The following is a 72,089-nucleotide window of genomic DNA, read 5'->3' as shown; positions in this document are numbered from 1 at the left end:
GAAAATGCCATCAAGGAGGTCATGCTATAAATTCAGGTTTAAACCCCTATCAGGTAGAATACAGGCTTAAATCCGTGTCCCTGGACTGGGCCTGGACTGCTGTGCTATGAGTCATAGTCCACCCTCCTCTCTTTCCTTTTTACACCTGGATACCTTGCAGACTGGTGGTTAGACCACTTGGAGGTGGAAAACTGGTTCAAATCCTACGGGTGGGGTGATGCCTAAACCAGGAAGTTCCCGGGGCTAACCAGACACGTACACCCACAGCAGAGCATGAATCAGTACAAGAAGATGACTTTTTTCTAAAGTCCTATGAATGTTGTCTTATACCTTCTTATCTTTTATTGCAGGCAGCTCCAAAGATATACTTTAAATGCATTAAACAGATTAGATTAGATTATCCATAAACATGTGAGAGTGGTCAAACATTGGCACTGGAACAGGTTGCTCAGAGAGGCTGTGGAGTCTCCATCCTTGGAGATACTCAAAACCTGACTCAATACAGTCCTGGGTAACCTACTTTAGCTGACCATGCTTGAGAAGGGGGGTTGAATGAGGCAATCTCCAGATATGCCTTCCTACCACAAGAATTTTATGATTCTATGGGAGGGGGGGGGAGAGAGAGAGAGAGAGAGAGAGAGAGAGAAGAAAGTAAGTGTCTTATATTTTCATGTGAGCAAAAAGCCCTAGAGAAAAATAAAATTATTTTGGGTCAGATTGATGAAATGTATTTATTGTTTTGGCCATGGAACTGCAAATTCAGTTATGGTCTTAATTGCAGTTACTGAACCCTCCTAAATTCTGGCCTTGTTTTCACTCTATTGAGGTACAACAGCATTGATGGATGTGTGTGGCACCAGTGTGACTGGGATGTGAAATCATGTGCTTTCCCCTCACATGAAGAGGCATTTCAGCAATGATTAATCATGTATTTTCTCCTTTGGCAGCTATTCACAGAGGTTTTCACTTGCAAGGCATGATTTCTTTTTCTTTTTATTGTCATCATGGTGAAGTCCCTAATAACTGACATTTACTAAGGGAACTAGGTGCAGATTTGTCTGAGATGTGTAGGAGATGGACTAATTCCATGTATTATCAACCTGACTTCAAGAAATCTCAGAAATAAAAGTCTTCCAACTGAGATTTATTGAAGTTTCTTAAAGTCCTGAATTGTTTTCCCTTGAAGCATTTATTCCAGTAGATCTTTATCAATCTATACCTGTACATACATGAAGATCCATACACAAGGACACATGTTTACAACAAATTGCTGAGTCTCTCCACATCTGAGGTTGTTTCTGCATATTCATAAGTACACCTAAGGGCTGAAATATCTTTTCTGCATGACAGATTTTGCCCTAATAATTTGTACAGTATATCATTCAAAAAAAGTAATGACTTTTGGACAGACATTTCTGAAACATACTTTCATGGTTTCCTGAAGTGTTCTTGGTGTATTTAATTACAACAGATGCTATTTTATTTTGGTGAAGCAAGTGATAAAATCTAGAGAATCTTTCATGAGCAGTATCTACGAGTAGACTGGAAATCCCACAAACTACTGCATTTTCTTCTTTCTATCGATCACTGCCATATTTCTTAAAGCCAGATCCTCCAGATCCTGGAAAAATCATAATATTAAGTAAAACTACTAAATAAGCATTGGGAATAGACAGCAAGTTGGATGTTAAAATACAGGCTCCTATCATTAAAAATATATTCCCATGTCTTATTTATTTAAGATTATGTTTTATTTATAGCAAAAACCTTTAAAAGAGGTGAATGGAGTTTCTTATCCTGACTTGGATAAATTAGGCAAATTCACCATTCATTTTCTCTTTTAATTTGCTGCACAATCTATTTAAACCTGTTGCAGTGGAGCAGCATGGATGTTTCCAAGCAGCAAGAAATCCCAGTTCCTTCATTTACTGATTTATGAATTTGCCACATATATTTTTTGTTACATCAGGTCTTTTTTCTCATAAAGACAGCTTCATCAACCAAAGTGGAAATTATTGGCCATCAAAATGACTTTGAGTATTTACAATTAATTATACCTTTTTTTTTCCCAGGGCATCCAAAGCACAGCAAGCTCTGTACTGTCATTGCTGATCATCTCTAAAACACAAGATGTCAACCATACATATTTAATTAAACAGCATACTCAGTTAAACCAATGAAATTACGTTGTTTTTATCAATATCACTTATTCCACTAGTCTGCAGAATGAAAAGTACATATTCCTATTTGGTATTTTATTGATGGCAGTGGGAAAAGAAACTATACATTTCCTCATAGATTTCCCTCTTCCTGGAGCTCTTTTCACAGCCCAGTTTGTTCTTTGTTTACCATCTTTCCTGGTATGAACTCCAAAGTTGGCAAATAGGCTGCAGCAAAACCTGGAAGATGAAGTAGTGTTTTAGATGCAGCTCAGTGTAGGGCTACCTCTGGGCAGTATATAGTTACTGCCTCTGCATATGTCATGCAGGGGTTAATTGTCAACTGTTTGTGCACAGGAATTAAATGTTTAGTTCAAGCAGTTAAACCTAACTGACAAAGACTGGTTCTCATCTTTTCCCTAAGCTCTGTTTCATATTCTGAACTTCGAAATAAAAGACTTCCAGGCTCTTAAAAAGCTTATTACTAAGCTCTTTTTTTTTTTTTTTTTTTAAATGAAGTCTTGCATGCCCTTTATTCATTAGACATCTGTAACAATGACTGCACATTCACAGTGGCCACAGCTTAGCAAAGCTGGTCAGGCAAGTATGTGCTTAACTTGCTGCTGGTGTTCAAATCAGTGCAATGTAAAATAGACCCGATTTAAAATAGGCTGTGAGTTGGGCTTTGCTTCACTTTTGATTCCCAGACACAGGGCTAGATACAGCAATATTGTCAATAGTCAATGCTGACCATAATGAGGACTTTCCTGTGTGGGACTTTTCCACTGCTCATGTCATATAAAGTGCTGATGGAGGAATAAGGAGGATGAGGAAAACTTCTCCCCTTAGATTCCTCCTTTCCCTGGGATATCACTTCCAAAAAAGCAATGCTCCAGCATTTTTCAGATCAAAACACTTTTTGATCTGAAAAAGGCAGTTGCAGGATTTCTGTATTCAAAGAAAGAAAAATGAGTCCTAATAATAAAATTATTTTTAAAACCCTGATACATACATTTTCTTTCATTCCAATTCATCCCAATGTATTCTACAAATTCAAATAGCCTGACATTTATATTAAACCTAAGAGGTCATTGGATCCAGTTCTGCAGAGCAAGACATCAGAGTTTAAAGTCCCACTGATCATTGCTGTCTCTCAAGAACAGGCTCTGGATGAATTAACACCACTATTAATCATTATAATACATCTATGTCTTGGTTCTGAGATTCTTGAGATGTTTTCCAGAAACTGCAAACTGGCATGATACTAGCCAAAAAAACATTAAAGCATAGGTCTTAACTCTCCAGTGAATCCTTCAGAAACTGAATAGCTCTCACAGCGTAATATTTCTGACAGGAAATATACACTTGAGATGTTTTAAGTCTGAAATGTCACATACACAACGGAGCTTAAGCCTGAGAATAGCCTCCCCTGTTTCTGAGATCATAACACTAGTATTATAATTAAGAGGATAAAATGCCACTTCCTTGCTTCCCATACCCCTCTCCAAATGAAATGTGAGTCAATTCATGAATTTCATCTATGGCAAAGCCTAATGGAACAATTTCAGCCCGTCCTGGACAACCCTCCTGCCCAATTCCCTCACACACACACTCACACCCGTTATTTCTGCTAGCTTGGATTTCATATCCGCCTCTGCCCAATCACTTGTGGCAGGCTCTAGTGGTAAAGCAAATGCTTTGCTGCTGTTTTTCCCCTTAGAATTACAGATCACTGAAGAAGTAGCTTAAAACATTTCCACTGGAGAAAAATGTGATGAAATTGTTAAAGGTTCAGCAGCCTTGAAACACTAGTAGGCGATTGGCATGAGGATTATTCCCAGACATGATCTTTCCTTTGGAACCTGCAGTCGAAGTTTGCAATATTTGTTCGCTTCATGCCTCCTTGGCGTAGCCCGTCTCTGTGGCTGATTTTCTTCCTTTCTTTATCTGAAGCTGGCATTTTTTCCACTCTCAATAATTAAGCTGTCTCGATGTTAGAGACATGCCTATTTTATCACATGTATGTCTCGTACACAGTTGAAAAAGGAGATCTCCAAGGGAGAAGGCGGCTGGCGTCTCTGCTGTTGAAACGGTTTCAATCTGGCCTGAATACTTTGCCTGCAGTGCTGCAACCCACAAGGGGGTCTTAACCTCTGAAACCTGCTGACTCAAGAGTAATTGGCCAGCATGATGCCACTGTGACCATCAAGTGGAACAAATAAAATTACCCACCATTTCAGTGCCGTGATTGTCCTCTCCCACTGCGTGATCCCATGAATCCCCCGGAGGACTGACCTGCTTATAATAAACAAATTGTTTTCTGGGCTCCTTTTCCATTGCCTGTAGGGGAGTTACAAGAAGACAGAACCAAGCTGTGTTAACTATATTTAGTGGTCTTTTTTTTTTTTTTCCTTAAATTGCATCAGATGGTTCAGATGACGAGATACAGTATGATCTTTTAAAATTATATCCTCAAGAAGCAAACAATTAGAGAGAACAGCATCTCTCTACAAGGAAACTCAAGTTTACACAGCAATAGAAAGTTATAAATTTAAAAATTCAAGAGGCTTACACATATCCAAGTTGGATGACTTAATTCCTTTTCCTGAGCAAGAAAGCTTAAAAGCAGGGATTCTCTTACTCTATACACAATTTTGTAATTTGTTTGCATAAAAGCAAGCTGTTTACGCTACAGGACATGGCTATATAAAGGTTGTTGCCAAAACTTACTATCTCCTATAACAGTGTAAAACCAGAATATCTCCCATGATGGCAGTGGGTTTATTCAGATGCACACCAGTTTAACCGAGAAGTAAATTTGACTTTCCCCCCCCACCCCCCCCCCATCTAAAAGAAGCTCATTAAAGATCAGAAGGGGAGAGCAAGGGGGAGGGGGGGGGGTAGAGGGAAAGGGGGTAGTTCTTGTCCTCTTGGTTTTCTGGTTTTCTTTCTTTATGACCAGATAACAGCACCCCCAATATCTGGATTCATGCAGAGGAGATAATATGGCCTGGTAAACAGATCAGCAGGACAAGTAGTGTGAAACTTTATTTTAGTGTTTTCAGTAACTGCTTGAGCTGATAATGGCCCTAATGTGGCCACAATTGACTGCACAGAAGTGCACATTTAGTCCCAGTCCCATAAAGTTTCCTACTAACACTGTGTGAAATTGCAGTTGTTTTGAGTTTTCAGCCTTCATTTGAACAAGAGCAAATCTTAGAGGATGCAGATGTACGTGAACTGGTTTTGGGGAAAGCAGGTAGAAGAGCCCAATGACTTTTGCAGAATGAAATCGCAATAAAGAATAAATTGACGAGACTGAGAAGTACAGTGAGCTACCTTGCTGTGACTAACAACAACCATTTAAACAACTGTTGATGTATTTCTGAAAACACAGCTTGTTGTTTGTTGCCAGCTATTTCATTTAGACCCATTTCACTTAAATGTAGGCAGACCATTAAGCACATGGTTAAAACAAGGTCTTGAAAAGCCAAGGAAAACTAATATTTTCTTTTCCCTGCATTTTTTTTCAGTTGTTATGTGTGATTACTTTATATCACTGCTAGATCCACTTCACTTAGCTTGTTAAGATATGTTGAGGGATATTTTACACACATTTTCAGTTTTCCTTCTGAGTTTTGAAACCAATGCATTAAGAGTATTTAAAGAAACAGCAAGAGTGCTTATCTGGTTCTTTCCATCCAAAGTAATCTCTTACCCTGAACAGACCATTTAATCTGGAACAGTTCTTGTAAATTAGAAGGAGTCTGACCCTTGTTTCAAATTTAGCATTCATCCTTCTGTTCATTTTATTTCCCAGCAGATAAGGGGTAGATCAAACCTACAATGCTTCCATCATACATGTCTTCTCCTTATCTATATATAGCTTCTTTCTCCCTGGCTCGCCTTTCACTGCTGCAAGCCTTTGTATGTCAAGCAAGAGATAGAATAAGATCAAAGAAACTTGTATTTGGTACCATAACGTTATCAAGATGGGAAGGACATAACAGTTGTGCTTTTTACCAACCTGCTTCTCTCATTTATATTTTGTTACATTACTTCTCCTGGCTGTTCCAGATCCTCCTCTCAAGTGGTTTATAATCACAGCTATAAAGCACATTTGTCTACATCTCTGCTGTAAGGGAATGACAAGCATTGACTGGTGGATCTCCTTGTCTTATACACGAAGTATCCTTCTCAGTCAGTCTGTAAAACAGATAGATAAATCATGGGATACAAGAATTCCTTTTTATAAATAAACCCGCAGAAAACTGGTCTCCATCACTGCAAGGTATTTGATTTACTGTGGAGGGCTCTTTGGGGTTTGAGGGACACATGACCTCATGGAAAGGATTTGAGACCTCAGGGCTAGTATCTACCTGAGTATCACAATCAAAATTGTTCAGTGCCCAGGCATCTGAAACTTAACACATTATAGTGCAATCTATCAGCCTAAGCCCCCATATGTGAGAAATTTTCCAAATATTTTCATAGCTAGTAGGCAGATCATGCACTTTGCTGTAACATACACCCAATATGTAGGTCATATGCTACGCACACAGGTCTTTTGTCATTCACAGAGCTTCTTTAGCTCTCTGCTCCAGAGGGTTTGAAGGGCTTTCACCTATCCCAGAAGGCACACATCCTTCTGATAGTACAGCATACAATTGCATATATAAATATAATGCATGCAAATGCACTGACACCTCCCCACACAGCCCTGGGTGAAATTGGAAGCTGATCATGAAACCAGAGCAGAGAAGATCCATTTGCTTTTCTTAGAGGCCTTTGGTGGTGTTGCTGTTGGGGGAGCGGTACCTAGTTAAGTATCCTTGAAGAGGCGGTATTTTTCCTTTTTTCCTATAGTTTTCTCCTGAAGTTAGCTGTATTAGTTCAATCTTTCAGTGAGCTTTGTTGATCCCAAGACCATGTGGCCAGTCTTAAGCAAGTTGCCCAGCAAGGAGATGCTTGAGCAGCAACAGCAGAAGGACACAGGCTCCAGCCACACCAAGCTCCCTAAGCAGGCTGTCGGGAGCAGCCAGCTTGGACAGAGGCAGGTTTGTTGAAATCTGGGAGAGAAGACATTTGCACAGTTGGTTTTAATGCCTTAGGAAATATGGAAGGCTTAGGCTTTACTAGGAAGAGAGAGAAAACAGATCACAAACATGAAGAATAATCTCTGGCAGATAACTCTACTTCCCTGTGAAACATAATCCCTAAATACTCTGGCAAGAAGATAGATCATTATACCATAATGACAAGCATTAGTCTCAGGTCTCGGTTTTTCAAAGAAACTAAGTTTAAAAATAGACTTCCTGAACCTTAAGGCCTTGAACCTTGTGTAGACATTAAGATTTGTCTGCAGCTTTACTCCTACATTTTCCCATCTGCAAACAACTGTTGCAAACGACTGCATAAGACAGACCTGGACTTTATAGTTCTCAGTGAAGCAATATGTCACCTCTATTTATACTACTGTGATCTTATTAAAGAAGGAAATCCTGTCAGTAGTAATCTCAAATTCCTTCAGTTATCGTAAATTAAAACTCCCCACTTCTCTCCTGCAACAGGATTTTGTTTTACTTTAATGTGCATACAAGTGCCTATGTACATGCTTTTTAAAGTCTTTTTCAGTGAAATCCCAATGGCAACTGACCACAGAAATTCTCTAAATGTTAGTAGCTACAGAGACATAAACTCACAAAAGCCTTGACTAATGCTTGCTAATAAACATATTCTTCATGTAATTATTGCCTTAAGTCATAGGAAGAGTAGTTTTGTGTCTGTAACAGGCAAATGGCATCTGGGAGCTCTGAGGATCTTTTTGTGGCCTTGCTACAGGGGTCTTTGTGAACTTGGCAAATGTAAATGTAAACTTGCTGAGCCTGTGTGTCCTTTTCTGTGAGATAATGATAGTATTTACTCCTCCCACCTTTTCTAAAGAGGAATTTGCAGCCTCCAGTCACAAAGATGGGCAAAGTTTATTGCAGTTCCAGATAGAGAATATTAGGACATCATGATCAATATCATACGGCAGGGACAAGCTTCTAACGATATTTTACATTGCAAAATGTAACAAAACATTTTCCATTTTTCATCATTTTCTGTATCTCATACTGAACTCCTGTTGTCTTTGTTAAGGTCGTTGATGTTTGTTATGTTTGTAAGACAGACAAAGCAGCAGTAATAACAAATACATTAATTCTGCCTTATTTGACTAGTCCAGATTCTCAGAGAATTTTTTTCAAACACAGTTAAGTGTCTTTTATTAAAATGGAAGAAGTTTATACTTTCTTTGGGGATACCGTGATGCAGGTTCTAAATGAGAGAAGTTGTCAAATGATAGGGATTTCTTGTACAGATTTCATGATCATAAAACATAAAGTGGTTTCAGAAACTGCAGCCAAAAAAAAAGGCTTTCTATATTTTGATCCACTCTGAATAGTTCTTATAACTCTATAGCAAACTTAAGACCAACAGAAAGGGACTAAAAGTCATGATGATTAATGTGAAAAGAGAATGAAGAGGTGAACTAAAGGCATTGCCATTGTCCATAGTCCTTGTCACAGCAGGTGATTTGTGGGGTCAGAGGAAAGCAAAACATAAACATTGAAAATTCCCTGCCAGTGCAACCTGACAGAAGAGGGCAATGGATTTGGATGCCAAATTGTCAAGCGGGTTTGATGCTGTGTGAGGACCACAAGCCACACAAGCACCTGGAAGCTGCTATTAGTGCACCCATTCACCTGTCTCTAGCCATGGCCAGTCTCTAAATGCTTCAAAGGAATGCAAACAAATAAACAACCTAGAGGCCAAGCTATACATCAAGGGAGAAAAGGAAGTGGGAATTCCTTCCTGGCCAGTATAAATATGGTATAAAACAAATGATCAACAAACAGAAATTATACATCCCCTTGGAAATACCAATAAATCACCTACTTATAAGCTTTCAGTTTTAAATCTAGAATTGCCTTTTCACTAAACATGAAAAACTCTTCTCTTAGTAATGTTGTAGTCTTTTCTATTATTCACCACCTGTTTCCAAGGCCATTCCAGGATATTGCCCCTAAAATACTTAGAAACCTCTGAAATCCAGTCTCCAAGCTACGGCTGCGGCATTAGGTAACAACACAGCTTATGGCTAGAGTAAAGCCCATATGTAATTCATACCATTTGTCCAGCATGTTGAAACTAGATGATGTAGGCAGGTTAAGAGCTCGCAGTCCTCCCCATAGCCTTTGGCTCCTGTGCAGCATTCATCCCCAGAGCTGCTCTGAGTGTATGGGAAAGGTGCTGCCAGAGGAACACAAAAGCCTTAATTGAAGTGGTCATGGCCTTTTGGACCTGGAAGAATTTCAACTCCTATCTTGGATAGGTTCAGAAAATAGTCCAGACATTACTCAATTTAGCTGCAGTGCACTCTTGGGAGAAACGTAAGATAGACTGCTTTACATCTTCTGCTCTGGGCAGTTGTGAAGCCACCCAAGGTGATATGCACAAGTGTTATATCATTGTTATAAGGGTCAGTGGTATATCTGATATCTATGCAATTTTTCTTGCAGGAACTTCATTCCTCATGTGTTTGGTTTTTGGTTTGCTTTTCTTGTTGTGTTGGGTTTTGGGTTTGTTTTTTTTTTCCACCCAATGATTTATCTTTGACCTTTAAATCCTTTAATGTGGAAGTAGTGATCCTGTAGCAGAGCTTCTGTTATCACAGGGTTTTGGTGATAGCAGCAATTCTTGACTACTAACACATAAGTGAAACATCGATATACAGCTGCTGCTATTGAAAACCTGGGATAATAAAAGTGCTATAATTTTAAAAATTACCATTGTAGAAATAATGATAGAATAGAGAGTCTGTTAAAAGGACAGTCTTACCACAGTTTAATCACAAGGAGATTCTTGAAGTATTTCTGAATGACTGAAGAACCACAAAATATTTAACAAAAAGAATTATATTGCATAGTCACTGCAAAACATGAAAAGGAAAACAAATATTCTGTCTCTATACAGGGTGAAATACAGTAATTCCCTGTGTCATTTTTTTAACAAGACCAGGACAAAACACATTTTGACTAGAAGCTATAGTTTGTGTTGTTGGGGAGTCCAGGTCTAGAAGATGCAACGTGGTATCTCAGAAAACATTCTGTAGATACCATAAACAAAGATTAAATGTGATTTAAATAAACTTCTGGTCAGCCAATGAGTGACAGGGCTTTTCCTCAAGGCTACTGAGGATCTGGGAGCTACTACTGAATAGTCCCTAGTAAAGGAGTACAAATCTTGCTGGGCATATAAAGAGGAGGGCCCAGCCATTAAGATCTTGAAACATTGTTTTAGACATGAAATAAAGAGAGATTATGAGAAAGGAGAGAGGGAGGTGGTGAGAAGTCTGGCCAGTTACTCGTCTCTAGCACATGCACACCACGCTAATCCAGCTATGGTGTTTTGCATGTTTGGGATTGTTTAGAATGGTTAATTCATTGGTATGAAGTCCTGTATTTTCAGTCAGCTGTACTAGCAGCCTCTCAAAATGCAAACCCACTGATGGCCTTTTACTTAATTATATAAGGCCAAACAAACACAAAGATTTTAAAGGCTCACTCTGCTTATTTTAACTGCTATAAAACATGCTTTACAGAATATAAAGTGGCTTCAGTAACTGAAATGAAGAGCTTCTCTAGATTTTGATCCATTCATTCTGGTGCACTTGCTTCAACAGATACATCCTTTCCTCAACAAAAAATACAGCCTGAGCTCTTTCACATTCTCCAGACAATAAAGTAATAAACCAAAATAAAGCCTGATACTTCAATGTGATGAGAGCCTCCTGGGAGTGGAAGTGGCCTCCACCTCCTTTGTCTTACAGGGCTGGGTGCTTCATATAGCAGCAAGACGGAGAGAGACAGTGTCATTGGAGGCAATTCACACCTTCTGTCAGAGAGGGGGAAAGAGATCATTTTACATTATTTTCACAAGGATGATTTGGAAAGCACTTGCCCATAAGTTGGAAGCACCTTCAAAGCCTTGCTTTCAAACACTGGTGTTCCTTAATGTGAAGGGTATCTTGCAATTCACTAAAGCAATATTCTTGGTTGGTCATTTCCAGATGAAATTTTCAGTGTATTTGCTTGACTGTGGTGGAAATCTCAGGGCAGATGTGCATTTGAGATTAATTTATTCTGTTTTGTTGCCTCAGAGGACACAATGGTAGCATATTACCTTGCTACAATAAAAAACAGATATGGGAAAGTCATCTAGTCCCTCTCTCTTAACAGTGCAGGCTTGCCCTCTGCAACATGTTCCCTAGTGCTTTGTCCAGTCTATTTTTAAATGGCCTAAGTGATGAGAATTTCTGCAGAGGAGAGTTCACAGGCAAGCCTCTTTCCTCTAACAAAGCTTTGGATAGATAAAAAATAATAATAATAATTTTATTTATTAAGCTTTCTCTCTTTCACCACCAAAGTCCTTAGGGTGCTAAGCAGACATCATAAAACAATTTCTTGTCCCAACCAAGCTCAACAATGTTTCAAAGAGATCAGTAAACAAAAAACAACACTAAAACAAAAGACAAGGGAGGGCAAAGACCCTAGCAGATGTGCAGCTCAGGAACAAAAGGGTTTTACAGTAAGGATTGTCGCAGCAAACCCTCTCAGCAGAACCCATAACTGTTCAAACTCTAGGGCCAAATTCAGAGAGGTTTAATTGTCAGTGCTTAGCAGGAAATTCAAGGCTCTTCAAGAGTTCTCAGTATCGCACAAATCCAGACCTACACTGAGGGAAATTTAAAAGCAAGGCTATTGAGGTAACAGAAAAAAACCCAGAGATGTCATTTTGCTTTGCTCATTTGCATTAAACCCATAAAGTCAGTGTTACAGTTTTAATTATATTGAAAATCTCTATATGTATCCGCTAAATCCTGGTTTACTGGTAGCTGCAGTCATTTGCCCAGTAATATTAAATGTGAGGAATGGAACCAAAAGCTTCACTATCATCAAACTCAAACATATGTCTTCAGGAAAAAGCATTAACCAAAACCTAAGTCAAGTGTCTGTCTTTTCCATCCATGTTTATCAATGCTAAAACCCTACTGGTTGCTACTTGCACCAGAAGACTATTGCAACTTCTGTAGGGGGAAAAAAAGTGTTATATTTCTTTTTGACAGAACCATTAAGGAACTCTGTAATGTTTCAATCTGTGGTCAGTGCTCTGTTTTGCTTGGCTCACAAAACCCTCAGCCTCAGCTGGCATTTCCTAAATTAACAGCACATTCACTCCCCACATTAAGACAGTCAGACAAATGGTTTAGCCTAAACTAAGCAGTTTGACACTCATGTGCTTCAGCAAAGCTGAACAGCATCTCATGACGCTTACATGATTGGATGATATCATAATCATATGATAAAAAGCCATTAGGCCAGGACCAAAATCTAAAACATAGGTCATTATGTTAGATGTAAAAAAGTGTACCCATTTAAAGAAAAAAAGAAACAAAAAAGAGTTCTGACACCAGGGAACATCTGGCTAATATTTACATCTCCTGTTTAATTTGGATGCTTCAGTTTAGTTTTCAAGATGGCAGTGTATAGAAACAAATTAAGCCAATCACTCTATCTGCAGTTTAGAAAACCAAGATTTGTTTATAGTTTCTCATATTAATACCTCATCCACTTGGCCAAAATGCCTTGTGAAAAATATACCTCAAACACACAATTCCCCTTTAGTAACAAAGCTGTAATTCAGCATAATTCTTTGTTGATGGGATGAAAAAGGGAGTCATGTAAACTTGGTGTATTGAGATGAAGAGATAAAGTTGGGCCATAGGAAAGGATGCAGTCTTCAGTGCTGTAGGGTTAAAATTAAGCCCATTAAGAAAGTCAACAGAATTAGCATTTTGAGCCTCATCCTACCTTCCTTTAAATCAATGGGATTTTGTCACTGACACCAGCCAGAGCACAGTCACAGATATGTTCAGTGTTAAAATAATATGAGCTGGATGCAAGCTTGCTGGATGAGCTCTGTGCCTGGGAACCTGCAAGTTTAATTCTGTGATGAGTTTGATACAAAGCTCATTTCCAAGAGCACTGAAAAACATGAAGCAGTTCAGCAATGCATATGTGGAACTTCATAAAATATTATCTCAGAGAGGAAAACTGGCCAAGTGACAATATTCTTATGTCATATGTAATTAGGTAAGCTCCAGAACATTCAGGTTAATAAAAGGAGATGCTGATGTCAAAATACTAGAGAGAATGCAAAGCCTGAAGTCAAAACTTTTAGCTACAAACCCAGAGGGACAGGCAGGGAAATCTTTTCATCAGGCTTCCTTATTTTTGAATGTACAGAGGAGGTACCGGGCCAAAATCTATTCAATATTACTGGGTATTATTGGTAGATATAAATAATAATATTAGTGTGAGTGAATTACAATATCCAGACCCCAGATCTAGCTAAACAGTCCCAGTGGTTTGGGCTGTTTCTAGTCTGCTGTTTCTAGAGGCAGAAGAAAAGCCCAAACAAGTTTGCTGAATGCCTCTCATGTCTGTTTAGACTGCCATGACAAAAACACAATGTAGACACTCCAAAATTAGTACTAAATTAGCCAGCTTTACTCTAGCAAGCAATTCACCCACAGCAGCAAGGAGCTTAGGGCTGGAAGCAAACCCAGCTTTTATTCAGTGACAGCAACATAAACCTGATGTCAGGTTTATGTTGCCCAACAAGCCTAGCTCATGGGCTGAGCTCGCACAACTGCAAGGAAAACTGAAGGCAGCCCTGTGTATCTGCAGTGTGGCAGTGTGTCTGCTGCTGCCTGGCTCGCTGGGGGCTGCAGCAGGGCCAGGGCAGCAGTGGCAGAAGCAACATCAGGAGAGGCAACAAGAGCAGCAAGCTGGTGCAGTAAAGGCAGCAGCAGATGATAGTGCATGTGTTGGAGGAAGTAAGGGGATAGTCCCCTACAGGGACCACTTCCAAAGAGCAGTGTGGCTAAGATGGAACCACATTTGGCTCCCTCAACTTTCTCCATGCCTCCAACACTATCCCAGCAGACACTGCACCCTGAAGCGCTCCCTGTGCCCTCATGGCACACCTCTGGGTATGCAGCACATCCATTCAATATGTGCTATAAAACCACTGCTTTTTGCTTGCGACATAGCCCTCAACTATTTCAGATACTTTGAACTGAATAACCAAGAGTGACATGATAATTATGTCTTAGGGTCACAGGGACACCCCACAGCCCAGAGAAAACCCAAGGTTGCTCTCTGAGTTGCAGGGGCGCAAACTCCGGCTACGCATACTGGTAATTAAGAGTGCCTGGGACTGGTCTTTGGCTCTGAGGCCAACTGGCAAGGAAGAGCACCCCTATCATACTCCCACCAGAAGAAGGGGGCTGTGCCCAGATGGCCTACTGGCAATGGTCTCAGGGCCATGATGACCTCTGGACCATCTCTGGCAATTGTCTGACAGTGCTGGTGGGCACTGCTCAGAGCCAAGGACCAGCCTCACAAAGCAGCGGTGCAGCCAACCCATTTCTCTTTAATCCAGACATCACATTTACTAGTAGAGCTATAGCCCACCAGACCCTCCTGCTCTGAGGACAGCTGAACCTGAGCAGGCTTGGGGCCAAAGTGTGGTCCATGGCTCTGTTTTTTTTAGGGGGATAAATATAGCCATGAGAGCTATATGCTGTGGTGGATATAAGCATGTGGTGTCCTCAGTCCTGCTCTTCCAGGGAGGCAGAAGGAGAGCCATGTGCCTCCTGGCAGCACTGACAGGGAACCTGTTGTTTCATTCATAGAAAATGACAGGTCCTCAGATTTATTTAAAAAGGGGGCCACCTGTGTGCCACCAACAGTCACTTTGGTGAGCACTCACCACCCTCCCACCCCTCGGAAGGTAAAGAGAGAGCACAGCCAGGAGCAGCAGGCAGTGAGTGTAGGAGAAGCTGGGAAGGGAGGGCTGTTGTGCCTCGTGAGCACCAGCCCAACACAATGGTGATTCTCTGTTCTTCTGCAGAAAAATCCCATTTTCTCATGATGCAGTGAGTGTGGGCACTAGACATATTTCTTCCTCAGTGAGCCATGAAAGGTACAACAGCAGGTAAACATACTTCCTTACAGTCAGACCTGTCATATCTTATACACTCATTTATACGTACTACAGAGCCAGTGCAGGAGAGTAACAGATGAAAACAGTGCACCACCTGATACTTGTGAGGAACTTTTTCTCCTATCCCAACCATCAAAAGTAACCCTTTTATGAGGTAAAACCAAATTATCTGTTTCCTAGAGCAACTGGTTTAGCAATGTCTTGTTGATTTGGTGTTTAAAATCCTCTGGGCTTCAATGTCCCTTTGCAAATTTGACTGGCCAAAAGTGTACTCTTCTGCATAAAAATCTCAGGTTCTTTCTTTTTCTTTTTTTTTTTTTTCCCCTTTCCTCTGCCTTAGGGCATGACAGAAATGGAAAGGCAGAAATAGGAAGTTCAGGCCTATCCAAATTGCTCAATCTGTGCTTCCAAAAATGCTCAGGGAAAAATGGATGGGAACTTGCAGGCAGGGTATAAAGCGCTCAGAGTGTTGTAGTAGTGATGCAGTCATTTAAAAGGCCAACTTAGAAAACAGTGTTTCTTCCTTTGACATCCTCCCAAGAATGTCTGCATCAGCCAACTTGCTTAAAGTGACAAAAGTCATTACAGATAAACACAGTGGATTGTTTATTTTGGAAAGGGACTGGGGCATAACTCCTCTGAGGTAGAGCACAGGGCGGTTCTTTCTTTACCTGCTGCGGGACCCAGCAGAGAGGCAAGGTGCTGCATGCTTTGTGTTCAAATGACTAACAAGACCTTTGTCTAGGCTTGAACTCTCATACCTGTTTTCAGTTCCTGACATACCTCGGATCCCCCCACTGCCTGTCGAGCCTGCGCTGGAGCGATTGGATGGTGAGCCTCTGGAAACAGGATGCCACTGGGATCCATGGGGAAGACAAAGCCCCTCAGAAAGGCGAGCAGCCTCAGGCCACTCTAATTACAAGTCCCTGCACTGCTTGAAGGTACTCAGCTGACATGCCTGAACTGTGCAAAGACCTTCAAGTGAACTATTATACAAAGCTCAATGTATCACATGTTTGCAAAGCAGCTGCTAAGTCTCACTGTAAATGAGGCACAGAGATGATAAGTCACATACTCTCATATACAATGTGTTCAAGGAAACCCCCACCCTACAGATTTTACTGCCTTAGGCTAGGATGAAACTTGGGAGGTGAAGGGGAGGGAGGGGGATGTGGGAAAGGGTTTTATGTGAAGACGTTCTAGTCTACATTAAGGATGTGTTTACTCCTAGTAGCTTTGGCAAGTTAATCATAACATGCATTTAAGTTCTTTCAATAACATTCCCCAAAGTGGATTTTTTTTGAAATGTCACTTCCCTGTTTAAACCAGCACAAAACTGTATATCAAGATAAATCTTCCATATGAGACACAGAAAGCAGTAGTTACTAACATTTGGTTTCTCCTTTGCTCACTTTGCTTGGATACATACCAGCCTGGAATGTATGTTCTCAATTCAGATAGGAGGAGTGTAAATGATATGCATTTGATTGCACAGATACGACATACAGAAAGACCGCCATGATTAAGAACAAAAATCTGGCAAAACCGAAGACGACAGATGATATAACCCACAGTAATAAATATGCCGTTTGTGATCATCTTAAAAACGATTGAATACTGTGGCTAAGGCTAAATGACTGCAGAGTAGTGCCTTTAACACACCCAAGGAGGGGGTTCCTATAACCCAGCGACATACTGTGAGTAGTTATTTCTGAAATCCCAGATTCATAGAAATGCAAGGTTGGGAGGGACCTAAAGAAACCGTCCAGCAAGCCGTGCTGAGATGGGTGCTGCAGCAGGAATCAGTGTGATGCTGAAATGGGAACTAAAACCCATGAGAGCTATTATTTCAGGCTCTCTGCATTGTCAGTAGGTGGCTCATCTTTTCAAGATTTCCCACCCATCCATAAAAAAAAGCAAATATATGCCTGCCAAAGTAAAAAAAAAAAATCTGTATATCATGAAAATATTGCAAATCAATAATGCAAAAGAAAATTTAATTCTCTTTTGAAAAGGTCTGGAAAAAAAATCATGGAATTTATTTAACTAGCATGTGTATGTTTTTGGGCAAGCATCCATAATCATACACTAGCCTTCCCACACCTTCTTCAATTAATTTTCAAGCAGCAGTTTTGAAACAAAATTTTCCCTGTATAAAAGATGTGCATATAAAGGACATTTAACAATCAATAAGTGATAGCACATTACACGCCAAACATAAACGATTCCTTAGGCTGTGTTACAAAAACCTTTGAAGCAAGGCATAGAAACTCATAAAGAGACAATAGTATAAAAGTATAGCAAGGAGCAGGTGATCAGAGGTTACTAGGAGCAGACTGCGAGAACAAGACAGCCCTAACTGGGCCTGCAAATCCCACTTTTCTCTATGGATTTGTTAGAGAATAAAGATCGGTAAGACTAAGAGTAAATCTGGGGGCATAAGAATGATGGCAGGAGATTCACACTCTAGTTGTTATGAAGGGGATTGAGTGCACCCTCAGTAAGTTTGCAGATGACACCAAATTGGGTGGGAGTGTTGATCTGCTCGAGGGTAGGGTGGCCCTGCAGAGGGATCTGCACAGGCTGGATCGATGGGCCGAGGCCAACTGTATGAGGTTCAACAAGGCCAAGTGCCGGGTCTTTCACTTGGGTCACAACAACCCCATGCAACGCTACAGGCTTGGGGAGGAGTGGCTGGAAAGCTGCCTGGCCGAAAAGGACCTGGGGGTGTTAGTAGATAGCCGTCTGAACATGAGCCAGCAGTGTGCCCAGGTGGCCAAGAAGGCCAACAGCATCCTGGCTTGGATCAGGAATAGTGTGGCCAGCAGGAGCAGGGAGGTGATCGTCCCCCTGTACTCGGCACTGGTGAGGCCGCACCTCAAATACTGTGTCCAGTTTTAAGCCCCTCAGTACAAGGAGGACATTGAGGTGCTGGAGCGTGTCCAGAGAAGGGCAACAAAGCTGGTGAAGGGTCTAGAGCACAGGTCTTATGAGGAGCGGCTGAGGGAACTGGGGTTGCTTAGTCTGGAGAAGAGGAGGCTGAGGGGAGGCCTTCTCGCTCTCTACAACTATCTGAAAGGAGGTTGTAGTGAGTTGAGTGCTGGGCTCTTCTCCCAAGTAGTTAGCAATAGGACAAGAGCAAATGGCCTCAAGTTGCATCAGGGGAGGTTTAGATTGGATATTAGGAAAAATGTCTTCACGGAAAGGGTAGTCAAGCATTGGAACAGGCTGCCCAGAGAGGTGGTGGAGTCACCATCCCTGGAGGTGTCCAAAAAATGGGTAGACATGGTACTTTGGGACATGGTTTAGTAGGCATGGTGGTGTTGGGTTGATGGTTGGACTGATGACCTTAGACATCTTTTCCAAACTTAATGATTCCTAGTTTTACTTTCATTAAAAAATAATCCAGCCACCAAGCCAGGAAACATGAAATTAATTATTCCTCTACCTTTAATTGTTTTAGTGGTGGACATGGTAGTGTTAGGTTAATGGTTGGACTGGACAAACTTAAAGGTCTTTTCCAACCTAAACGTTTCTATGATTCTATGATTCTATAAGGGAAAATACTTCATCATTAAAACCGAAGCCAGAGCTTTGTCTCTTTTACAGAAGGTCTCAAACCATACTTAGCTTCTTTGGGACTATCTGAATAGTCATCCATTTGCTTAGGTGATTAGATCCTGCTCTCATTCAAGGCAGATGCATCTCCCTTCAACTTCAAAGAGAGCATGATGACACCTTTGTGAACTGTGTTTCAATCTGGCTAACAGAGGGCTACACTTAAAACATTTTCTAATATAGATACTACAGAAAGCAGAAGTAGGTCCAAACTATGTTAAAAATTCACTTTAGAAAAAAAGGAAAAGAGGCTAGAACATCCCAAAGTAAAGTTGGACAAACAGGTTTAAAACTAGCACAGATGGGCCAATGTGCCTTTTACCCCTTATCACAGACATTTATATTATATGTCAAAATAGTGCAGAATACAGCTATAGTCAATGTTAGAACACTCTGTCTGGGTCATGCAGATTCATCACCAGCTGAAACAAAGTGTATTTTCTCCTGGAGTGGGTCACTGTTCTCCTCAATCATCTCACGCTTTTGTTGTGTTTATTTTCAGCACAGAGTTTAATCTTAAAGATGCCATTTAACAAAGAATTTGTCCTGATAGTAGCAACATATGGAAGCAGCTGTTTGCGGTTCTCGTTCATAAAATGAGTTACATCTTCCTTTAAACAAGACAGCTTTTTATTTTTCTGCTAAACCTGGAGTTGAATCAGTACAAAATGATAACAAACTTGTCTAGAGAGGTCTCCAGCTCAAAGCAAGAGTTACTGCCCATGAACTCTGGCACCCTTTGGTGATTTGCCTGATTTGGAGAATAGCTATAACATGCAAAACATGAGCTACATTTTGGCACTCATTTCTTAATTATTGTTATTATTGTCATAAAAAAAGTCTGGTAGCTGAAAATATCTTAAAAAATGTTAGTGTCTGATATGTTACACATTGCCTTAGTACATTACAACAAAAATAAAATAGATAATGCTTTGTACAGCATGTCCAAAACACAGACTATGTCTATACCGCTAAATAAACCAGGGCCAGGGAATGAACTTGATTACTGGACTATGATCATTCATTTTGCTTATTTATTAGTACCTCTTCTGGAACAGTTTTGGTCTGTGCCAACTACCAGTTTTCAACAATAATGCCCAGGCATGGCTGATGGGAGAGCACATGCAGCAGGGAGCACTCCCAACAGGTAGTGTGGGTGAGACTACAACGGATCAGAGTCTGTACTGTCCTCTAATACTGTCTGCACAGGCTTTGGTCATTCAAAGATCTCTACCACCTTTGCACATGTTGCAAGACATGCAACATAAGTCCATAGTTTTCACACTATGAAACCCTGATTCTGATGGGCAGAAACATAGCCCTTACCTGACTGAACATAACTGAAAAGAATACACTGAAAATAATAGCTATATCTTAGCTGGGAAACTGTATGCTCATAGCAGATGTAACACCACATGCTGTGTGACAGGGACAAGAGAACAGTCCCTGTTCATGACACATTTATCAGCATAAACATAGCTATAATATCTCCGATACTTGAAGACATTCTGGGTATGACGCCTTGGAGAGAAGGAGATTATGCCAAACAGCATGTAAAAGGAAAATGTCATGAGTAACACTGATGCCTATACCTTTAGCATATCATTTGATGAGATCTAGCAGATCCAGCTATGGGATATGGTGCTGTCTCTTTGCAAGGGAGAAGTGTTTTGCAGTCCATGTGAAGGGAAGGAATAGCCAGCTAAACTGGGAGGGAGAATAAAGTACACTCTAGGGAGGCCATCAAGGAAAAATATGGATAAAGACATGTCGAGAAACATAGCCCTAGGATAGTGACCAAGGAACAAACAATGAAAGGATTTGAAATATATGAGTCAGTGAGGGGTTTCAAGGAGGATCAGAAAGGTGAGAGCTGAAAGTCCACCAGGACACCTACTCCAGTGTGGTATCTGAGGGATGCTTTCAGGATCATGGTGGGTAAGTGCAATGATTTATGTAACACTGAAGAGACAGCTTCTCCAGCAATGTTGTGTCCAGCAGTTTTGCAATGCTCTGTAATATACTAGGTAAAAGAAGATAGTTTCTGTGGAGTTTGCTGGTTAAAATAAGCAGTTTAATGCTGTGGCTCTGAATTGAGGAATGCAATATTATTGTGCTCTTTTGCTATGGATAAATTGTAACTCTGCCCAGCTAATCATTTATAAACAGCTTATTTCTCATAGGTAGGCTAAAGTAAGGCCTTCAGGAGGGCATCAAAAGGAGGGAGGCCTTATACTAGCTCAAGATTGGAGACCACTTTTCATTACTGACTTTCGTCAGCAATACCCTATATAGGCACTATACCTACTGGGGATTTCATAATCCTCGGAGGGAGAGGAGGTGGTGATAAAGCATTTTAAGCAGGTAAAACATGAGAGAAGGTAAATAATAGAGGACTCTATCCAGATCACATGGAAATTTTATGCAAATATATGTGAAAAATGTGGAAAGCATTTTTAACCAAAACTGTACCCACTCTGTAATTTCATGCACATACATGCAATCACAAATATAAATGGATTGCTGATACCAAATGATGTCAGCCACCTCTTAGTTATAAACAAAACCTTCCTTCTCATGCCACTTATTTGTTGTTTATTGAGATGCTTTACTAACCCCTTTAAGTTGGTTCCCTCCAATAGTTTCACCAGTTGAATGCAACAACCTAGAAATGAGAAACATTTGTTTGTCTATCACTTCCTTCCCTGCTTTTGACCAGCAGTCCCAGTTAGGAAATGCTAGACATGCATTTGGCTCAGCTTCTTACTGCTGTTCATTGTGAGTTTTAAGACAGCTCTCATTAAATAGATGGACTGTAAGACCTGATAATTTGCAGTAATAGGGGGCTGGATCTTGTTACCCAGGAGGTCCGTTTTAGTCCCATCTGTAGGTATTACCCTATAACAACTTAGCTTTCCCTTAGCTAACCTGAGTTAAATTAAGATCAGTATTATAAATCACAAATAACTGTACAGAATGGTGTAAAACTAGCAACAGAAGAGAATTAGACACACTGTTTTTCTACTGCCTGAACCTATGGCAAGAACTCTGCCCTAAGCTTTTGACAGCTTAGCCGTGACAGATTTTCCTGTGGTGGTTTCAGATGCTATCTTTTCTCACCTGTCCTGCCATCTCTTGCTGGAACTTAGCACTCTCAAAGCAGACTCAGCAGAAGGGAATATCTGCATATCAGTCCACGCAATACACAGTCTAGGCTTAGCTCACCTTCACTGGTATCTTCCTTGCTAAGGTCTTGGGAAGATCAGATGGTCATGATTTTTTCATATTTGCTATTCTATAAGGACAAATCTATAGTTACGAGTATATCAGAAACAGAAAAATAAGTTAATGCTGTCTGGGAAATAAATACATCCACTAGGTCACTGATGCTCTTTGTGCTTTAAGAGATAAACTTAAAACTTTAAATGTCTCGTTTACTTAACTTTATAAAAACTTTTGATAATGATGGTAGTAATGGCTTACTACACACACAGTTGTTTTTTTTTTTTAAATAAGTACTGTAAACCACTGTACCCCCTTTTTCAGAAACAAAACCAGAAGACAAATTCAAACATGCAAATAAAGTAAACGACCCTAGCATAAATTAGGAAACTCATTAATTCTGACATTCCTGAAGCTCAGGGTCAGGTAAGTCTTTTGCAGAGCAGATTATTTCATATTTCATAGAAATCAGAGAATAGAGGACATAAAAGGAGCCCCAGGACTTTACTTAGTTCCTCCCAGCGCTTTGAAAATACCTGCATTTTTCCTGGCCCATATTTATTTTATTCATCAGTTCTTTAAAAACTCTTGAAACTTCCTAGGTACCTTGTTCAAGTGCTTAGTCATCCTCAGAGTGGTAAAAGGATTTTGGTTTTGGGTTGTTTTTTTTTTAATATTTAACCTAAACCTTCTTTATTTGAAATTAAAGCAATCATTTTTTCTGTGCTTTGTCAGTGGACTTGGAGTATAATTGATCACTGTCTTCTTTACAACAACCTTCTACATACTTGAAGACTGTTATCATGTCCCTCTCAGGCTCTTCTGTTGTAGACTAAACAAACCCAATTCCTTCAATCTTTCCTCATAGGTCATGTTTTCTAAACCGCTTATCATTCCTGTTGCTCTCTTCTGGACACTTGCCAATTTGTCTACATCTCTCTGAAAAAGTGGTGCCCAAAGCTGGATGAGTTCCCCAGCTGAGAGCTCAAAGTGCCAAGTAGGATGGAATTCCTACTTCTGCCTGACACATGTCATTTCTTCTAATTCACCACAGAATAATGTTGCCATTCCAAAAAAGACATTATGTTCTTGAGTCTGTACTCCACTATCACCCTTGACTCCTTTCTCTGCATCACTGCTGTCTGGCCAGTTACTCCCTGCTCTGTATCTGCATGTGTGATTGTCCCTCCCTGGAAACAGCACTTCGCGCTAATCTTTATTGAATCTCATTTCAGTGGTTTCAGATCATTCTTCCAATTTTTCTCAATAATTTTTGAATTCAGTTATGCCTTAAAAAGCACTTACAGTCTCCCTCACTCTCAGGACATACAAGATTTTGTAATGACAATAATGACTGTAATACACTCATCCAAAACACTGACCAGAATGGATTTACCAACTGCCCATTTTAATAGTGAATTACTCACACCTGTTCTTAAACACTGATCTTTCAGCCTCTTTGTAGTACTTTCATATAGGTCATTTTTCTTTATTTTGCTTGTGAGAAAGTTGTATGAGGATAGGTCAAAATATAAGATTAATATATATCATATCTACTGCATCTTTTTATTCACAAGGACAGTTACCTTGTCAAAGAGAGTAATTAGAATGACTTGACATTCTTTTTCCTGATAAATGCTTATTGGCTTTTTCTTATCATCCCTAAGTACTTATAAATTGACTGCTTAGTAAATTGTTTCAGTATCTTTCCCAGTATTGATATGAGGCCAGCTGGACTTAATTTTTCAAGCCTTCTTTCTCCTTCTGTTTAAAGACAGACACTATATTTCTTTCTCCTCTGCTCCTCCGGAGCATCACTTATCTCTTAGTATCCCCAAAAGTTACTCAGAAATGTTACAGTGGCTGCTTTGCTTGTTCAGTTCCCTGTTCCTTATTGGTGAGGAAAAAAGGAAGAGAGATATTACATGAAGGTATTTCAGATTATACTTTCAACAAATAAAATGTAGGCATACCACTTTTAATCCTTTTATGAATAATAATACCAAGTATAACAAGGACAAATGTCCTTCTCTCAGGACTGTGAGCAAGTCTCTATAGGCAACAATTTTCATTAAAAAATTATGATTTAGTGATCTAAATCACTCCTACATTTTTGTTATCACTTTCTTCTCACTAACAGTTTGACTATGAGGTCTAAATGTCCAGTCTCCTGGTTTTCCAAAAGATGCCTTAATTAGTGGACTATCCTTCTTGACTATATTTATATTCCAGTTACTGAAATAATACAGCTGTTTCAGTTTCTACAATTAAAGTTTGTAAAAGGGAGCAGTGGAAAGTTTCTGAACACTTCAGAGTGTCCTATAGTAAAATTTGGTCAGATTTAATTAATCACATTTATTAATCTTTACTATTTACACTCTGTCAGTGCCAGAAGACTTTTTCACAGACCTCAGGCTTATTGTTTTATGTACTTCAAGTTCCTGTTGAATAACTTTTTTCTTTGCCCTCAAGTATCAGCATAGCCTCTGAGTGAACCTAGCCTTGTTTTAATTTTGCCATTTTCTCCCTCAGTTACATTGGTAAAATGTCAAATTCTGTTTTTTCTGGCAAACGCAAACCCTCTGAAAAGGAAGGGAAGAGGAATGTTTCTGCCAGTCTCTTAAACTCTGAAAGAAGATAATTGGAAGGTGAATGAGACAATAAAAAATATTGCTTCATGTACCCATTTATTTCTCCACATGTAAAAGTTTAAATTCAACCAAGCAGAGGCACCTCAGCTCTGAGAACTGTCCCTTTGTTCTGCAACCATGCAAAACTGCAGTCCACGCCATTCAGTTGGGCAAGGGCATATGAGACCTGAGAAACATCAGTCTTCATCAGTGATCCTGCATATTGCCTTTCAAACAGTGTGGTCAATTTGTTGCCAACTGTATTGTGGAGAGAGAGAGATCCCTTGCAGGATGCTTTAATGAAAAGAAGTTAACACAAAGAAATGTGGACAAAATCTTACCAGCATGATCAGCTAGAGGACAAAGATCTTCTCAGTCAAAAATTACTTTTTTACTTAACCACTTCTCTAAGAACCATACTTTCAAAGGAAGTTGTTCTTCCAAAATGATCTCCACAATAGAAAGGTTGCAGTTAAAGACCATCTCAATTACAGAGAAGCAAAACAATAAGACAGAGCTTTATGTTGCTACTTGTTCAGCACTTTTTAGCACCTAGATGATGAACACTATAACCTCTAAAATATCAGTGCCTAATTTTATGAGAAATTAGGTACCTGTGTGGAAATTAGGCTCATAAACACCTTTAAGGATCTAGGCCTTTACATGCAAACACAGGGAAAATATGCAGTCTAAACAGACTTAATGTGTAATAAGTGGAGGTTTTGTCTGTTTAGGTGGGACATCATTACTGACTCTCTCTTCCAGTTGGAAGCATGTGGGACAATAGTCTGAATTTGCTTCATCAGAGTAAAAAGATGTGACTGCAGTTGTAGGTTTTGTACCTCTTGCTTATGTCTCCATTCATAAAAGCCATAAAACTCAGGCATCAAGAAGGCCTCAAAACTTTTGAGCCTAAGACCAAGAAGATCCTTTAAAGATAGGCCAGATACCATTGCATTTGACTAAATTATAAAGCTTCTGTGACAGCTGTCCACTGTCAAAGTTTTTTGTTTACATGTAACACTGAAAGCCTATAGGATTTGTATGTTAACAGTGTCAAATTACTGAATTTAGATTCCACTTCCAAAGTTTCTGTCCTCCAGCAATGTCTACAGCCTGAGGGCTTCACCCAAACTCATCTGCTGTTAAACCATGCAAGTCCAGACACAAAAGGATCATGCTGATCATCCTTAGGTAAAGCTAATTTGTCCTCTATTTTTGCTATAAATTGAAAGTGAGGAGGAATCCCATTCTACAATACTACATTATCAACCTAGCATTTGATTTAGCAATATTTAAAAGCTCATTTGCTTAATGATCTTACAAGTTCTGCATTGTATACCAGAGTATGAATTATGGTGCAATAATTCACACTAAGAAAACCCACTGTTCCTTGATCTTTGGCACAGTGCCTCACAGCTGTCTACCTTTGAAGTATTGAATAGTAATTTGCATGCTGTTGTGTCTTGCTATTTATTGTTAATATTCTTTACTACAATTGGAATGGTATGTCTTCCAAGCTGATGAATTTTGATAACCTGAATTGTAAAGCCCCAGTCACTTTGGAAACTCCTAATCCGTACTTAATAGCTCCCTTCTACACAGACCTACAGGATGTAGATTCAGGCTAGAATTTGAAAATAACAAATTGTGAATCAGTCATTATGAGTAAGGACATCATAATCTAGCCCTTCACATAGGCTTTAAAAGATTTGTCGGGACTTCTGAGGGAAAAAAAATGAAGGGTGAATTTTAGAAGACTGTGCCAGGAGAAAAATCTAGGTAGATTTTTACTATAATCTAGAAAAAAAGAAGATAAAAAAATCAGTGCATCTTGGCAAAGCAGCATTTTTCAACACATAGGATTAATAATTCCAAATTACTGTATCAAATCCTTTTATTGTTTCTTTAGAAGATCAGTCCTGTCAACATACTAACATATATATAATATGGTTTATTTATTATAATTTTAAATTCCTCTAGGCATTTTAAATTCTACCTTCTAAGATGCCAAATCTTTTCTCCTTACACAGACATGTGTAAAGGACTTATATAAAGTAATCAACTTTAGTTAGTCTTGAACGTAACACTGAAGTGTGCTCAAAGCTAACATTCTGATGTCAGGTACTTAAATTCAGTACCTTAGCACAAACTGGGCTGAGACTGTGCCCATTACAGGCTCTGTAACACTCAAGACATCAGCAGAAGTCGTCATTTTGTTCCAACATCCAATGCCTAGCCATCAGATTATTAAGTAGTAATCTGTGCAACCTACATGGAGAAATTTCAATAATATCTAAAGTGGATCAGTTTGAACTTAGATATCATTACAAAAAAAGGACATTTTCATCCAATTTAATATTTGTAATATTTACCAAAGTGTAACAGACTACAACCACACTCAATTTAATTGAAGTTTGTCATCAGTAGAATGGCCATGATTACTGGTGCTAATTAGACAAGCTCTCAGAAACCAAAATATTGAAGGCATGAGGTACTTGGAGGTAATAAATCACTACAGTTGTACAAATGATGGTCAGCAATAAGTACCAGGCATTTACTGAGTCTTGTGCTATCTAGTGGGGCTGAGAGAATCCAGGAGAGTGCTCTTGTTAGCAGCCTTCTGGACCAAATAAGAGATGTAAGTAGGAGCTGACAGCATCTTCTCTCAAGGTAGTTATTTCTTGGTGCCATACATCTGGGACAAAATGTAGATTGAGATGAGAATTTCTCCCTTCCAGCTCCCAAGGCAGCAATACAGCTGGGCAGTGAGTGACTGGTGCCCACATGCCCTTTCTGCCCGCTCCCTGCCTCCTCCTTCCCCACTCTGGCCTGCAGCGTCAGAGGTAACATGTGGCACATTTCTGTTCTTGGGCTGTGGTAACACGGGCTCGGTTCTGGGGTTTTCTGAGCTCTCTGAGATCTGCAACAAGACACATCATGTCTGCCTGCGGCTCACGCACCATTTTCCGTAAGACTTGATTAGAACAAAAGTCTATTATTTCGTTTTGAAACTTGTGGCTTATATCATCAGGAGATTGTCACGTGCTTCAAAGTTTGACAAAACATAGAATCAATTTGTTAGATTAATTAATGCTGGTAAGGCTCCCTTCAGTAAAGGAGACTCACTTTCATTTTAACCCAGTGCAAATAGACCTTCTTACTGGTAACCCTTGGGTTGGCAATGGGAATGCAAGACTCATGAGGGTCACAAGGGGCACTGAATTCTGCCCTCAGTAATCTGAGGTGTTTCATTTAGGAAAGTCCACAGAGCACTGATACTGTATCCCATTCCCCTTACTCTGCAGGCCATAAAATAACTTCATTGCCCTCTAACAAACTTAAACCCAATTGTAAAGATGAAAAACAATTTCTAGAATGTTTCCTGCTGTCCAGGGCCTCTGCAAGAGCAGTGAATTTGGTAGAGAAAGCTCTTAGGAGCTGACGGACCACACCCACCGTTCAGAGGAAAGGAAAAACAGAAGCTTACCCCTGCAGCTTTCCCTTGATCTGATCTGTAATAATAACAATAAAGAAAACCTTCTTGACTTCATTTTAGCAGTCAATTTAAATAGCCCAATAATCAATTCTCTTTCAAGGAAGGTTTTTAACATTGCTTGTTTATGGTTTTTTTCTATCTCTGTCCTCAATAGTATTCACACAGTTCTCTCTAAAACATTCATTTTAATGGATTTCTCTTTGGCCTCTCAACTGATCCATTAATAAAGCTGAAAATGAAAAACAGACCTTAAACTGTTCTGTACCAGAATTAGAAACTTCACCACTTTTTGTTTTCCACTGTTTTGTTATCCCTGGGATAATTTTATTGTACAACCTAATACGAATTAATCTTTACAGAAAAGGCTCATGACCTAGTGTATCAAATGCTTTAACAAAAGTTCATTTATAACTCCTATGGTCCTTTCATTTACTTACAGACAAATCAGTTGTCTCTTGTGAGAACTCAGAAGGAAGGGCCAGGCAGTTGGTTTCTGCTGCAGACTTCCCTTCAGTGGAAAGCACTCATTTGGTGGCCATGGTCAAGTTGAAGGTTAGAGAGACCTGACCACAGGGATTTCTTGACATCCAAGAATGAAAGAAAAGAAAAAAAAAACACAACAAAAAATCTCTCTCATATTGTATAGCATCTGGAATGGGCAGGACAAAATGCTGAGGAGATACTGGCTTCTCTGAAGTTGCATGTGTGTCTGAAGACTAATTCTGCCCTGCAAATCAGCCACTTAAACACAGTCTTTCTCTCTCTCACAGACCCACTGCTGACAGCCAGTGCTCTGGGGAAAAGGAAAAGGGCCTACTACATTCAGTTTTGCCAAGTACTCTTTCTTTTGCTCTTTTTCAAATATGCAAGGTGTTTGGCTTTTCCCAATTGCTCATCCAAAGCCATTTTCTAAGGAGCATTTCAGGAGTATGTGTTATTTCATGTTTCTACTGCTCCAGCAGCAACAGCAATATATATACACACACGCGTATATGTATATGTATATGTATGTATGCATGTATTTATGTGTATATATGCACATATATCTATGTAGACTTCAACACTAGGATATCCTATTCAATAAAAAAAAGGACACCACAGAGTTTTGCTCATGGTAATAGGAATGAGATTGATAGTTCCTTAGGATAGGCCAGAAATAAAGTCTCCACTTGGGGCCACTGGCAGCCCCTTGACACACCTACATTATCATCATGTGCTTGAACTTTGACCAAAGAATGAAAAGATTTGTAGCTGAGTCTGGCACTGAAGATCCTATGAGAAACTGCAGTGCTGTATTCATGTTCTTTTTCTTTGTAAATATAATGTCTAAAATCAATAAATCAATGAATTCATGGCTTGGGGGGAAATCATATCAGCAGCCAAAGGATCTATTTTAATTAAATAACAATATTGTTGTTTAGAGGCAGTCCTGGGAACAGTTTCATCTTTCAAGAAAAAATATCACTGGAAATAAATTATTAGGGCTCTTTGATTATTTTGTATGTGGTCCTGTAAAGCAGTTATAATACTAAGAAAAACAGATTCCTAATTGTGCATGGTTTTGTGCTCCACTAATCATGTTCCCTAAACTGACAAAGCTGTTACAATACAGAAACTGAACTCATGAATTATTTCTTAAGTCATTGGTTTAGAGTCCCTCTGCATAGGAACTCATGCTTCATGCTAGCATACATGTAGAAAATAAATTTTGTGCTTAGAAAATAGACCATTCGGAAGACCGTGTGGTCACAAGTAATTAAAGAGCTAAAAACGCTAGATGTTTCTGTAGGAAAAGAAAAAAAATAGCAGTTTATGCAGGCTTCAGTTTCAGAGCAAAAAAAATCACAGCAGAGTCAAAGGTTTTTTATCAGACATCCAGACATTCATATTTTCAGTCATTAATTCAATTTTCTAAACTGTGATTAACATATATTTTCTAACTGGTTTAAAAAAGGCATATACACTGCTACTAGTGAGAACTGCGATGTAATAATCAATAACAGTGTAACGAGAAATGTTTGCAGCACTGTATAGCTGATCATGTGCCCAAATGGGATATTTTTCCTCCTCTGAAGTATCAGGTTCAGTGTACACCTTTCAGGCAACATATGCACCCACTCTCGGGAGACAATCAAGGTTTTGTGTTCTTTACCAAAGCTATTAATAGCATTTCAGGTAAAAAGTTCATACTTTACAGTGCCTGAGTGTCGTGTACAATGAGTTTCAGCAAGGAGCTTTCTATGGGGTTTCAGTTTTTCCTGTTTCTCGTTGCCCTTCCCAGTGGTGAGCTCAGTAGGGAAGGAACTGCACATTGGGAGCCTGGGTGGGCCGCATGTTTCTGAGAGAAAGGAGGAAAGGTGCTTTATATATAAAACAAGACGAGTTTCCACAAACATGTAGTTGTGATAACATCATTTAAACCCTTGGAAATAAGAAGACCCTTTCCCCGAGTCTGTGCATGAGCACAGATGACATACAGAGCAGTATGAAAGTAAGGACTGATGTCTGATGCAGACTGAGGAAGACGCATAAACATTAGTAAAACAGCATAAGCATTAGTGGCAAACACCGAAGGATGAAAAAGGCTACGAGAATCTCTGAAGGTATGACAGGAGAGATTCAAGAAGTGTAGTATTGTAAGAGAGGAGAGTGACATTGTCAGCAAAAACCTGCTCAGAGTGATAGCAAGAATCCAGAAAACACAGGAAAACCCTGGATCCACAAAGGGGCAAATTTTAATAGCAGGATGATGGGGAAATGGAATATTTTTACACATTTACACAGAAAAGAAAAAGAAAAGGAATCTTAATATTTGCAAAAAACTGTAACTGTATACAAAGGAGGCAGGAGAGTAGACAGAAAAGTTAAATATTTAAATACCCCATGTACCAGTATAAGTAATAAGAAGTTTTGCTAGAAGTGATACCAACAGAAAATATGTCAATAATAAGATTGGTTTTAGACATACTCTGCTGTACCAAAGTGAATACAGCAAAAAATCAAGAAATGAAAGAAGATTAGACTGGACTATGCCCCTCTCCCGACCTCAGATGGACATAAAAGTGCAACATTAGTTTGTTTAACACAGGAACAAGACAAAAACTCTCTGTGCCCAGATGCCAGCTCTTCAGCAGCAATAATGTAGTGTTAACCTAAACTATAAGATTCTTGTGCCTTGGCACACAGATAAAACACAGGCTTCTGACTGTAAGTAGTCTATGAGTTAAGAGGTAGAAAATATGCATTTCTGCAGGCATGCAGCCTCACTGTCCTGAGAGGCATCTAGCTTGGACTATAGCTGGGAGAGAGGGAGGATAATACACTCCAGCTAGTTTACTGGTCTGCTCCAGGATGGCAATTCCTGCAATTGCAATTCAAGCTAAGGTGGAAAAAAATCAACCAAATAACATACAAATTATTCTTTTTCTTGAAAAAGTCATGATAAAACACAGGCCTTTCCTTACACTCAAGCTGAACGTAAGTTTATGCTATATTACAGCAGTAACAGCGATGTGCTGTGCATAATAGTAATAACTGATCTTCCTTGGTAAATTTTAAGATACTTTTTTATCTCTAAAAGGCAAGTGTTGTTGCATCAGGTTGCAAAGCAGAAGAGCAAAACCAGAAAGCGTTAATTGGGAAGCGCCTCCTGTGCCCATAGGTACTGTCTGTTCTGATGGCAAAGGCTTTGCAATGAAAGAAGCCAGAGTAACCTACTGGAGCAGGAAGAGGCTGGTAGCAATTAATGGGGAAGTTTGTTTCTGTTCGGTAGAAAGGCAATTGTCTAGTTAATCCCTTTCCTGCGGGGACTAACAATGACCTGCGCCCAGCAACACTAGGCTGTTGTGTGACACTTTGCCTTCTGTGGGTTGAGAGCCAGCCAAATACCTCGTACAGTTCAGCTCACGACCATACTATTTTAAGGCTTCCTCCTCCATGGAATTCCTTTGGTCCTGCTCATTAGATGCCCACTTAAAATATATTTAGGGCAAGGGCAGTTCCATGTTTGCTACTACATACTATGTTTTTTTCTTCTGCTGTTAGAGAAAATGCAGAGTTGCCACTGCTCTCTATCAGGGCAAGGGCTTAACTTCTATCTGTATTAAATAAGCAGCAGGTACTAGAGATGCTATGTTTTGTTACACAATACTGAACAACAAACCACAGAGGAAGCTAAAAAGTCACATTTGATTTTGTAGTTCTGCAAGTATTTTGACTTCTTTTGACCATTTTCTGCATTTTGCAGTTAGTCATTCATGCCACCGACTTTAAATTATATGAATTAAAAACTGTTTGGCAATCTTCCATTTTGTGGAACTCTGTGGCAGGGCGTCGTTTAAGAAGCTTACGGTCGGACCAGTGCCATGATATGCAGACATGCCTGACAGCTGAATTCAGGCTTTTTCATGTTGTGGCTTATGTTTTAATTACTTTGAAGAGTACTGTACTAAAAAGGAAATGCCAGATAGACTGTATCATGGAAGCCAGGGGAATATTGCAAATCATCAGAACCTTCTGAGGTGAAACAACAATTAATGCGGGGAATGTTGGGTGGAGGAAAGATTCAGGGATTATAACAAATTCGGTAATAAAAAAGGTGTAAACAGCCCCTACTGCATGATCGTTGCCTTAGACGATATTGTTTTACCAGAAACACAAAGGCAAAACTTCTATCTTAATTTCCCTAATATAGATGGTAGGCAAATTATTAGGAATTTCTTCAAAGACCAAAACTTTAAAAATTCACTATAGAAGATGCAAAACTTTATGACTGTCCCTTCTTAAATGCTGCCATGTCAGGAATACAATGCAACCAGTCTCTCTGGTTAAAAATTGATACTTTTTTCACTTATCAAAACACTAATCTAGTATTTTTATTTCAAAAAAATAGTGAGGAAAAACTTGATCAGCTCTGTGTAGAGAAAAGCATCGAGGAAGAATGAAGAGCTGACTGAAAACATTGCACAAAGACGACAGATGATACACACAGGAAGCCACTTGTGTTTAGAAAGCTGAATGCACAGAAGAATAACCATGATATCCTTTCCTTTCTGCTCAGCTAATACCTGCACAAATGAACCATGCCTAGCCCTCTAGCAGATGCTTTGCTCCGAGCTGTATGAGAAGAATACTCTATTATTTCCACCACTTATACAAACCAACATCGTACAAAATACAATTCAGTATGAGTTTCACAAGTTATGAGCCATTCACTGCCCTTGATCTGGGTGAGGAACTCCCATTGATCTCAGGGAGAAATGTGAGCACTAGAAAGCCCTCAAAAATAAACTGCAGTCCAATCCTGCAGCGGCAGGAAATGGACTAGATGAATGAATATGCCTGTTCCATCTCTAATTTCTATGATTAAAGTATGTGATCAAAGGCAACACAAGGCTCTAAGTATTACCACATTCAAAGAAGGAACCACGTCCAAGGACTAACACATTTCATTAAGTGAGAGGCAAATGCCTTAGAAATTCCTCCAGTCAGTGGCTGCATTTCCCTTGAATTTTGCCAGGTTATTTCTCTATGTGAGGAATCAAAGTTTGTTGTATAGACCTTATAATACTAGACAGAGACCATATCAGGTCTCCCTCCACCAATCCTATTTTTAGAAAAGGGGAATGTAATTTGTATCTCTTTGAAAATAATTCTACTAAAGTTAAATACAGACATAGGTACTTACTGTTTTAATTATCACTTGCAAAAAAATCCAATATAATGAAAGTTCAAAGTAAACTAAAGGGTCTTACGGGGCAGAAGGAGATATATTATTGACATAAGAAACACATATGATTAGATCCCGGTCTTTCAGTGAGAACTGTATGAATCAATGAGCTATGTGGGAATGACTGTCTACCTGCATCTTCTCCAGTGACTTTTCAACAGCCCAGAGGATCAAGGCCTGGCTTGACTTCTGAGGCAACACCATGACATAGTGGCCCCTTCAGTAGACTCATGTGCCTGGACATCAGAAAGCAAAGAGTGATTCAGGCCACCTGCTAGGGTGTCCACATCCTCGATCCCTGTGCAATCCCTGAAGGGAATGCTGTATTCAGGCTATATTGCAGAGGAATATAATTTTGTTGGTGCACCCATCTATCCCATTTTTGGACAGGGACTCCGAGTAATGGGTTTTCTGCAAGACTGATCGTGGTCTTGAAACCAGATGCCAGAATAGACATCTAAGTCCATTTAGGCATGTTAGTAGGTCCAAATACATCTTTGAAGTCTGCAGTTTTGACTCTCTGGAATTTGCAGGTAGTTTGTGCTCTTTGTAGTTCCTGATATTGTCACGATTATCACCTGGAGTATTCAAAGAAAGGGAAAGGATAGGAGAAAGAAAGGGTTGTTGTTGTTGTTGTTTGGATGTTTTCCTTCTCCTTTCAGATGTCACTGTGAAGTTTATCTTCCTAGGAGCCCACCAAATATTTGCTGGTCCTTGTCTCAAGATTCTAGAGGCCTATTTAAATCCACAGGTTTCTCTCAGTGCATGCAGCAATATAGAATTACTGACATGAAAATCCCACTCACGCTGAAATGAGAATAAATTCCTGTGAGGATGTACATTTTTTCCATGCCTAGAATTTTTGTCTGTTTCCAAGAGTGCATGATCTGTTTTACTTTCCTAACTCTTTCCTTTACACTTTGTAGCTTACTAAAACGTGGCACAGTCTACCCTTTTGCAAGGAAGAGGGAAATAATAGTACATACAGTACTGCTATTAACAAAAAATTAATGTCCGCTAATGACATAAATATAGTAATTGTTGAACTGAGGTCCAGAAGAGTAGGCATATAGGGATGAAATTTCTGCTTTTAGACTCATTCTACCATGACTAGTCTATTAAGACAAAAAAAATGTCGGTTTCAATAAAAATTGGTGGAAAAAGAATTCTCTCCGTTCCACCAACCATTTACAAGAGGTAGGGTCTTCATTAGGCTCTTGTTTCAGGGTCCTGGCTGTTTGCTGTCAGCACAGTGTCTGTGTTACAGTTTGTGCAAATTTTGTACAAAAATTCTGCCTCCTTGTAAAGAGTTTGGGATGATCACCCAACTGGCTAATATAAATTGTGCAAAACCTACACTCAGACTGAATGAATAGCAGGATAACCCTCTGTTTCCCATTTTTTTCTCTGCTCCTCTTCTCCTTCTCTCTCACTCTCCTCCCCTCTTCCAGTCCCCACACACTTTTCAGCAAATCACTGAATTGTCTCCAATGGCTTTCCTACTGCCACGGTTTTATTATGCTTACAACAATTTTGTGTTCTAGTGCTTGATTAGACACAGAGACTCAGATTAAATACATTGATAACCATCACCCTTGAAGGTATAACTAGGCACAAAGCAAATTGTTTTTTCATGCACATTTTAATAGCTGCTTCATTTTATATGGCACATTCTTGGCTCCAGAAAGCTATCAGAAAAGAGCTCTTACACTGAGGAGGCAGCACATACTGTAGCATTATGCAGCACACTTCAGTGAGTGAACAAGTTCTAACAATAGCACTGCAGAGCAAGAGCTGTTAAAAATGGCTTCTAATTTTACTCAACTGGAACAATACTGTTCAGATCTTTATTTTTATCCTTCTTTACTCTGGGGACAAGGTGTTAACTCATTCGAAGGGTATGGCCCTTCAAGTCGGCACCGCAAAACAACCACAAGACAATTGCTCTTTGTGTTTGCCTCTCTTTACCATGAGTTACTCGAATCTTCAATTAACTGAACAGAGAAGTGGCAATCATGTCACTGTGAGACACTGGAGACTTGCAGTCAATAAGCCCCAGGAAGCAGCCAGGCAAATTTGGCCAACCTAATCCTAATACAAGATTGCATGTAATTTTCCAAACAGATACTTCAGATTCTTCAGGATGCTGTTTCTGGATATGTTTTGTCTTTAACTTCACTCATTTTTACAATCTTCACAGTTTCTATTCCCCAAATAAAAATATCATGCTCATTAGACATCCTTCCTTTTAATACAATTTCACTTCCGTTTATTCTATCAGATATTGACTGACCCTTTTGAAATGTATTGTGCAGAATTGGCATGAGCATTTTGATCTATTTATAAAACAGAGAAAGTAGTCAGAAATTCTAGAAATGTAGGAATAGAATTTGTATAAGATACGACAACTTACAAAACCAAGAATTATCCTGCAAGAGAAGAATATTTCACTAACCTCTACTGTCAGTTCTAGAGGACACTTGTGATAGAACAACATTAATGATACAGAAACACTTAATGGTAAACAGTAAAGAATCACTGCAGTTCAACTACGGAAAGAATTGTGACAAGGAAAATGAAAATAACTTGACAGTGAAGCTGTTCTTAGAAAAAGGAATTTTAGAGACATTTTTAATTTTTTTTTTCAATTAAAACTTTAGTTGGAAAATTTTGAAATGAGGATTGAGTGTTATTAAAAAAAATTAAAATACTAAAATTAATTTCTTCTTTGATGCAAACCTTTTTCTGATTGTCAGCTCTGACTCCTTCCTAAGATTTCAATTTTTTGGCCTTAGATCAGCTGGGAAGTCATCCCTTTTTCCTGATGAACTTTAGTAACTGGAATAACCTTCAGAAGATAAATACTACAAAACCAAATCATGTGAATTAAAAAAAAAAAAAAATCTAATTTTATTCCATTTCCAGACATTTCCACATTTCCACTGGAGTACCATGATCTCAATTTAGTGCTTTTGACTTTACCAATACCTACCAGCATAAGAGAACATTGGGGAAAAGGTTCAATTTCAAGAATAATAAAAAAGTGTCTGCTTTGGTCTCACATGAAATATCATCAAACTTGAGCTGAAGACTCGCTTCAGGTTATATCCCATTTGTGAAGCAAATTAATTTGCATTTTAACTGCTGTCTCCTTGAGTGTCTGAGCTGTTGCCCTTGTGTGTGAGCTGCTCTTTTGGCATTGCTATTAGCTTCCAGTTTGCCTATATCTCTCTTTGTTTGGAAAACTTGTGTGGTCTGTGCTAGCTCTGGGGTCCTTCAGGTGTTCCTTCTGATTTATCATGTTTTGCAAGAAGAACAGCCTGTTAATTAGTCTCTTACTCTTCATTGCAGAACTGACTTAATTTGGGCAATCAATGAAAGCAGACTAGGAAAGAATCAAATAGTGCCATCAAACAGTATTTGGTGTCCTTTGGGTCATGAATCTGTCTCACCCTTGGTAACTACTGCCAGTTTCCTGGAGGGAAACTGGATACATGCAATATGACCAAGCAGACACCCTTTTTCACAGATCTCCATCTGATATCAGATAGGGATATAACTTCCTTCCATTGTGCAGCTTCTTATGGTGACAAGCCAGTTGCCTGTTATTGGGTTCTGCAATACTTTGTCAGCCTCTCCTCTCCTCTTTCCCCACTAAAAATATGTGGCTAGAAGGGGATCTCTGATCACAGAACCATTTCTTCCTCTCTTGTCATTTCCTTGCCCATATGATCCAAGGAGACTGAAATAAATTACAACAACAATAAAAGAAAGATGCAACACTTTGGTGACTTTTGTTTTTTAAATATTTGTAACTCTGGTCAAATGACCAGCCATGGAAAGAAGTAGCATGCAGAAGGATTAAAGCAATTGGAAGAGGAGTGTTTTGGAGGAGCTAAGATAAAGATGTGTCAAAGCAGAAGTCCAGGTTTTATAGACTTCTTCCAGCCCTGCCAAACCATGTACAAACATGTGGATGGGCCTGGTCAAATGAAGGATGCTAGTGTGCAAAATAAAATGTACTATATTTTTTCTCATAACAAGCCTGCAGTCTCCTTTGACCTCTACGAATTTCCACTGAATCAAATGTACTGCAGTTCTGCCCTAAGCCTTTCCATGTCATTCCTTGTCAGGCTCATTCAATAAGCCTAAAGCCATGAGACTTTACAGGTCAGGTTCAAAGAGAGACTGGGAAGTCCAAAACTAGCATTCTTCTTATCTGTCCTAACAGAGAAAGTGAAAATTAAATGGGCATGGAAACTGAATTCCCTCTCATACCTAGAAGCTTATTATAGACAGGTCAGGATGGAGGGAAATTGTGGTGTAGCTGTGTTGTCACTAATCATGCTCTTTCTGTTATGTTCTTGAAGGCTTGAATCAGGAGGTCTGTCACTCCAGCACTTTTCAAAAATAATAAACTACTTTGAGAGTAAATATACATTCTATAAAGTGGCAAGAAAATTAGAAGGAATCTAGCACTATATTTTGGTTTGGCACATCACCATTACACTGCAGGGAAGCTGTAGGGGAAGGACACTGAAGTCCATCCTTTGCAGACAAAAGTTATGAGACTGACTAGAAATGATTACACACATTGGCTGAAATTCTAATGAATGATACAGAAGAGGAGCCCAACAGTCATGTAATAGGCACTGAATGGCATCTGCAGTTACTTGCTGTAATGATTTTCCAACCATGACAATCAAAGTTCAGAAGAGGAAAAACATTTATAACCAGCATCCAGAATAATGGAAAGTTCATACTTTTCTGTCTCCATTTTCCTGAGCCAATATCATCCCTGTGCTTCTGCTTTCTCAATTAAGATGACTGTCATGAGATGGGAGTATTTCATGTGTTCGTGATGTAAATCAGCAGGACTGCAATCAACAGAGGGCTGAAGAGATGAGATGGTTGCTAGTTTTCAGCTAGTTTTGAGATGTGATGATGAAGTCTGCTTACACAGTCAGTACAGTGGATTATGGGTGACTGTGGTGTTTAACTCAATACAACATGCTCGCATTTACTTTCTAAAACTAGCTAAAAATTTATGCTCAGAGTTAATTCATAAAATCCCAGACCTATTGACTTCTGAGCTTCTCCAAAGGTACATTTCCCTAACAACAGCTTCAAAACGTTGTAAAATGGAAGAAGAGCCAGATGACCTCCAAGAGTCTGATTTTTTTTTCACTACTGTTTTTCCATTATGGTTGTTTTTCTTAACCCAGCAATTCTAAAAATAGTCTAAGGTTTAATCTTTGTGTTATGATTTGTTTATGAGAAGATGGTGTCCAATGGCTAGCTTTTTAGCCACAAGAAACATCAAAATCTCATAGAGCAGAACTTTGAAATGAGAAAACCCACAGGTAAACATCCTTATTCTCTTTTTTCTCTTAGTATAATTTTTACTTTTCCCACCCAGGCAGATTACTTTCCATGGCCCAGAATGACATTACTTCTTCCAAGAAAATGTAGGCTTGGAAAATGAGACATTGTCATTACAAATTTATCAAGAACAATGTTCCAAGGAGCATCTGCAAATTTGATCCAGGGCAAAATGGTCATTTCCTCTCATAAACATAGAGGAAATGGCAATATACTGAATCTGTTCCTCTGTGAAAATTCACTCCTTTTTCACTAATGTTTTCTAGACACTAAAATTAGACCGAACTCTGCCAACGTCAGGATGTATCATTGCGTCTGTCAATGGCATTATAAGTCAATGTGAATACCCAGAACAGTCAGCAGAAAGGAGTGTGGAACTTGATAGCAGTGGCACGACAGAGAACTAGGAACTGTATCCAGACCCAAAAACACTATTAGCGAAATCCCAGTTGTTGCCTCCATTAGTCTTCTTGTCTTCTCTCCTTTCTGCTGTACACGTCACTTTGAAGCAGTAGTTACTCCAACAAATGCAGTAAAACAATATTGGTCTCAAAATTAGTCTGAGAGGAGAATCAGACCTTAGTCTCCAAAAGTAGGTCAAGGACTCTGTAAATACAGGAAAATGTTAGAGCTGGCAGGCCATAAGCTGCAAATGGGCACAACCAGCCAGTGATACCAGCCAGTGGCATACAGCCATTCCCCAAAAGAAAAGTACGTTCAGAGTCTGGGCCTGAGAAGAGGAAATTAGCAGTCATATCTCTGGACACTCAAAACAAATCTTCTTCATTAGATTGCACTTACATACACTTGATTTTTCACTAGAGTTAATTTTCCATTACCTTATTTTCCTTGCAGGCTGAGGAAGAAAATACAAATTGAGTATTTTGGCACTTTAGAAGAAAAAGCAGTGAATATGCAGCCTGGAGGGCCTCAGGGGTTTGATTCCTGTTCCCTTCTGTAGATATAAGGAAAACAAAATAATGGAAGCTTGACTCAAGCAAGTGAATAAATGAATTTACAAGGGTTAATCTAATTTGTGTCTTGGACTGCCTGCAATTATGAATGTTTATTAACTAGTCTGTCTGGCTTTTGTAGGGGAAGAGTGCGGGAATCCCTGGAGCAACCCAACTCAAATAGAATTATCAGTCAAAAGAAGAAAACAAAAACCCAAGCAGAATGCTAAACAGTAAGAAACTTTCAGTGTTACTGGTGGGCTTAACATGGTCTGAATTGAGCAAGCCTTATATGCACAGTGATCCTATTGACTGCTCAGGAACCACTAGCATGAGTAAGGGGATATCAGGAATGACTGGATGCTCTGTCCTGCTGAGATAAAAAACAGGTGGCCAAAGCCCAATCCAGCAGCAGACGAAAGCATGTGAGTACACTTACTGACTTCAAAGGCACAGCCCACATGTTTAATGTTAAGGATGTGCTAAAGTCTTTTGCTGAACTGGAGCCCATGAGATTTCTGAGGTCTTCACTCCCAATGACTTTGAGGTTAGCTGAAGTAGCATGTTAAGTCTGTATTTCCCCAAAGGATAGCATCAAGATTTTCTCTTGCTGTTTTGGTAAAAAAATATCTCCGAAAATGTTTTCTTTTAGAAAGTCATGTAGTCAGTCTTAGGAGAGAACTTCCCCACAAACAGTCTTTTAAAAGAAAAATTTTAAAAAACAACCACACTAAAAGATTATTTCTGTGGTGCCAATATGTTACAGATAGGTTCATTAATGCCCATAGCTCACATGTTAATGCTGAGAGATGCTGGATTCAGCAATGAAACAAACAGCTATAGCAGACACAGCTTTTTAATCTATTCACTCCAAGATATTTTTAAGTAGCTGACAACTTGCACAGACTCCATACATGCAGCACTGTGCATGTCTGTTTGAGTGCACAACCACTTCTGTATGTGCAAGCCACGCGGTTGCACAACCCAGAAGATAGCTGGGCAAGTGCTCATTTCTACATATAAATATCCCAATTACAGAGCAGTCTTGGCAGGAATACCTACAGCTGTAGATGTTTACAGTTAGTATATATGAATGAAGATCTTGGTCTTCCCTTTTTGAAAATATAGGAATGTAGGATGAAAAGGGAACTCCTGGAGCTGTGAAACTATCTCCTGCACTCTTAGGCAATGTAGTCCCTTCCTGAGCTAATTGAACTTCTTACTGAACTACACCAGGACTTTTTTTTTTACCCCTGCCACTCCTTGTCGGTAAGAAGTTCATTCTAATTTCCAGTCTGAATGTATTCATGTCCAGTTTACAAACAATTACTCCTGTGCCAGTATTGTCCTTTACCTTAACCAGCTCTTCTGCCTTCCTGGGGCTTCCTTCTTTCATGTGTATGTATACTGAGAAAAATTCATTCATCTCCCCTCTCAATCTTTTTCTCTTTATGAACTAATTGGATTCATATTACTTCATCTGTGCAGGCACAGCCTTTAGACAGGTGTGGTGCTCAGACTGCATCACCCGAGGAACAATTCAGGCTGGCAGAGTGATTTAGTGACACACCTGTGAGTCAACATTTCTACCCAGATTTCTCTGTGCTGAAAGTCAGTAGTCATCTGGCTTATGCTCTTTCCAGCAGTCATTGGCTCCTGGCTGTTTAAAGTACTGCATTATAACTAGTGGAAAAAATAGCCCTTTAAGACAAAGATTTCATTTAAAAAGAGAACCCAGCTTTTAGAAATTGGACTCTAATTTATTCTAACAATGCAATTCCTGCTCTTCAGTATGAATGGAGCACTTCACAGTGTTTGCCTGGGATGTCATTAGATAGTAGTCTCCTGCTGCTGCCAGCACTTTGCACGGCATCTACTGTTCTACGTATTGACCATTGGGTATGTTTCCTGGCTCATCTCTGGAAGACCTACATTTTCATTTAAGCCTTCATGCCTATCCTAAATCCAACAGTATGACAGCTTGGCCCCCTGCACTCAAGAACATGTGTTGCACACCAAAGTCACTACTCACTACACAGTAAGAAGTAACATCCTGTGGTCTTTTATTATGAAGCAGTTAATGCTGGAGTATGAGTCATTTCACTGCTTCTAGCACATTTGTTTCAGCTGCCTGGAGTGTCTCATGATGTATGGAAAGGTACTGTAACAAGCTCAGGGATTTTATCTCCTGTTTTGGGGTCCCAGCTACTTTATATTCACAGTAGGCTATACTGCATATGTGTATGTCACCCCTAGAAATGCTCATAAACATTACTATTTCCTTCATGATCAATGTAGTTTTGACTATATAGGATAGTTGTTTTGATATATTTAGTATCAGCTTGTTCATATTGCTTTCTAATGGATTGTGGTGAGATCACATGTTCATGTTGCACCCAAAGGTGAATTAATTGGATTTCTGTATTCCAAAAGCTCAGCCTTTTCATCCTTTTCAGTACGAACATACCTCTTTCTCTGCGTATCAGAGCTCTGGTGACAACTGCTGTGGCTTGCTTCCTTTACTTCTTCTCATAGACCACCTTCTAAGAACCCACATAAGCTCTGTCTCTGCAACACCTTAGCTTGCTCTTCAGTTCTAAAAGGTGCCTAAATTAATCTTGTGTCCGCACACACAAAGACCTTTGTATCTGCAATGCTAGAGATAAGCATTTGAAAGTCCTCCAGGAATACTGGGAGTGTTCAATACCAGAGCCCAAGTCTTCCCTCCTTCTAGTGCCAGGTGCACCCAAAAATTAATGAAGATACAAATCCTGAACAAGGACATCACCATGCTTTGTTCATGTGAGAGACAGTCAGACAGACACATCTGTTTTTCACTTACACCTGCCCAGTCCACCTTATCCCCAGTCTGGGCTGGCACAGAAAACAAACAAAAAAAGGCCTCACATTAGCTGAAACAAGCTTGTTGACTCTATTTTTTTTTCCTAAAGACTTGTTACTTTTATAGACTTATATTTGATCTTCCCTAAATTTCAAAAGCAGAAGACTTGTAGTAATTTATTGCAGATATTTAAGGGAGAGGGAAGCAGACTGTTGACACTAGAGTATCACTTAGATGGGTTTTCTGTTGGGCATAAATTTGTGGTTCTTGGTCCCAAGGAACAATCTCAGTTGTTTAAAGGTGTGTCTATGTAGACATAACCACCATGGTTCCAGGGCTGCTCCGCTTGATAGTACTTAAAGCCTGATATATCATTTACATTTTTCTTTACTCCTTCAGATGCCTGTTTCTTGGTATCTCACCATACGCCCACTATGTGCTAACTGTCTCAAGAGTTCACAGGCTTCTGATAAGCATGTGCAGAATCTAGAAAGATAAGTTAGGCATCCCTGTAAATCACTGAACTTCTTCCCACCCTTTAGTTCCTAAACACTCTACATTTTTTGGAGTGCAGCTGGAGTCTCTCAAAAGTCAACAGATGTCTAGCATAAGAAGCATGAGTTTTCTCACCAGTTTGAGTTTTCTCTGTGCTTGTTTCAACAGGTGTATTGTTACCTCTTCTTTGCAGGACTTCTGCACAGTCTTCACTGGAACTAATGAAATTCTGTGTATTCTCACTGTCTACCTGTCCAATGTGTTTCTGTCTTCAGCTCACCATGAAGCATCCTCCTCCACCTCCTCTAATACATGCTTTCTTTGGCTTTGCATGTTGGGTGAAAGCCAGGGTGACTGTTGTCCTTCCTTTTTTACATTGAGGATATTTTGGTGTTGACTGGAGCACGGTCCAACAAAGTCCGCAAAGATTTGCAGTTCCCTAGATTTCTACACGGGAAGTCACACATCATTCCTGTGTGACAGCTAATTGAAACTATTTTTATTATGATTATTGTTTCATTATGATTATTGCCTAAGATCAAGCCACAAGCATTCACACATACACAGTCCTAGAGAATCATGCCCCAAGAACCCTATTTCTTAGTGAAAGAGGTAAAACAAAGGCATTCAGTACAACAGCAGAGAGAATAGGAAGCACCAGCAGTTTCAGTACCTTTATTTTTCTCAGAATACAAATCCACACCACCTGGTCACATCTTGACCACCTGACAGTGGTCTTTCACAGTGCTGTTCAGTGGGGATATGCTGACTGAAAAGGCAAGGGGTGAGTGAGAAGGATAGAGCAAGACCATCTTTGTGAAGCTCAGATGAAGAAACTGAAGAAAGGGGAAGAGGAAATTTTTGACCTAACAGCCTCTCTGCACAGAGCTGAATCCAGTCAAAAGTTCATCCAACTGCAATCATTTGGTGACAGTTTTTGCATCTTTTTTTCCTTTGCCACATGGTCAGCAACAAGGAAAGGACCCAGCCTAACAGTAATGTTCCCAAGTGGAAAGGTAGGAGCAAGAGGACATTTTTCCAATTGTTGTTAACAACAAGTGCTGGGGGATATATTCTCAGCGGTGTTCCATCATTTCGTCTAGCAAAGGGTCCCTGCTCTACCTCCGTGCCTGTAACAGCTCTGGTCTCTTGTCTCATGAGTTTTTTATTGAAGGCCTATGCTTGCCTATGGACTCAGGATATTATTATTGTATGCTACTTGCACTTGGTCACATTTCCCCAATCTAATACTGCCATTTATCATAGCCATTGGGATTATATTGGGTCTGGCTATAATAATATAGCTCTATAAAATATAGCTGAAATTAAAAAAAAATTCTATCCATTGAAGGAAAGAGAGGAGAATGTAAACAGCTTATGAGCAGGGTCATGTGTAGTTGTCAGCAGTATCAGGGGATCCCAGGCTATAGTCTGAGTTGGATGTTAGTCTAACAGCATGGTTGTAAGACTCCTTTTCCCAACAAAGCAGGGTGGCTGCATCCAGACCGCCTATTTAGATAGATCCCTTCTTTGTGCTATCCCCTAACTCACATGCAGAGATTATCTGGAAAATGTTTGTTGATATTGCTAGAGCAATAGCAGAGACCATGCAAACAATTGAACTGTTTGAACAATCATCAGCCACTGCTTAACGCTTGACCTTGCTTTTTTTACTGGTATAGACGTAGCCTACAGCACTCAGAGAAATCTGTTCACTTTGTCATTGATGTAGCCCTGTTGTCCGCAGGATAAGCATTTGTCTTTTTCAACATTCGTATTCCTTCATTTTTTTCAGGTTCCACTTCATCAAGTTTGAGGACACAGTGCTTGTCAGCCATCATCTTCAGGTGGCTCTGAATGCTGAGTATCTACTACAGCAACTGTGTGTGACTTATTTTATTCCACTCTTTCATTTCTAACTCCTCTCCCCAACTATTTACAGAGACTATGAATGCTTCCAGTGATGCAAAGGACAGTTTTTTCTGGAAACCTATCAATCCCAGTATCTGTGCCTCTTATATTTTTTCTGTAAGTAGGCACTGCTTTGTTTGACTTCAAGTTGTAGTGTCTTTTTTCTTACCAACCTCAGGACACGACAGTAGGCAATAAAACAAAAAAGGCCATGTTCTTTAAGCAGCTCTTTATTAATTTTCAGAGATGCTGCACTTGTAGCCCATCAGTTGCGCAAAGGCCGGCTTCCTCATGCTCCTTTCAAGGTCTTCCTCCTTATAGCCTGTACTCCTTCCTCAGGTTCCGAGTAGGTTGTTGCAGGAAGGAAGCCACCATCTAAGCTATTCTCCCTCCCACGTTCCTCTGGGGTAGGTAGGAGTAAGCAGGTATAAAGTCCTAGCTATTCTTTCACTCCAGGACCTGTCTCCTCAGGTAACCTGCAAAGAGGAAAAGGATTCTTGTTCTGCTTCTCTCAGACATGCATACTCCAGGTCACAACCTAGGGAAAGTTCCTTAGGTACCAGCCTTTAAAGAATATCACAGAATATCCGTTGCTGAAAAAAGACATCTGCATCCTCTGGATTATGTAAAACAAACATCTGGCAGCCATGGCTTCCTCTTAGCTTTTCTGTTGTATGTAGTAAATGGAAGTCCCAGCTCCCACAACTGTCATTTGGCTCCAGCAAGCACCATGACTCCCCTTTTGTGAGAAATGAAGAATAATCTGGCTAAATCCCAGTTTCAGAGCTAGCAAACACCAAAGGTCCAGTCCCTCCTGCTGTTGTTAAAAGCTGGCTCCCCACTTCCAGGGATTAGCAAACTATGTGGACATTCTTAGGAACTTAAAAATCAGCAGACTTCTGCTTTGCAAGCTCCCAGCAGAAAGGAATAGAGCTGCTCCCCATTTCACTGCCATGACCAGCAATTTTCAAAGCCCTGGAGCAACAATGATATCAATATCAAGCAAACTTTTGATTCTCATCTTTTGAATCTTGCTGCATCTCAAATGAATATGTGGAATCTTCAGCAAACTCTGAACTAAATTACTTCTAAGCAAATAACTATACAAACATCCTATAATAACAAGCTAAATCCAGAGACCTAGCACCCAATAAAAGCAATGAAAAAGGCATCAGTGTCTGCAATAGTTTTCTGGAGTCCCAACACATTCTCAGAGAAGGATATGGCCCTGCCTCACTCTGTATCCCCATAATCAATCCCATACCAGAAGACCCTACTGAGCCTGTAACAATGCACACTGTATATACTGCCCTTCTATTGTCTCTTTTGTCTTGGCCTAAGGAAAATACACTGATTCTGCTGACACTAAAGGCTCTGTAGCTGTGGAGCTGAAAACTAGATTTTTCTCCAACTCAAACAAAACTAAGTTAAAAGGGAGAGAAAACACACAGGGGAACAGTGTGTGTGTCTCAGTAGAGCTATATCCTTTCTCACCTCAACTGCACTCTCAGGGATGAAAACAGAGGTCACAGGCAATTACCACAGACCCCCTTTTAAAGGAGGGGCTACAGATCCTCTCTGAAAGTTTTGTTCCTGCTCTATATGTAAAACCTCAAAATGAAACATGTATCTCTACTTTCCAGGAGAGAAATAAAGTCTAATCTACCTTATTACCTCAGGTTCCTTCAAATCTCAAGAGGAAACTTTCTGTTTTCTCCTTCTTTCAATTTTCAGATATAGTAGCATTCAGGCAGAAAGAGTCCATGGTACGCATCTGAGGTTATGGAATCATTTTTACCATTTTGAGACCTCTCAATAATTGGGCTTCGGCTTCAAGAATCCATCTTCTACTAAACAGCTATCACTGCTGGTCTCTGAATGTTCTACCTAAAATCAGCCTGTCTGTATCATTCCTGTAAATCTAGGTACCCACTGTAAATAGCCTATAAAGGGCTATAGAGCTCATAGGATTACAGTAAGAATCACAATATTTGTTTTTTCTACCTTTTCCAATGTACACATCCACCTTCCCTCACTAGACTCTAAGAAAATTGTAATCAATATATTCATTATTTGGTCCCATTTATATGTCTACATAGTTAGTAGTGCTAGTAGAATGAACAGAACTGTGGTAGTAATGTCTGCTATTAATAAAGAGCAGAATAAGTCAAATGCAGCAGTTAATAGGGTGATTAGTGGAGGTAGAGTTGGTTTTGCTTATTATACAAGTTTGCCTTTGTCATTTCTCAGTGCACAGTCTGTCTTTCAAGATCAAATTTGGTGATCTACTGCAACAATGACAATAAAGACCCTGTTAACCACTGTTGAATCAACGAGCTTTGCACTTTATATACAGTACAAAATACATGCAGAAGCCTGGCAGCTGCTAAACTCATTGATATATAACACCAGTCCCAAAATAGTGATATTTCACTTCTGGAGCTTTATAAATTGTTAAAGAAATAAAATCTGCCTTTGGGAAATAATGTTTCTTTATGTATCATCGTACCCATTCCCTCCTCCTCCCCTCCCTTCAAGATTAAAACAAATAGTGTTAAAGCTATAAATCATCCCTATTGGCACTGGAAAGCCCTCAGAGATCTTCCTTCTGTGCCATTTCAGTAGACAGAAAGTCTGATGTACAGAGAGGTGATGTTGCTTTATTTTTTTTTTTTTAAGTAGAGAGTCAGAAAAACATGTCCCTCCTTGATCTCTTCAATGTACATCAATATTTCTTCAGTCATTTTAAAGTCATTGCACATGCTGCAAGTCGTTTCAAGGAAAGTCACTGGGAAATGAAGCATGCTTGGGAATTTTAGCTATCATTATCTTGTGTGGAGAGGAGCATCTTGAAACACCATTTAAACACTGTAGGTAATGCCAGTAATAGGACTGGACCAGTCACTCTGTCCTGAAATGTATATGGTTTTGAAAACTCATTTGCAGAAATTCAACCTCCATTTCTTGTTTTTCACTGAGCACAGAATCACCCAATTTATAACTGGATAAGTGATAATCCAAAAATTGGATTTGTACCATGAAAATTCAAGCTAAGAAATTCAGTAGTTTATTTTAAATTATTTTTCTGCTATTATTCCTGAGGGTAAAATCCTTTCTTAGAAATTGTTCCTGGTTTTCACAAACATTGATCAAGCATTTCTGAAACATCCACCCACTTCCATTTTTCAGTAACATGAACTGTCTCTTTTTCACCCACCCATCATTTCTTAGCCTCATTTCCTTTGCTTTCACTTCAAGAAGTAGGGGGGAAAACGTAAAGGTTTTCTCAGAGCTTCTGAGCTTGGTAAACATGAGCTTTACATTAGAATTTCCATCACTGACAGCAAACTCGTAACCAAAAAGAGACAGCCTTCTCTCCTCCTTTTCTTTTTTTCCCCTTATTGCAGGGGAAAAAAAAAAAAAAGAAAAACACAAAAAAAACCCAAAACCAAAAACCCTAGGACAAAACTAACAATCCCCTAATATGAAATCAGAAAGTTACTTCACTCATAAAAGAAAGTAAGGAAAATAACTGTTTGTAGGCTGCATTTTTTCACTTGTAACACTGCAGGGTGCAACTGAAGCAGAAGAATGCCCAGCCATGCTGTCTTCCTTTCCACCACAATTGCTCTTCTCAATGGAGAGTCACTGTTAGAGGAAACACTGAAGCGCAAATGGTACAGAGCCACCTCAGCCCATCACTGCAGCATTTGAAACACACTTAGGTACCCTCAGGCACAAATATAAGCACTATAAATTAGCTGATAGGAGTATGAGTCCTTGGATCTTACTTAACTGAGCACACAGAGAGACCATCAGTAACGGTGGCGTTACTGTATGTGCGCAGTTAAGAGGATGGAAGTACTTTTGCAACATTGGAACTTAAAAGAGGAAAAGATATCCTGCTTTATCACAGTAAATTATATCACTTTGATCTCAGGCATATTTAGGCCTTTGTAGGCTTTCTCTACTAATCCCCAGTTTAATAGGCATTAGCTGGATTCCCATTCCTGCGTCAGCCAGGGTAAGCACAGCCTCTGCAGAGTGGGACCCAGAGCCTCTGAGTCCCTGGGAAGGGGTTTGGGAGCTCTGCTGTTGGATACATGTTTCATTCTCCAACTAGGCATCTTTCACAAGTGCTCAATCCACACACAAACACATCCCAAGCCTGTTCTGCCTCTGAACACCACCCTTCCCGCCCGCTGACACAGGTACCTTCAGATAATTTTTGCTGAGCTGTTTGGGCTCTGGTTTACTTTGTGCTTGCCCCCATATTGAATCAGCATCTGCTGCCATCATATAATACAGGTACAGACCTCATCCAAACAAGGCCGATCGTATCACATCATCTGGCCTGGCATTTGTCTGTCACGCTGGGGCAGGGAATGTGATACCAAGCTGACAAAAAGCAGCACACGGCCCTGCCTGGAGAGCCCCTTTGTTCATCTAAGCCTCCCCTGCTGCTTTTGTAACTCCAAATGGATTTCTGATTCCCTATCTCTTGGCCTTTTCAAGCCAAATGGTTTGGTCAGATCACAAGACAGCAGGTGCTGCTCCGCTCAACATTTGCACCTTCCAATCCAAACACACCTCTCTCTACCGACCCTTAAAATCAATCAAAGGGACTTATCAGTTTGTTTTAAGCTTTGATGTTTGTCTGGGGTTTGTTTATCTAGCAGTTTATTCCTGGGAGTATGTTCTTGACATCTCGGAGGAGGTGGTAATTAGCAACAAGGAAGAAGGGTTGAGATAAGAAGTGGAATTTGAAAGTGGTGATACTTGGGGAGGCAGCTGCACCACATCCCCTCCTGCTTTCGTCTCAGCCACTGAGGCGAGCTAGAGACAGCAAAGGGGCGAAGAGCAGCCACCCTGCCCTTTCAGCAAACACTGGCCGGCTGTACCGTGCCACTGGGCATGGTCCTCTGTGGAGAAGGAGCCCGCGAGGGGCCCGCTTCGGCCCCCCCCGCCGTGTCGCCGCCTCCTCCACTTCACGGGCACTCATTAGGCCTGCCTCTGAAGAGCCCTTTTGTCTGAACAAACTTTCTACCTGTTGGTTTTGCTGCAAGAGCAATTAGCTTAAAAGAAGGCCTGAGGATCAGGTCTTGCCACCGCATGACATCCTATATACCTGCTGTCTTCTACTAAGCGGCATATAGAGCAAAGATGACTCAATTGCTTCTGTAACAGGAAGCATACATGCTGTTGTGTCTCTGCATTTAACGCGTTCACTACACACACACACAGGGGCTTATGCATGGATGTGGCTTAAATAATCACACACGTACCTGCACACCGTATGGACTGTCTGGTGTATTCATACATGCACACATACAGAGAGAGGCAAAGAGCAGTGAGAGAGCAGAGCAAAGCTTCTTGCTCCAAACAGCCTTGGACTTAGCACGTTTGAAATACGAAGCCAGGCCTGGACTTGAATTTTGCAGATGGCCCCTATCTTTATAGCCTTCCCAACAGAATTCCATACAATAATGTTAGCCTTTAATTGCATTTTTGAGTACATAACATGGAAGCAAAAGCACACTAACCTACTCCCGTGCTGCACAGTCTGCAAAAGGACCCACATGAGTACACATTGCGTGCTCAGGAGAGGAAGGGACTCTTGCGACCAGGATGCTCCTGAAGTGCCCTAAAAGGCACAGAAAGAGACTTATTCTCTGTACTGGCTCGAGTACAGAGAGCCAGAGTGCAGGCAATAGTGTTAAGCAGAAGGTTTTTAGACGCTAGTTGAAATAAAAAGCTTCCTGGTCTGAACTGGACCACAAAATTATTTTCTCAGTTCAATGAGTGAACCCTAATAGCTAAAAGAAAAGCCAACATTTTTTGGGTCAACGCAATTCATGATTTATCTTCTAAGCAGGCAAGACCAGGATCTTGATCAACAACCCCCACTTGCACTCCTCCTTTTCCAGGATGGGGGCTAGTACTTTTAAGTCCACGTTTTTGTTATGATTATTACATTTCTCAAGGCTCCAAAACACTGATTTTTTTTAAAAAAGAAGCAGCCTTTATGTTTGAAAGTGGTCATACTTGGGGAGGCAGCTGCACCACATCCCCTCCTGCTTTTGTCTCAGCCACTGAGGCGAGCTAGAGACAGCAAAGGGGCGAAGAGCAGCCACCCTGCCCTTTCAGCAAACACTGGCCGGCTGTACCGTGCCACTGGGCATGGTCCTCTGTGGAGAAGGAGCCCGCGAGGGGCCCGCTTCGGCCCCCCCAAACCAAAGAACTAAAAGAAAGGTTCTTTTTTTTTTTTTTGGGGGGGGGGGGCGGGGAGGCACTGTCCAGGGGAAAATGATGCATTGAAATTAGCCTGAATATCTACATGAGCAAAAATCCTCTGCCTTTCTCAAGAACAGGCTCTGGGCAACCTATGTCACCCAGCTGTACTCCGGAGGATCCCTGTGGGAGGGTGCAAGCTCACTTGGCGAAGCACTCTCTGTTCAAGTAGTAGATGACTTCACTCTCATTACGCACATAATCTTTTCCAACATACTGTACATCAAACCAAAATTATACTGCATGTGTTAAGCTTGTAAGTGCACCATTTTATAATGATCACATTGCTTGTGTCCCAAGGACATTATAAAGGGTGTATTTCTGCCACTGCTTATGATTCTGTACATTGCCAATAAGCAGCAGGGTTTTAGCTGCATACAGAGCAGGGCTGTAGCTGTATACATTAAGAAGACAGTATTTAATAAAAACCAGCCTCAACTTTGAGGTTGCCCTTAAACTAAATGCCTTTTATGCCAGTTTTTGCTCAATACTATTATCTCCATCCACAAGTGACAAGTTACCATTGCTAAATATCATGTATAATCACAGTTTGAATTGAAACGGTGCCTTCAAAGCACTGCAAATACCTGTCATTAGATACTGCGTTACAACCATTTGTTTCTAATGGAGCTGTCTTTTCCTGTTGGCATTGATTTACCATACAGACATCAGAATATTAACAGATACAGTCCTGCATCACATGTAGGAACACAGTATTACAATTCAGAGTTCATAATCCTGCGACTATTAAACCTTTTTTTTTTACTCCATTAGGTATCAAACACAGTAAAAAATAAACAAAACAAAGCAAAAAACCGCTCTCAGTGACACTAGGCATTTGCATTCTGTATATGCTTTATAGCATATAAACATAGATTTTCTGTTCTGTTTTATTCTATACAAAACTCAGCAACGTTTTCCACTTTCTGTTCCAACGTTTGGTGTCAACAGAAGTTTAGGATCTAGTTCTGGTCTGCACTGAAGTCATGGGAATCTTTTACTTGATGTTAATGGGAATTGGATCAGGCCAGTAATTGGAGACGCTGAAAAGAATCCCAGATGCTGCATAACAAATGAACTATCCACTGAGGTATTCCCTCTGCTTGGGAAGCTGCCACTGGGAATTGCTGCTACCTTTCTGTGGAAATGCTGCAAAAAAATGGATGTCAGATGTCAAAGCTGCCAGCCCCACAGAGAGTTTTAGTGACAGAAAATTCTTAAAAATCTAAACAAAAAAGAACCTCACCAAGTGAAAGAGCTATTTGGGCTTTTCCTGGGGCATAGGGATACTTGTAAACAGCAAAATCATTCTGCTAATAGTTGGGAATCTGTCCTCTGTCCTTAGATAGAGCAAGTCAGTGCTGTCTGAATCTGGTTCCCTGAACAATGGTGTGAGACAGAATTCTTCAGCTCTTCACATGTCAAAGTTCAAGCAAAACAAAGCAGGTTAGTAATTTTATTTTCATTTCTTTATTCATTACTAAGATCCCGTATTCTTTGCCTAGCAGCTTCCACGCCTGATCAGCTGTGGAAGTTGCAAACATATTTTGTGTGCTCTTTTGCCGTCTTCTTCTGCAAACTTTGTAAAGGGGCCAAGCATTCTGCTGTAATGTGTGGCATTCGCCTCCTGTTAGCATTAAAAAGGTGCATCCACCTCAGATCCAGTCACAGCACTGATGTGCAGGGGCAGAACCACAGTTGGAGAAGAGGATGTAGTGATTCATCCTTTCTTGAAAAATGACTCAAAGAGGAAATTGCATGCTCTGAAATGACATACCTCGCTGTAACCTGTTGTGACCATGCCCGCCTGCCATACCATGCTCTGCCTTTACCTTGGAAATTAGACAGACATGCCAGGCACACTTCAGGTATAAACCACTACAAAGGCAGTGAGCTTCCTATTTGTCTGCCATGCTTTACACAGCTGACAACTCCCAAAGTCTTGCTGCCACGATGATCCAATTCAGTGTCACTGGAGACACCCAAGTGTTCAAGTGAGTAAGAAGGGGGGTGAGAAACCAACATAAAATGCACACAAAAGTTAGTAGCAAACAAAAAGGGTCTATGAAAAGGAGAAAAAGTGTACCTAGTGTCATTTATTTACTTTTCTGCATTCATAATTCCCACCGAATAGAATAGTAATGAATCCTTTGCTAGAAACAGTTCTTAGAATTGCTGGCTGTAGCAGGAGATATTCACATCAGAGTATGGACTCCTGTTCTACTCTAACCCTACAACATGAGACAACATGATTTTGTAATTAAGGTATAAGTCTGCTATAGACTTTCCACTTCTACCTACATAAATTGCTTTCTTTTCTTTGTTTTTAAAAGAAACCCTCTGCCTCGTTCATTGTGCGAATTAGTAGACACAATGTTATGTTAGCACAGAACTAGTGAGCTTCTGTGTCAATCCACCCATGCAACACAGAGCCCTAAAACGGCCAAGTTAGTCTTCTACTAATGTACAACTGCAGTTCAGGAAAAATTGCTGACTGCTGAGTAGGACTCTCTGGTTCTCTAATGCTAGCCGCTCTGCACAGCACAGAGAATACAGATTTCAGCTATGTTTTCTGAGAATCGGGTAGCAATATTTATCTTTGCGTGTTTGTGGGGACATCAATGAAGCATTGCCATTTTGCTGCATTGAAAGAAGCCTGAGATTTCCCTGCTCAAATATCTTAAAAAACTAACAATGAAAACCACACTTGCAAGTTTCCTATTCCCCTTCTCATTGCAAAAAGAAAATTCATTATAACCAGATTCTTTGCAAGCATGGTGAATTTTGCTTCACTGACTTGGGTGAATCAGCGCTTACAACATGAAGGCTTCCAAAACGTACTCAGCAAGGCTTAATATTGATTTCTGGGATAAGTAAAAGAAAAATTAAAATGTTATTTAAGTATCCTTAAATCCCTATTTCCGAATTCTCATAGATCTCCACAAAGCTACTTCTCATGATGCACATCTCCAGGATTTTACTTAGACTGCTGGTAACTTATTCTGAAAGGTTTGAGGAAAATTATTCTGTCTCTTTCTATCTCAGGTTCCTGGCTGTGAAATAGGGACCTCCTTTGCTCCTCCATTTTGTGCATGGTTTGTCTATTTAAACTCCAGTTTCTTTTGAATGCAGATCTTTTCTGTAGTTATATGCATGTTAGGACTCACACTGGGTGACAGATCCACATGCTCCTCTAACAGCAACAACAATAACAATGAGTCCTCAGGTGTTTTTGAAGAGCGTTAAAGAAACACTTTTAGCTAAAGCAGAAGCTGCTATTTTTTGCTCTACAAAAAAACAGTAAATGTCTACACTTGAACTGCCTTACTAGCTCTGAGTGAGTCTTCTGCTAAGTCTAGGATGAACTGATTCTTAGCAGAAGCAGCAAGCATCTCACAAGGATTTTGCTGGGGGATAAGGACTTTGTGAAATCTTAGTATCTCTTAAAAATCATTAAGAGGCTGAAGCAGCATGCTTTCTTAGCAAAGTCCTAGTATAAACTGTGGCAGAGGGAACTGATATGAGGGCTCTTATAAACATCTCATGAAAGGCTTATACCAAAAGCCTCTCAGAAATGTGCCCTGTCAAAGAGGAAAATAATCATGAAAAGACAGGAGAGCTTATGATTTTATGTTCTCTTCATAGTTTTGCAGCATTCTGGTGTTTTATAGCACTAACAAAATACAACATTTGGCTTTCTTATGAGACTTTGTTTCCCAGCTTGAGGGAATACCACAAAAGTACCAGATGACATGATATCTGGCAACATATATGGCTCACTTTGGCATTAAAAAGGCCAATGAAAATCATAAAGCAACTCACATACTGAGTTACTCAATTATATATCTGGTTCATCCAAATTTCATTTTTGCCCTCTTTCCGTTCTGCCTGTCTCCCTTTTTGATCTCATAGGGCTATACACAGAGCCCTGGTAAGATGTCAATGAGAAGGGCCAGTCTTGCTCACACATGCAGAAAACCTGATTTGGGATCAGTTTTAGCCAACTAGCTATGACGATGGCCAATGCCCATTAACAGTGTAATGTCAATGAGCAGATAATCTAATTGCCACAAAGGAAAGGTTAACCAATCTATACTGCTCCTCTCTCTCTCCCTATTACTCTTCAGTCTGGCACTAGAGTCTCTAGCCACAGACACAGAAATTGTTCTATAATGACAGGCATCACCAAATATAAACAGCTGGTAACCCTAAAATTAGACCCGCCGGCTCTCTCTTGGTTTGGGGATATGTTTTATTATACCTTCCAACTGGCAAGCAAACTTTAAAGTTAATTTAACCCATTACAAGACCCTTTTATCTAATGGTTGGGCCTGTTGCTTTATGTACACTCTCTTCATTCTTATAAGGAGTTTTGCCAGCACAGAAATAGAATTTAGCTAAAGCTAGTTGAAAATTTTCCATCTAAAATATGTTCTGGCAGATAAATGGAGTTCTTGATTAAGCGAGATTTTTTACATCTGAAGTTTCTCCTGTCTTCAGAAAACCTCAGCTTTCAAGTGACCAGACAGGAGAACCATTCAGCAACAAAATCAACCTGGAATAATTTTCAGTTTTCAGCTGCAAGGCCTCCCGGCCAAGGACTCATACAACATACTGTATGGGGCAAGAAGGCAAGGATACTACGATTCCACTGCTGGGATGCATACTAGTGAAGAAATCTGGTGGACAGCAAAAAGCTCAGGCATAAAACACCCTAACTACAAATATTGTGATGTATCACTTAAAATTAATTCTGTATTTCTCAGTCTAAAATTTTCAGTTGTTTAGACTGTCATGAAATTTTGAAATGTTCTCTCAGGAACAATCAGTAAAGGGAAACACAACTAGCTGTAGATTTTGCCCCAACCTAGAAACAGACTGATATCTTCAAAGTTAGATATGCATGTCTGACCATGCATAGACCATGCATGACGAGTCTGGCCACTCATCTTTAATAACTATACATTTAGGGCCTCATTTTTTACACCTGTATTTGTCTTTTTGGTTTTTATCTCTGAGCTGAAAACTAGCTGGAATACTTGAATAACAAATTTATTTTTATTATTTAATTCATTTTATGCAAACACACCCTCTTTGACAAGACAATATTCATTCTTTCTCATATGACCACCATTACTGGAGGCATATGGCAATCTTAGTAGTACTGCCAGATTCTATTAACATGTTTCATTTATTTTTCTTGCGTAGACTATTTGGATATACAGCTGAATCTCTCCTACAAGAACTGAGCAAAGTGAAATTTTCTGAGCCCCTTCATCTTTTTCCCCACTCTATATTTAGTTTAAATGCTAACAATGACTGAGGGTCAAGATATTTGATCCGACATTCACAAATGGGTGGAACTGCCAACACTCTATTAAAACTGCTAATTAGGGAAAAATTTAGGTGGGAATCACGTTTGCATGTTGATCACAGGGAAAGCTGGCAGGCTCGGGGAACTTTGCACCAAGTACAGAACGAAACGGCACCTCGTGAGTCATATGCTGAAATCGCTTCTAACTGGGAGCAACACACATCTGGCAGCGATGAATGGCAGATGATGGGATACCTTTTTCGACCTCTCTCCTCTAAGCCTACCAGAAATCCCATGACTGGCTTCTGGTTCTTATGACTGTTAGCAATAACAGTACACAGGCAGGAAGAGTATTTCTTCAGATTTCAATCCAACAGCTTTTCCTGGGGCAGCAATTGGCCAAGCACACTCTGCAGAGCTGCAGGAACATCACACGGGACCTTGCATGGCTCCCAGAACATGAGGGCTTCCAGCATCTCCTCTTCACGGGTATTTATCTGATTTTTACTTCAGCTTTTCAGGTAAGCAAGCTCCTGTCCTTAGCACCACAAAAGGTGGAAAATGGCCTGTTAACATACCATAATAAAGTCAAAGCTATAATTTAATAGTGATCACATGCAACATCATTAAAAGAGATCAGAGTTCATTTTTTCACTTCCTTTTCCACAGCTTCTCTATCTATCTGAGTTTGTAGCTTAGAAATCCATCAGTATTTCTCAGAAAATTTCTTGTCTCAAAGGCCACCATCTCCATAAATGTGAAAATACCTCATTCTGGGAGCACAATGAGAATAATTAAAAGATTTACAAACACATTATTGATTTGTTTTTCAAACTTGTGTAATCTGCTTGAAAGTAGATCCATCTTTGAAAAGTTTCTGGTGATTTTATCAGCTTCTCTTTCTCCCTCAGCTTCCTAAAAAAATAATAATTAAAAAAAAAAATTAAAAAAAATAAAAGGCAAATATACTACTTAGTGCACTGCTATAGAAGCAAATGAGGGCAGAATTCTGCTTCATTATGAAGAAGATTTCCTAGTAGTTTGGTGAGTCCTAGTGTATCTCCAGGCATATGAAATGCTGTGCATTACTTAGTAAAGTGGAATTCATGCTTATATGGCAGTCACACAGACTACTTTTCCAATTTCATGTTGCTTCTGAACAGTCCAGTCACAGAACACCAAAGTAGAGCCTGTTGGAAACCTTTCAACTCAATGTTTGGGGGTTTGGGGTTTTTTTTCCTTTAAAAAAAACACAGATTCCTTGAAACCAAAACTATTTGTGTGAGTTTTCACTAAACTTGTTTTGGGAAAAGTTTCTCAGGGTGGTGATCAATTTTTGGTCAAAATATAAGGGGGGAGTTGGCAGAGAAGGAGAAAGAGAGACAAACAAATAGCTGGGAACTACTGTGGAAACACTGTCCCAGGCTGCCCTTTTGGTTAGGTCACCTACCAGAGTGTGGGAAAACTTGAGCTCATGTTTCAATTCTACCTGCTTCAGAATAGGGACTTGGACTGACATTTCGTACATCTCAGGTAAGTGTTACGTCCACTAGGTGATCTGTGCCACAGGAGCACTCTCTGGAGTGCTAATAGGTGTTTCATTCTGTCCACAAAATCAGTTTTCACTGGAATAGAGGCTTGAATCTGAGTTTCCTACATCAATGTTTTTTCTATTGACTCTTAAGTAGCTTGGAGGAGGACTGCAGCATACAAAAATTTTAAGGACTGGGTTTCATGTTCATGCAGAATGGCAAAAAGGACATGTTGCAAACATTTTTAAGGGAATAATAGAACTGCAACCCATCTAGTTTTACTTCAGGAATGTAAGTTCTAATGGATAGATGCAAGATACTTCAGGTAAGGCATTAGCTTGGTTGTAGAAGACTTTTGAACAGAAGTTTTCAATTCAATAAATAGGTCCTGGTCCCTAGCATCATTATTTGTTGCCTGGATGCATTCAGTACCATTTTTTTATTTACCTTTACAGTATATGCAAAATACTGCTGAAATAGGAGATGCAAGGGAAATCCAGGCCAACCTCCTCCTGGGTAACTATCATGGCAGTAGCACCAATTTACAAGAGTGTCTGCTTCTCAGCCAAATTATGCCTAACTTCCACACAAAGGCACATCTTCCCACTACTACTCTGTATTTCTGCTGCCTTCAGTTCTACAAACTACAGAAATAAATTTTCCTTGCCCATCCCTTTGTAAGGATCTTAGCTCTATGGACGGGCAGGTCTATTAAAGGGCTCAGAAGAACATTTCAAACGAGCCAGTGGCCAAAACAAATAATAGTTCCTCTCAGAGGTACTAAGGAAATATTCTGGTAACTGTATCCTATAATTGTGATGTAATCCTCTTGCCACAAAAAAATTATTAACATAGAGAAATTCACTTAACACAGCAAGTACAATGCTTGAAAGAAACATTTAAGTGTAACTTTCATATCTTTGTCTGGAACAGTGATGTTTAACTCCACATATGGAGAAAAAAATCAAGCTAGCTCTGCTGAGAAAGAAATGGACTCTTATGCTTCTGTCTACAGGGTCATGGGTAATTTTTGGCTAGAGATACTTTACTTTGAAAGAGATCTCAGAATTAGCTTCTTCAGGCAAGGAGTCCTCTCGCCCTTATTCTAACAGTTGCAACTGTAGTGGCCAATTATATTTTTTTTCCTTTGTTGCTGCGATATCACCGTTATGGGGAGATTTCTTTTTGGTTTGTCCTGTTTTTAATTTAAACATGTTATGTCAAAAGGAGGCATTGGAAAGAACTGGAAAACAGAGTGATATTCCAATCCAAATTATATTCATTACTAGGCAATTTTAATCTTCATAAGAAATTCAGGAATAATTGTGTATATGTGTATACATATATCTATTGCAGCATTCTAGCAATTGATCATTATTGCAGCAAGAAGGAACACTTAGGACAGCTTGCTCTCAGCCAACACAACAGCCTATGAGAAGGGAATGGAAAGGACTTCAGAAATGTGTCTTCTACCAAGTACAATAACTCTGTGTGACTAGGAATAGGCATGACAACCAGTATAGTGTAGCAACAAGAAGGTAAAGGCCCCCAAGTAACAAGTGCGATTGACTATAAAATGAGAACAACATTGCAAGTACCCTGCACAGGAGATGAAAAGGCAGAGGAGTTCAATGCACGTTCACAGACTTTGTACAAGAATATACATGTAACTCACAAACAGGTTGTACCACACCACAAGGAGCAGCAAGTGCTGACTGCAAATTATATCATCCTGACAGACCCCTGAAGACAGTGGGACCTTGCGCATGGATAAGCCACATCTTGCATTCATTCCTCTGTTCTACACTGCTTTTGCTGACTTTTGTTTAGCTTGGTCCTTCCAGAGCAACTGTCAGGGCTAAGGGACAGTGTGGTGGTCTTAGAGATAATCAGACTCTAACATGAGACTTGGGCTATGTTCTGCTTGCCCTTCCTTCCCCAGATTTTCTATGCTGTTTAAGCATAAATCTTGTTTCTGGTAGGCCAGGCTGAACTTTTACTCTGATCACCTGATTGCAGGAGCTTGGGCCATAACATAATCTGGTAGTGCCAAACTCATCCTAGTCTGGGAAGGTTTAGTGAACAGTTTTTATCTCCAAGTATGTCCCATTTTTATACAGCAGTACTTTATTAGGAATTTTGGGCTACAAAACATTTAAGGCAAGGGTTGTCCTCCTATGTTAGTCATGGCAACACTTGTCAACTTATGAGCTACCTACCAAGAGCATTACACAGCCTGTAAGTGCAAGGAAGAGAGAACACAACTCGCTCAGAGCACCAAAGGGAAGGGCAGTTCTAGGAGCATCAGCAGGGGTGACCTGGCAGTGCTTTCACAGCCATTTCCCTGCTTACTATTGCACCAGCCAGGCCAAGCATGCCAATGGGCACCAGGGACCTCAGCATTGCTAGCGTGAGATGCACCCACCGCTTTGCCTCCCCTGACAGCATGCATAGCCAACAGGCCCTTGCCTCGCTGTCATTACAGAAGCTTCAGCTGCCTTCCTCAGGAGCTACTTGTGGTCCAAAAGATACAAGTCTGTTATGTCCACACATGAGCATGAACTATTATTCACTGCACAACGGAGCTTCAACCTTTAGCTGGTAGTGGGGTTGATGCCACTTGACATGATAGTATGCAAAATCAGAGCATCTGCACAGCCAGCCTTAAGGTTAGGGATATAAAAACATCATTTTGGAAGGTATCCTAAATGACATTAAAACCCCTGCAAGATTTCTAAGATCCCACAGCTCTTTCAGAAGAGGTTAACCCACTTGATTTCTATGCTAGTGAGCAACTACTATCAGTTTTTGATAGTTTATGTACTCAGGGTTGTGTTAAGAATAGAGAAGATAAGAACATCAAAACAAAGAAAAATCTTCACAACAAGTAACGTCAGTTAAAGGAGATCTGGAAGAATTTTTTTCCAGAAACTGCCTTTTAACAGAGGAAAAAACTGCAAGTTTTGTAAAAACTGATCTTTTTTTTTCCCAAAGAAAAGGAAAACCCAAAAGTTTCTAGGGAAATGTTTCAGAGCAAATTAAGTAGTATTTTGATGAAGACTGACAATATGTTTTCATCATCATTTTTTTTCAAAGACAGCAGAAAAATTATACCTTGCCCATTAAACCATCTGGTAAGGTTCCCATCTCCTGAGATTCTATAGGGACCTGGAATTGGAAATGGAAATACTAATTGGTGGACTGGAATATAGTGTTGTCTAGAAAGTGATATAATAGAGTAATTATTTTCCGCATCTTCTATTTTGTTTTGCATTCACTAGGAGCTCATCTTAGCTATGACTCTGATTTATTTTTATTGGTTTGTTCCAAAGGGATTTTCACATTTTAAAAACTGCAGACACATAGGTAGATGCAGGTCCAGATATCCCTAGTGCATTATGTGATGCCTTCAGCCAGCTGAAAACTCTTTTTGATCTCTCTGATAATACCAGGCAAGCACTGATCTGAAAAGGCAGATTACCACCAAGGATTAGGCAGTACAATAGCATGCTGAGAATGCAAGAGGATGATGAAGTTTAGCAAACAAGCTTAGAACATATTTGAACTCAACATCGAACCCCAAAACAAGGCATGGGAATATTAGAAAATTGAAGGGGTAGGAAACTGCCTCGAAAAATGTTTTATGAGAGAGGGTAAAATTGTCTAGTTACTAGGTTTTCCTTTAAAATCAGGACAGAGCTAATCGAGAGACCACATTCTACACCGAAGACTCTTCTCAGTGTTGAAGGCACAGACTGAATGGGCACAGCTACACTCTAATTTTCTTGAGACAATCCTTTAAGGCATGTGGCAGGAGCAGGTCACTCTGCTGTTGCTGCTGTCCTCAGGCAGTATGACACAGTGAAGACAGGACTTTACAAAGCCCTTTTTTTTTTAAAAAGAGCTTTTTTTTTTTTTTCAGGACCAGCCACAGTAAATAGAGTGGTTATTTGGTATGTGAGATAAGTATTGGCCAATATCATTTGAACACACTAGTTTTCTTTCAGCATTTTGTCACTTGACCAGTTTAATGCTAAGGTTAAAACGCTGTTACACAACATGTATCCACCCTACTGTGTGTCAGAAATGTGAGGAATGTTTGCAAGAAACAGCAGCTTGCGTAAAATTCCTGTCACCAAACCCCAAAGTCGAAATGGCTAACATTTCCTGGATCTGCTTAGCTCACCTACAGAGAAAGAGTTTGCAGTGTGTGTGTGCAAACAGGAGCAGAGTCATTAAAACTGGAGCAGCTCTTGGGCAAGATCCAGTTTGCATGTTACATATTCATAAATAGCTGTGTTAGAATGGCTTCCAACAGTGCAAACGTCAATGGAGCCTGCTGGAGCAAGCCTTAGGTATGCCATCTATGTGTCTGATTGCCTGGAGTTCAGAGGAACTTGCTGAATGTATTACCAACGGGAATGAAAAAGCTTGCATCAGGGTAGCTGGCCAGGTCCACTTGCTGGATGTTTAAAAGGACACGCCGGTGTCAAAGGGTTTCACAGCTTTAATTTTTTTGACTCATTTGTCGCTTGTACAATCCTTGAGAATCTCAAACAGGAATATTTCATTTTGTTGTTCTTTCAAAGAACACATATTAATTTATGTTATAACAAAAAGTGTTCATTAGGGCTTGGCTAATAGCACTGATTATTTGTTTATTTTCACTCTCTGCAGCCTATTTAATTGTGTGTACACATACCTATAATTACCACTTTGAAATGCAAATACACAGTTACTAAGGATAACCCTTCTCATTTTCAGCAGCTAACACTCCTTTTTTATAAATGCTAACCATATCCTAAGCTCCCTGGAAAACAGCGCATATTAAGCTCTCCCCACATTGCAATGACTGTCGCCTGTTCCAGATTATTCTCTCTGCCACTGTCACAGCTTCCTTTAATTTATCACCAGTCATAGCCCCTGATGAGGGCTATGAAGTAATTTGACTGAGGTACTGGCCAGCTTACAGCTGACCTTACACTGGGACTCCTTTAAGTGATAGGAACCGAAGCGAATGCATTTTCTGTGTCAAAGAGTGTCTCACTGAGCCTCCAACTCCACTTGTAACTTATCCATGGAAAGACCTGGGTTGGTACAGAATCATTTTTTACTCTTGATTATTCATCAGATAGTTTATTGCTATTTATTTCCACCCACAGATTGCTCTCACACTTTCCTCTGGGACAGGATTTGCTTTCTAAAGGGAGGATTTGGGGATTTCATTAAGCAGCATGAACAGCAGAAGATATCACATAACAATGGTCTTGCTTCCTAACTGTCAAACCCACAAAGTGTTTTCAAAGTGACCGTACCAACCCACCTTCCCTTCCCCATCGCTCCCCTGCAAGCCCCAGTCCCTCTGCAATTACAGACATCAGTGGTTACCCATGAAAGTTTCTCTTTCAGCAGTATTTTTGTGAACAAATATTTGCTTGTCCCCCTGTTCACAGAAAGCGCATTAAAGAGGCATGTCAGTTAGAGTGTGGGCTGCTTTTGAACAGATGTTATGAATACTGTTTTGCAGGGTTTGCCCAGCAGTAGACGAGAACAAGTAATGAGGAAACTAGGAACGTGGGTAACGAGGCCAGAAGGTGTGGAAGCTTTCCAGGAGCAGGGGGAGATGGGTGGAGAAAAAATTGCCTTACCAATATATAGCCACGAACCTTTCTCAGACTGTATTTGTACATCTTAATGGTCACTCTCAAGAAAAAGTATTTACCAGGGCTCATTCTCTTGAGAATTACTTTTCCTGCGGCTCAAAGGTGAACAAAGGCACATACACCTCCATATAACTCTTGTAATTCCATAAACATGGTTCCTAAGAGTGGGAAATTATTTGGGATTGATCTATCTTATTTATTTAAATGAGGGGGAAAATAGGATAAACTGTATCCTTGTAATCAGGTTGAATACTTGGAACTGTGATCTCCTCGTAGAGCCACAAATAGCTCCTTCACCTGTGCACTTTTCAACCAGTTTGTTATTTGTTCTGTATAAAACATATAAAGATAATTAATGGGCTGAATTGTAAAAGGATTCTTCTTATCTTTTAGTGGGAAACATGGGGAGAGGTAAAATGACCCAAATAATAATTTCAATCAGTGAATGAACAGATGATATCTCAGTTCAGCTTCAAGCCTTATCCAACAGTACTTTAGTAGAAATACCAGCAAAGCAGCACACAAATAACATACATATCTCGTAGATTACATAATTTATTTGGAAATGTTTTCATACAGTTAAATAAACTTCAGAAAACTACAGTGGAGCCTTCTTATAAATTAGCTCTAGTGCCTAAAATCCCATGAGCTATGAAATGTTAAAAAAGAAAAAAAATTAAATACATAGTGCTGCTGAGCAACATAGCTCACTCTTAAACAACTTTCCCTTGTATGAAGTGCCTCAGAAAGGGACTACTGTGGAGTCTGTGTAAGTACTTGCCCTATGGGTAGTGCGATTTTGTTACAATCCTTCAAAAAACAGCTACACAGACTGTTACTGATTTCAATTATAAGGAGTCTCCAGGGTTATTCCATTACCTCTGCTCACAGTCTCAAATCAAAACTTAAGCTATTCTTTCTTAATTTCATTCATTAGAAAAAAAACAACATTATATGATCTTTCAACATGGAAATGGCTCAAAACCTCTTCTGCACTTTCAAACAAATAAGAGTGCATTAGGAAAGTCTCTACCTTTAGAAGCTTTTGCTAAGGGCAGGGTAGGTTTCCCACAGCCCTGCCTGGATGCGTGCTGGATGCCCAGGGTCTTGGAAAGTGCAGAGCAGAAGGACAGTGCCTGATGGGCTCTGCTCTGGAGCGGGTCTGGGCTGATGCCAGATCGCTGGCCCTGGGTTGCTGTGTGAGCATCAGCCCCAGGACGACCAGCCCTTTCACCGCCTTGCAGCGTCTCTCCTGCTGAGCTCAGAACCCCCAAACTACCCCAAACTATTAAAAAAGGAAAGTTGTTTCCCACAAATCAGAAATCTCACTTGTTATTCTTTCCTCACTGACACCAGGGTGCTTAGTAAGGTCGCATTGCGTTGCTCAGTGCTGACTTCAGCTTCTGTACATCTGCATTTCATCTGCATGCATCTGCAATGAGGTTTATAATGACAAGGAAGGGGTTAACCCAGGGAGCAGGTGGAAAGCAACCCAGCTGTGAAAAGATTAAAAAAAGTGGTAGGAGAAGCCAGCCTGAAAGGGAAAGAGGCCAGCAGGCAGGCCAGGAGGGGAGAGGAGGGTATGAGCCTGGGGGGGAGGCCGCCAGGGCCACCCTGGGGTGGGGGGGAGCTGGCAGGCTGTTGCCTTGAGTGAGGCAGGTGTCTCCTGGTAGCAGCAGTGGTGGCTTTGATCTGTGGGCATACCCAGGTGGAGAGAGGTCTCTGCGGGGTGGGGATGCTTTCTGGGGAGCTGACCTGTTTGCAGGGTTTGGTTCAGCTAGGCTTTAGCTCTCCTTAGCTCCTCCAGGAGCTTGCACGAGGCATACTTTACCTGGTTGGAGCAATGGTGTTATTTACAGATTGATTTTTAAAGGTCTTTAGGCCTCTCCTGCCTGTAAAAATGGGAACTGAGCAATTAGATACCTCTTTAAAAATTGGGTCTTGCTAAAATTCCTCCCTCAGACCAGAGCCAAGCTTTCTGCTGAGGTTTGAAACACTATAAATGAACCGTCTATATTGTTGCCTTATGCTTTCAACTTCAGGCACCTCATCCAGACAGAAAAGTAATGAAAGACCTGAAGAAAGTCGAGGGTTGGAAAGGAACAAAGCAGTCCTGTGGCCACAGCACAGGATGAGGAGTCGGTGGCTCTGGGTCCCGTTCCCAAAGTTATCGCTCACTCGCTGTGAGGCCTTGAGCAATCCACTAACAGGCCAATCCAGCTCCCAGTAAAGTCACTGGGAATTCTCCCATAGACTCCAGTGAATGTTGGATCAGGCCCTTAGATTCCTAACAGTCCCCTCATTACCCCCCCCTGCAAAGCTGGGATAACAATATCCTTGTCTCACAGGGTAGTAAGGGGACTAATTCATTAATGTTCACAAAGCTTTTTCAGATCTACAGATGGAAGGCATTATGTCAGCACAAATTATTCTTAGTTATTATCATTCTCATGGTATTTCCAATTGTCTCTGCTCACTAAAGCCAAGAAGTTCCAAAAATCTTGTGAGAAAGTTTCTTCTCTGGAGATCGGACCCCATTTCTGGCCCAAAGATACATGGAAACAGATACATTCAGATGGCACTGGAATGCGGGAATATTTACTGAAATAAGCCTCTGTATCTTTGGGGGTTTTGCATGAGTCCTGAAAGCAGAGGAGTGTGCAATGCTATAGAAAAGATAGTCCCTGAATTTTATAAAAAGCACCTAGAGCCGTAGTCTAGCAAGCAAAATGCTGAGGCAAAAATGTTCAAAATTGACTCTCAAAGCTTGCAGCCAGTGGGAATTCTTTAAGCTCTGCTCCCTGGTATGTCAGAGCACTTTCAGAGGAAAGGTGGGCTCTGGCTCAGGTTCGTTGTCAAGCGAAGGAAAGGAGGAGTCGTTCCCTCCCCACACCCCTGTTGCCTGCTAGGACTTAGTCAGGCATCAGGTCCAGACACGGAAAAGCAACGAGGTCAGGTGAGTAGGCAGCAGATAAGGGATTTTCCTGGGGAGAGGTCAGCATGAGCAAGTGGTAACGTATCATTTGGGAAAAGGAAGAAACACGCTGCAAATATCTCATACACACACACTCATATGTATGTGTGTGTATGTATATATGTATCCCATAACACTGCCTACAGCTATTCGGTGTCATGTCCCCTGACCTGACTTTTGGATCTATACAGCCTTGTACACTTCAACCATCTGATTCAGCCATCCTCACTACTAAAGGTGAACACTGGAGAAACTCCACAGGTTTAAGTCATCTAAAGTGACTGTGACCAATGTTGTCAGGAACACTGTACTGTAGAAACCAGTGTCAGAAATACTGCATTTCCCTTTTCCCTGTCATCTCACTCCTTCCCCACGTGTAACCACCCCCTTGCAGGTAGAGAGCTTGCTACGCTGCTTTGGGAAAGCAGGTAAATGTTAATGTTCTGATGGATCCAGCTCTTTTAGCTTATGCATTATGTCAAAACTGGTCAAAGACAGGAAATTAACCTCCCTTCCTCCCCCGACTGTGCACACACGCACAGACACACGCATGCAGAGCCACAGCCAAAGCCTTCGGCAAGCCATCTGATAGCAATCAGTATTTTGAGAAGTGATAGTTCATCTGTAGATTCAGCATTCTTTTGCAGCAGAAGGTATTATGCAAACTAGCCCCATTAGAAAAGCAAACATCAAAGCAAAACATGTTTTCGAAGAGACAAATGCATAAACCATGTGGTACCTGACACTGAAACAGAAATAGAATAATTACCCTTGCTCTCAATGGAAAGCATAGCTGCAGAGGATAATAAAGGCGCCTCATACACTGTACCTCGTAATTTCCTGTACTGTGCATGAAAGGGAGAGTAGTCAGCTAGGGAGATGCAGCCGGGGAGAGCCTGAAAGGGCTGATACCGTCCTCCTCAGTGAAGGACAGGAGAACATGAGCTAGACTGCAGGTGATTGTGGAGCAGCACAACTACGCCATGCCCTCGGCACCAGCTGGAATGCAAGGTGCCACTCCAGCCTTGGGGGAAACGAAAAAAAAAAAAAAAGAGTGCATCTAAGGTTACACAATTACCTGTCTTGAAAGTGCACAACTTTTAAAAAATATGCATACCTCCCTGACCATAAGTAGCCACGAAGTATGCTCCGTGGGTCCTTTGACTGAAGTCTAAACAGAGGAAGCTCTCTGTAGGCAGCCTTTTGCCTAGCAGTAGATGCTGTTGCTCAGTCACTGCTACTGCAAGGAAAAAAAAGCCTTCATGGGAGGGATGGAAGATGGAAGGTGTGAAATGAGGCTTGGATGATGCTGTCACAGTGCTGGTAAAACAACACAGCAAGGCACCACTAATTCATTTAAATCAAGAGCAGAGTAAATTAGAGACTATCAGGACTTCTGCAAAAGTTGAACAAACTTGCTTTAGGGAGGAAATGTTTGCTGAAGTTCCCAGGACGAGTTGGAAGTACATGCACGTGCTTTCTCTTTCCTTTGCCTCAGCCCCCCTCTTTTTGTCTTTCAGAGCCCATTTCTCCAGCACGCAGATCAGCTATCAGGCCGAGAGAAAGAGAGAGTGTGAGATGGCCGACCTTGTCCTCCAGTGCCGAGGGCCTGTGGGTTTGGGCCAGGAACAGGAATTCCCTGTACAGACACTGAGTCTGCTGGAGGAGACAGGAGAGCCTGCTCCACAGAAGAGCACTTTGTTCACTGCCACCAAGGAAAACTTACACAACAGACACACACAACCATGGAAATATGAATATTTTAAAAGTGTGTTTTTTTCCTAGAATACACAGTGCTCTTATTTCCTTAGGGGGGCAGTAAAAATTGGGCAAGAGCATATTGCCAAATGCATAAGAGTTACTAAGGATATTAATCCTGCATGCTGTAGCTACAGAGAGCAGGGCACCAGACCAAGGTCTGAATAGATCAACAATTCAGAATGAGTTACTGACAAATGAAATGTCCACCAATCATGTCTAGCAGAGAGGGGTTTTTTTTCAAGTCCTCTGCTTTTTAATATCTTTTCTGTCAATTCATCACTTCTCAGAAACTGCAAAGAGTTAAAATCCTTTTCCCTTTGTGCCCCAAAAGTATATGTGCATCCATGTTTGTGTGTGCACATAATTTTTATGTGCAAAATCTGAGGTAGATATTGATACTAGATAGTGCTGTTGTGCAGCTGTTTTGTGCTGCATCACTAGCACAGAGCAGCCCTTAATATGGCCTGAGCAGGCTCATGTGAACATAGATAAGATGCAGAGTTAAGACTCTAGCCTTTGCATTGGGAAGCCTAGCCTAATTTCACGTGCTTCCTAAGGTACCATATTAAACTGTGTGGAAAGGAATGCCTCTTGCTTTAACCATCTAAATGGTAGGTGTCACACTAGACACACAGGCTTCCTACAGGTGTAGGTGGTGATCCACCTTATGTTCAGGCTTACTCCATTTGTCTTCAGAGTTACTCCATATATCTTTCTCCCTTTGACCGAGTGAGCCCAGATGGAGAGTTTAGACTTGATAGCAAATTTTTAGATGGTGTGGTGGTTAACTAACGTTAACTGATCTCTCTCTTCCTAGACCATACTTCCCTATCTCACAGGGGTCAGATGAGAAAACATTCATCAAAGATTATGGGTTGCTTTTCTATTAAGAAGACACTATAAAGAGAGCTTAGATGGTGTATTGGCAACTGTGAACATCCTAATGTTATTTTCCATGCAGTCAAGGTTACAGCTCTAAACAGCAGCAAGACACAACCCAGTTCACAAGGATGTACATCTGGATGCAGAGGCCATGCAAATGCCCTGAGGCCCATGGGCTGGAGGGGCCCAGCACATGAGGCTGAAGAAATGGAGGATGGCTGGAGAAAGCTCTGATGGGAACACTAGGCAGGTATTCCTATTTCATTCCTAGCACCAGGTCTCTGCCAAATACACTATGCCACTGTTTGCTCGTGGTCTTCTAACTTAAATTGGGGAACTGGCCTAGCAAATAGTCACCACAGGAAACAAAGTTAGCTTTATATCACGTTTCCAAACCCCACCTCCTAGACCAAGTCAGGAGCTTCTTGGTGAGAACCTCAGCTGTGGTCGGTAGAGTACATGGATACATTACCCAGGGGTTACCACTAAAAGTTAGTTTCTGAGAACCACTGCAACACTGCTGTGTATGCATGTATATGCACATACACAGAGACTCTGTATATTGTACATAGGATTATGGTTTCATCTTTACTGAGTCCTGATTTAACTCTATCAATGACAGATTTGCTCAAAAAAGAAAAATAAACAACTCATCTGAAATCCTGTACAGTACATTTTTAAAAATCTGTGACTAGATACTAGTCAAAGAAAATGTATGCTGATAGGAGACAAAAATCCACAATATCCACAATCTTGTGAAGTGTGTTGCATTGGGGATGCATTTTGCTTAGGTTACAGGTATCTTGCCATTCCTCTTGTGCCACATCAGACTGGGAACCTTACGTGTCTCCACCATGCTAATGTAAATAACTGCACGACGTAGAGTTGCATCCCCCATACTAGAAAAATGTAACTTTGTAGATATCAGACCTCTTACCTTCTAAGGAGTGTTAGTATGATATTCCTCAACTCATTTTACTCTTGCCTTGCCTGTCATCTGTCTGAGGATTTTAGTAGGGTTTTAAAAACATGACTTCCTTCCTACTGACCACCACTCCCCTGTCTCAGTCTTTCCCTCAAAGTTGTTTTCACAGATTTTCAAGGATTTCCCAATTAATGTAGACAGGGCATTATAGTATGTGGTTGATCAGAGAAAGTAAAGAGCCCATTAGCTGTAGATGGGGGTAAGGGAAGAGCATGCATTCAGTAGTTATTCTGATGGATCTATCAGCTATGAGATTCCCCAAAGGCAAGGGAATCGCTGAAGAGGAGAATTGCAGAAACTTTCCAGTCAGCTGGAAAACGTACAGAAATTTTCAGTGAGTAGGAAACTGAGGAAAACCCACTGGACATCACGCAAAGGAGGGGAAAGTCAGTGCACTGCTGAAAGGCAGTGGAAAAGTGGGTGTCTGGGGTCAGGAAGACCAAGTCAAAGACTTGAGGAAACAGATTGTGTTGTTCAAACTTTTTTTGAACCTAACAACTATTAATTTGGGTTCAAGGAAAAGGCGTAGGTTCCAAGTTGGTTCTTATTTTAATTGGATCAATTCACATGTTTATAACTACAATAATTTGAAGGTATGTGATTTGTAAATATCAAATAAGATGAAATCTAGCATACTGCATACTTTTTGCTTTTTAATAGTATCAGCCAAGTTTATTGGCTGTTGCATATAGTCTGTATTTCAGATGTATACATAAAATTGTCTTTCTTTTGTAGATTAATATCATTACAAAATATTACAGATGTTTCATCCTAACATAAATTATATAATGATGGTCAAGATACTGTTGTAACTTCCACACGCTGAACAGTGAAGGGGTACACACAGCTTTTTATCAAAATTAGGCAAGTTCCAAAGACCTGTGGAACCCTTTGCCCTCAGGTGAGTTGGCATAGACTGTAACACATATTTTGGAGTCTGGGGGAATGTTTAATATACGTAAAAAGTTATGCTTTCATTTCTGTTAATGCCAAAGCTCAAAACATGTGTTTCAAATTCCACAAGTGTACCAGGTACTTGGAGATCACAGCCTACTGTTTTGCCTTTGTAGATGCCTTTTGCATGTGCCAATAATGCAGTTGGATCACAAACAGAAAAACACAGAGAAGTGGGAAG

The sequence above is a fragment of the Pelecanus crispus genome, chromosome 2 (genome assembly GCF_030463565.1).
Source record: "Pelecanus crispus isolate bPelCri1 chromosome 2, bPelCri1.pri, whole genome shotgun sequence".
Classification (NCBI taxonomy): domain Eukaryota; kingdom Metazoa; phylum Chordata; class Aves; order Pelecaniformes; family Pelecanidae; genus Pelecanus; species Pelecanus crispus.
This window is presented reverse-complemented; position numbering follows the sequence as displayed.